The sequence below is a fragment of the Bactrocera tryoni genome, unplaced genomic scaffold (assembly GCF_016617805.1).
Source record: "Bactrocera tryoni isolate S06 unplaced genomic scaffold, CSIRO_BtryS06_freeze2 scaffold_25, whole genome shotgun sequence".
Classification (NCBI taxonomy): domain Eukaryota; kingdom Metazoa; phylum Arthropoda; class Insecta; order Diptera; family Tephritidae; genus Bactrocera; species Bactrocera tryoni.
In genome coordinates this window covers 347,244-419,332 of record NW_024395977.1, presented here as the reverse complement: position 1 = coordinate 419,332, position 72,089 = coordinate 347,244, and the positions used below count along the sequence as shown (strand labels likewise).

The 72,089-nt window shown below is 37.7% G+C and overlaps 2 protein-coding genes across 9 annotated transcripts in view; both read left to right on the top strand.

Annotated features, from left to right (window-relative positions):
* Positions 1-22,181, top strand: part of LOC120780613 — a 67,185-nt gene extending 45,004 nt beyond the window's left edge. For all 6 annotated transcript variants that reach the window (XM_040112875.1, XM_040112872.1, XM_040112874.1 and 3 more), the window contains 2 exons: positions 21,343-21,635; positions 21,695-22,181. In XM_040112875.1, the coding sequence (XP_039968809.1) occupies positions 21,343-21,620 (278 nt within the window). In that variant the 3' untranslated portion in view covers positions 21,621-21,635; positions 21,695-22,181. The remainder of the gene's footprint in view (positions 1-21,342; positions 21,636-21,694) is intronic.
* Positions 22,182-41,484: 19,303 nt separating this feature from the next.
* On the top strand, positions 41,485-70,624 carry LOC120780611 (adenosylhomocysteinase-like 1). Of its 3 annotated transcripts, none has more exons than XM_040112871.1 (10): positions 41,485-41,611; positions 42,346-42,466; positions 67,224-67,311; positions 67,370-67,689; positions 69,020-69,369; positions 69,428-69,580; positions 69,641-69,806; positions 69,957-70,203; positions 70,263-70,383; positions 70,443-70,624. In XM_040112871.1, exons 2-10 carry the CDS (start codon positions 42,407-42,409, stop codon positions 70,447-70,449), a joined length of 1,512 nt encoding a protein of 503 aa, XP_039968805.1. In that variant the 5' UTR covers positions 41,485-41,611; positions 42,346-42,406; the 3' UTR covers positions 70,450-70,624. The 3 variants fall into 3 exon arrangements, with proteins under 3 accessions (XP_039968805.1, XP_039968804.1, XP_039968803.1); XM_040112870.1 differs by having other exon boundaries at positions 41,485-41,621; XM_040112869.1 differs by having other exon boundaries at positions 41,485-42,466.
* The last annotated feature ends 1,465 nt before the right edge of the window (positions 70,625-72,089 follow it).

Genomic DNA, 72,089 nt, shown 5'->3' with positions numbered 1-72,089 from the left:
CTTTTTTCGCCTAAAATGAAGCGAATTTTTAAATTATAACTAGCTAATTATTAAAAAAAAAAGATCCTGCTGTGCATGTATACGAAGTAAGAATTGAATCTTGTTGACAATAACTCTTAGCTGTAGCAAAAAATCTAAGGAATAACAATAATTTAATCGTCGCAGCGAATAATGGTGTAAACAACAAAACTACAGAAATACTCTTGCAATTTTGTTGCTTTAGCTGGAATTAGACCGTTTGTGCATTTAAATAAATTTCACTCACTTGCAAGCTCACTTGCTTTTATTTAATTGCTATTCCTAGAATCGACCGAAAATTCTTTGAAAATAACAAATTATAACAAAATTACCAAAGTTCGGCTCTTCCAAAGGCCAAATAAATTATCTCTGGCATAAGTCCATTCGCGATTAGCAGCAGCTAGTCCGAGGGATTGTGCCGTCTTTAGAACTTCAGTCCAACCATCTTGCTTTTGCGTTTTGCAAGTTGAATTATTTTGAAAAGATCCAAATAAAGAATCCTTAAATGTAGATAAATATATTTATTGCATATTCATGTATACATTCTAAATATGATAATCAAAATAAACTTACTTTTTTCTCCTTTATAACTTGTAAAACGGCCAATTTATTGGCTTTGTTTTGTGCACGCGACATAGCACTCTAAATAATAAAGAGAAACTGAGCAATATTATCGAAACGTACATTGCTTTGCTCCACTTCTCATTGAGAGCGCTTAGCACATTATTGGAAAAGTTTTCTCTATTTGCAAAGCAAAAGAAATTGTTGGTGCAACGCTTATCAAATCAACTTATCCAAAGTGCTCGTCAGTTTCGACAAGTTGAAAAGCTTATTGATAAGTTTAAAGTGCAACACTCATCAACTTTACTTTTCAAAAAAAACTCTTTTCAAAAATCATCATCAAAGTGAAAAGTGCTAAGTGAATGGTGCAATGGGGCCCTGGTTGGCCGCATTTTATTCAGACCCCTTCTCCTCTTCTATCGGGTCCTTTGCAGTCCCAGGTTAAATGGCCTGGTCCAAAGCAGCGAAAGCATCTTTTTGGGGTTTCTTTCAGTCGCATTTGACAAGATATTTTCACGAAATTTGGTATATATTATTTTCTAAAGCAACAATGTAATCTCCGAAGAAATTGTTCAGATCGGTTAACTGTAGCATATAGCTTCCATACAAACTGAACACATAGTTACTAACAGAAATGCACCTGTGAAGGGTATTTAGCTTCGGTGCAACCGAAGTTAACGTTTTTTCTTGTTATTACTAATTTTTTTTAAGTGAAAAAATATTTTAATGAAAATTACCAACATGAATTTTGAATAAATGTTTATGATTTGAAATACAGCTTTTGTATTTGTAAATTGTATTAAATTTTAACTTAAAGAGATAAAAAGTATCAAATGTCCGACCACTGGTTCTAAGCTTTCTCCCCTCCAATTTTCAGCCAAATCGGTGCAGCTGTTGTTGAGTTATAAATAGTGTAACTAACACGTTTTTCTTTTATACATACATACTTGTACAGTTATGTGAAAAATAATAAGGATGCATAAAAACAAGACAAGAATAAAATTGTAGTAAGTCATGAAAATTTCCGCAAGTTATCGGCATTTTTTATCAATCCTTGGATTATAAAACAGATTCCGTTTCGTAAAAAGCTATTTTATTCTTAACAAAGTCCTGCAAGCAGTTGTGCGATTACTAAGGACAGCGTGCTGGTTTAAAATCAGTAACGAAAATAGTCATACTGAAACGTGTTTTTGTAGAGATAAGGCAAGATCAATACTTTTGGTTTTAATATCAATAAATTTAAACCTGGTTTTACTTTTTTATTGTATCAATATGGGAAAGGATAAGCACTGCGATCCAAAAACTCGAGAACATATTAAATATATTAGTGAAACAAGGATAGTCAATACAGAAAAGTAGCGAATTTACTGAATGCTTCCAAAACACTGGTTGAACAAGCAGTAAAACGGGTTTCCCAGATTGAAACACGCGGCAGAAAGTCAAAAATAGCGTTGTTTGTCAAAGTAAATATAGTTTGCTATGTTAAGAAAAATCCATTAATTTCGTCAAAACTTATCAAATGTAATTTGAATATTAATGTTGACCCTTAACTATCTGCAAAGTACTTATAAAGGAAAATCTGAAGAGCTGAAGCCCAAAAAAAGTGCCTATGTTGAACGTGCAACGAAGGCTTAAGTTTGCTGAAGGACATGTTTCTTGGCCTAAAGAGCAATGGTGCAACATTGTCTGGTCTGACGTAACCAAAATCCACTTATTTAATTCTGATCGAGACAACCGATTATTTGGCAATACCACAAGAATTTATGCAGGACAACGACCCTGAGAACACGGCTAAGTGTACAAAAGGGTGGTTTAGGGTCAATAATGGAATGGCCTCCGCAGTCCTTGGATCTAAAATCCATTGAAAATGTGGGGTATACGGTGAAAGCTAATAGAAAAGTGTCCAAGTAAAATGAAGAGCTTTTTCAACTTATTCAAATTTCATGGAATGCAATTCCAGTTTCCGTCTGCCAAAACCTAGTTGATTTTATGCCAAGGCGGTGTTGATCAATTTTAAATAAAGAGGAATTTTCAACAAAATATTAAACTAATAAGTAATTAATACATCACTTCTGAATGAAAACTAGTTACTTTTTTTTGACTAATTATTGTATTTTTTTAAATAAATCACGAAGTGTCCTTATTTTTTTCACATACTAATATCGTAAATTTGAAAACAAATGTAAATAAAATACAAAACATAACAAAATATGGTTACAACTGTAAAAAAAACTTATTTTTAATTTGATCTCAATAAATTTGATTAGTTAATTGCCGTTGATTTCCCCACATTTCTGAATTTCCATTAACTTCATTAACTGCAGGCCTCTTTCCTTATTATTTTTCACCTAACTGTATATGTATATTGATAAGATGTACAAGTTTAGAAAGCGCAAATAGAACAGCTTGTTAGTTATGTGTTTTTGGGGGGAGGATACATTTACTTGAAACATGAAGATTATTTTATTAAGTATAGTAGTATTTAAACAGTTTAATATCATGGTGGAAACGTTTCAAATCGACTTTCTAATATCATATCCTACTAAAAAGAAAAAACACATTATAAGTCGTAGACGTGCGAGTGACATACTTTATTGTAATAGTTCGTGTATTGATTAGAATGAATAGAAAAATTTCTCAAAACAAAACGTCCAAGTTTTGAGACTGTGACTTCAATGTCACGATGGGTGTGCAGCAACGCCTGGCCGATCAATGTATCTTGAAGCGAAGTGTCGAAAAAGAGCGTTCAGAGCTCGCATTCATCACAGGAAGTGTGCAGAATATTCGAAGAATATGGGGTTTAGGTCTTCATCGCAGTTCTTCAAGGTTTCCAATGTACAAGGCGGTAACTTGTTGTCTTTTCACTTTTGTTTCTGTCCCCAATGGCACTGCCAGTGATCAAGTTCACCTTTTAGCTTCAGTCGTCGCATTATCCAAAAGGCCTTTGAATTCATCTATCAAGCAGTCAATAGAAATCCATCCAATACTTCTCTACAAAAGCGTGTCTCCAAATCTTCGACGAATGTGTCCAACAGAGGGATGTACACTGATTCCCTGTATTTTTCTTCGCACGTTCTCACGCATACATTTCCGCAGATTCTTGGTATTTTTTCACCAACTTTCAGTTCTGCCGCCATTTTTTTCGTGCCCCAATAAATTAATCGAAAATGTTCCTAAGTTTTTTGTCTTCGATTTCGGAACTTTACAAGCCGCGTATCTATCATATTTGATGCCTTTGCCAGATTGATCGATCCTTTCTGAAGAATCACGTTGAGTGAATGAGTTAGAGAAAGCAAAAAATCTCAATTTTAAATTCAAATTAGCTCTGCGTTACTTTATATTTTAGTAAAAATATTAATAAAAAAAAATATAATAAAATAAAATATTAATAATCCCCATTTCCCTCCTCTGAATCCGCTACTGATGACATTCTGTATATATACATGAGTATGTACATAACGAAGAAATTGTAATTTTAAACAGTAAAGTTGGCTGCGGTAAGCGAAAAAGGTGTAATTTTTATGAAAAAATATCTTGTCGCTCGATAATTAGTGATTGTACCAATGGATTTAAGTATTATCAAAAATTAATTCGTTTTATATAAGTATAAGTTGTAACGTAAAGTTGCTGCTTTATTTATGGATGCCACGTAGGCGTTAACGCGCCGCTTACTGCTTTTATTTAGGTACGCCATTATATCGTTTAGATTTAAGTGTAGGTGTTAAAAATTCCTTTGAAGTAACAAAACTTATATATTCTACGAGTGTGAAGAGTTTTTAAATTATTTATATACATATGTAAATATTTTACAAAAAATGTTCGTTCATTTCCTAATCAATATTACTAATTGATCACGTGAGTATTTCTCCAGTTATTTAATTTAGATTAATTATTTATATAATAAAATAAAATAAAGATGATGTAATCTTTCCAATATGTTGTCTTGACAAACAAGATTATTATTATTTTTTTTTTTTTGCGGGTGAAGGGTGCTCATCGGTGCTATCGTCACAGCAGCGGTATGTGCCACTTGCAGGTCACTAAAAACCCCCCCTCTAAGGAACCGTCGCCCACCCTGGGACCGCGTTTGCATTACTTCAGGGTGGCGTTCCATTTTTCTCATTGAGAGATTTACATCTGCGCACCTGCGTCCTGGTTGCTGCGAAATTCTTGCTGATCTCCCAGTTGGCTTCACGCTCTCAACGCTGACGCTGACTAAATTGTCCGCGTTTATTGGAGCCAACCGGGTTTTCTACGGCAGTTACGTTCTTGTTGCCAACGCACACATTCGAATAATGTGTGTTCAGCGTCGTCTTCTGTCGCGTCGTTATATAGGCATGACGGCTCTTCGACTTTTCCCATTCTGTGGAGGTACTTTTGAAGTATCCGTGACCGGATAGTAACTGAGTTGTGTAGAAATCGACTTCTCCGTTTACGGCTTGTCCATAAGTCTAGATTTTTTATTAGCCTGGCCGTCCATCTGCCGCGACTTTCATTCTCCCATCTTTGTTGCCATGTTGTTATTGTATCTTTCCTTATTTGTTGAATTGCGCTCTTGTTGTTATTGGATGATTTCTTTAGCTCCCACAGCTTTTTCCTTTCATATTCTTGAAGATCAATTGGGTCATTACCGCTTATAACTAATATTGCATCACCTGATACTGTCCGGTACGCTGATGCAACTCTGAGGGCGGCGGTGCGGTGCACTCTGACCATTACCTTGCGCCGGTTTTTTAAGAGCGTCTGCCCAGATCTCGGCTCCGTATAATCAAGACGCTGGTATTACCGTCGACATTAGAGCTTTCTCTTTTCTTGGCTGGGGACCCCCATGTTGGCCATTAATCTGACTCAGTTTGAGAGGTGATCTTCGCTGCCTTTCCTGCGGCGTGCTGGATTTGAACCCAGAAGGTTAGTCTGCGGTCCAGTCTTACGCCTGGGCAGTTTACTGCTCTCTGCGTCCTAAGAATATCCGTAGTTGTGTGCATGCTTATCTCGAGAGGTATGTGCTTGTTTGTTAGCAGCAGCAGCTCTGTTTTCTCCGTAGCGAGCTGGAGGTTGTGTGTGTCAAGCCATGTTTGCGTCCGTATCATGACCTGATTCAGCTTTCTTCGCGCTTCTTCTGTGTCCCTTGCGGTGATTACTGCCGCAATGTCGTCCGCGTAGCCAATTAAGTATGATTCGTCTGGCATTTCTAGTTTTAATATAGCGTCGTCAGCTGATGTTCCATGTAAGTCTGGGCCTGAATGGATCCTTTGTGCTGCTCCTGACGTAACCGCTATCTGTCGTGACCCTTCTTTGGTTTCATACAGCAGTTTTCTGTTGCTAAGGTAGCTCCGCGCCACAGCCCTGAGGTAGTCGGGTATCTTGAAGCTTTTTTCGAGAGCGTCAATCATGTCCACCCATCTAGCACTGTTGAAAGCGTTTCGGACATCTAGAGTCGCCAGTAACACTATATCTTTTATATTTATGCCATCTACGCTGCGCTGCTTCTACGCTTTCGACGACGCCTTTTTATTTCTCCTATTGTTGATCTACCGGGTCTGAAACCATATTGTCTAGGAGACAATCCTCCAGCTTTGTTAATGGCCGCTTCGAGTCTGGGTTTTATGAGGCTTTCGTATAGCTTTCCCGCTGTATCAAGCATGCATAGAGGACGGTAAGCTGATGGCGAATTGGGGTCTCCTTTTCCCTTACTGATTAACACTAGCTTCTTCCATGGTTCAGGGAATATTACGGTTTCAAGGCAGGCGTTGTACATTTTCAGTAGTACTGCCGGGCGCTCTGCAGCGATTATTTTGAGGATTTCTGCTGGATCCCGTCCGGGCCGGGTGATTTGTTGGCCTTGAGCTTGACAGTGGCTAACTGCAGCTCTTTAAGGGTGAACAGGGGGATTTGCGCAGATCTTAGTGTTTGTTCTGGATCACTAGCACTGCTTTCGTGTGTGGGGAATAGCGCGTTCACGATGTGATCCATTTTGACAGTGGTTAAGTCAGGCGGCTTTGCTCGAGCGCCGAGTTTCTTCATAACTACTTTATATCCGAGTCCCCAGGGGTTTCTGTTTATATCCTCGCGTAGTTCCTCCCATTTTTTTCTTTTTGCTGTCGTCGATGGCGTGCTTCAGCTCCTTTTTTGCTGCTTTTGTATTGCTCGGCTTCTTCGGGTGCGGCTCCTCTGCGCCTGGATCTCGTGTAGGATCTGCGAAGGCGGAGGCATGTGCGTCTGAGTTGGGCGATATTTTCAGTCCACCAGTAGACTGCTGCCTTATGTTTGCTGTGGGAAGCCTTGGGCATTGATTTTTTACAGGCTCTTATTATATTAAACATTGTGTGCTCGACAATTTCTTTTGCATTATTTGGGAGCTGCTAGATGGGTTTTGGTCGTCTATTGCAGAGATCAGTTTCAAAGTATTTAGCTTCGAAATGTTCCACTTCCGTGTTGCAGTCTTTTTCCTGTGCTGGTTAGCGTTTGTTCCAGTATCGATAGTGAAGGAAATGTACTGGTGATCGCTACCAGTGTAATCCTCCAGGACTTTCCATTTCTTTATTGAGCCTGCCAAGCGTTCTGATGATAGAGTGATGTCTGGTAGTTTCTCACATCCTGGTCTTCTAAACGTGGTTGCATTCCCTCCCCGAGCACTATTAGACTTAGGCGCGCAGCCATTTCTAGGATGCGCTTTCCTCGAATCCGTATTTGGCATACCCCACTCTACGGCTTTGGCATTTAGGTCTCCGGCGATTATTAGTTGACCTTCTATAGACCTGGCTATGTCCTCAATATTGTCGAGCTTTTCCTGAATTCCTGTATGCTATCGCTTGGCGTCAAGTAGCAGCTAATTACTGTAAAAAGGTCGCATTTGGCCCAGACAAAATCATTGCCGTTCCCTTTGTCTACAGCGATGGCGTTACTCCCTGGTGGTAGCCATATAGCGGCGGTCGAGCTGCTATCTTCCAGCCAGGTACCTCTCTCTTTCTTTTAGGTATTGCTCGATTATGATGATTAACTCGTAGGCGTTCTCCATCACCATTTGCGAGAGTAGTGCGTCAGCAGCCTTGCATCTATGCATGTTGGCATGTAAGATATTCATTTGTTTTGGTATTTCCTATATACCATACATTTCGTGGAACCCGGGATATGGTCAACTTTTTCGTGTTTAGCCTCCACGCAGAGACAGCATGAGGGAGGCTTTGTGCACTCTTTCATTTTGTGACCTGGGCCCTATTGCACCAACCGCTTGTCATTAGCATTTTAGCAAATTCTCAAAACTACGCAAAGTTTTTAGTTGCACCAACTTGATAAGTGAGAGTCACTCAATTGAGTATTGCTAAGTAAAATGTATCTCAATGCTATTGATAAGCGTTGCACCAAAAGTTTGAAATTCAAAGTCAAAAGTGCTTAGCAGAAAAGTAATAAGTTTTGCAAATTAGCAAATTTTAGTAAGCACTTCGTTGCACCAACAACTTTTACTTATCCCTTCTTCTTCTCTCAATTTGCTAAGTTTTGCATTGTTTTGCTATATCTATCATGACAATGATAAGTTTAGTCTGAACAAATTAATCAGTGCCTTAGCACGTGCTCGAGCTTCGTGAAATATTAATAGGAGTAAAAAAAAAACTAACAAAATGCTTCGATTCGAACTTTTTAATATTTTGGAAACGAACATTCGCACAATTCGCGTGTTACAAACGAAAGGATCAATTACAATTTGGATATTAGTGCGGTAGAAAATTTTCGGCTAACTCGTAGCCAAATTGAAAAAATTTTGCTAAAAATAGGAGCGCATCTGCAATACACTAGTAAGCGTAATATGTGCTTAAACCCCCTGAAACAGTTATTAACCACTCTGCACTGGTTAGGTAATGGTGGCCAATATCATGGAATTGCGAAAATGCATGGGGTTCACAAATTAACGGTGTGCAGAGTAATCTATCGATTGGCAAATATCGTGATAAACGAGTTCATGGACGTAACTATTCGTTGGCCAGAATTTGAAGAAAATCAAAATATCGCCACACAGTTTTTTAATATTGGTGGATTTCCACAAGTCGCAGGGTGCATTGACGGAACGATGATTGATATAGACGCGCCTAACGTTAACGAGGAACAATTTGTGAATAGGCACGGAAATCATGCGATTAATGCAATGATGGTTTGTGGACCTAATTTTCAGATTTATGCCGTAAATTGTAATTGGCCAGGGAGTGTGCACGATGCCAGAGTCCTACGTAATTCTAATTTGTTCGGCAGATTTGAAAACGGATTCCGTCCATTCCCTAATGCCGTAATTTTAGGAGATAGTGCTTATCCGTTACTGAATTGGCTAATTCCTCCTTTGCGAAACAATCCGACGTCGCCACAAGATCAGCTTTTTAATAGAGCGCATAAAAAAACAAGGAGGATTATTGAAAATTGTTTCAGTATGACTTTTAGACATAGATTTGTTTTTTAAGATTTTTATAGCCAAGTTATTTTTACAGGTATCCTTAAAGAAAAGTTTCCTTGCTTGAACCATTTACGGTTGCAGCCAGAAAAAGCAGCGAAAATAATAATAATGTGCTGCATTTTCCACAACATTTGTCGAATGGATGCACAAAATGATGTGGATTATGACGAAGGAATTATGAATGGAGCAAATGAAAATGAAAATGAGCAGCCCTTTCAGAACACGGAGTCACTAAACAATTCTGAAAGGCTCCAAAGTCCGCTAAATTGGTTTAATTAATAATTTCTTCTTTTATAAGAAACCTTATTACAAAAAAATTAATGCCTTACCCACGAGTTTACAGGTTACGAAACTTTAATTTGTACACATTTGTTATTTCATTTGGATTTGGATTTACATATATATATATATTTTAAACTTAAATTCTTCTTAATATAAAGTTTTCAGAAAAAAAAAATAAAATAAAAAGAAAAAAATGAAATCAAATAATTCAATGATATACATATGTATATACTAAAAATTATTATTAATACGACAGCAGCGGACTTAATGAGAGAGTTTTATCATTTTCATTCATTGACTACTTCTCCAAATCCGCTGTGAATTTTGATCGTTTCAAACCTAATTTTTGTTCTAATGACAAAATTTTTAGCTTATTTTTGTAAATTTCGGTTTCTAAGAGTTCAAGCTTCAACTCCTCATGTCTATCTTGTAAATTATATGTTATTTTCCTGTTGGTTGGTCTCGTCCTTTCTGGTTGGATTTGTTCCAATATATTGTCCAAATTGGAGGACACTCCATCGCTTTCGGGTTGGCCGAGACCCTGAACAACTGTCGACTCATTGCCCAAAATGTCAAGTATGTAGTTGTCGACTTCATCTAGCAATACGTTTTTGCCACCCGCAGTGCCTGTCCTCTTGGCATTGTCTTTTTTCGCCTAAAATGAAGCGAATTTTTAAATTATAACTAGGTAATTATTAAAAAAAAAAAGATCCTGCTGTGCATGTACACGAAGTAAGAATTGAATCTTGTTGAAAATAACTGTTAGCTGCAGCAAAAAATCTAAGGAATAACAATAATTTAATCGTCGCAGCGAATAATGGTGTAAACAACAAAACTACAGAAATACTCTTGCAATTTTGTTGCTTTAGCTGAATTAGACCGTTTGTGCATTTAAATAAATTTCACTCACTTGCAAGCTCACTTGCTTTTATTTAATTGCTATTCCTAGAATCGACCGAAAATTCTTTGAAAATAACAAATTATAACAAAATTACCAAAGTTCGGCTCTTCCAAAGGCCAAATAAATTATCTCTGGCATAAGTCCATTCGCGATTAGCAGCAGCTAGTCCGAGGGATTGTGCCGTCTTTAGAACTTCAGTCCAACCATCTTGCTTTTGCGTTTTGCAAGTTGAATTATTTTGAACAGATCCAAATAAAGAATCCTTAGATGTAGATAAATATATTTATTGCATATTCATGTATACATTCTAAATATGATAATCAAAATAAACTTACTTTTTTCTCCTTTATAACTTGTAAAACGGCCAATTTATTGGCTTTGTTTTGTGCACGCGACATAGCACTCTAAATAATAAAGAGAAACTGAGCAATATTATCGAAACGTACATTGCTTTGCTCCACTTCTCATTGAGAGCGCTTAGCACATTATTGGAAAAGTTTTCTCTATTTGCAAAGCAAAAGAAATTGTTGGTGCAACGCTTATCAAATCAACTTATCCAAAGTGCTCGTCAGTTTCGACAAGTTGAAAAGCTTATTGATAAGTTTAAAGTGCAACACTCACCAACTTTACTTTTCAAAAAAAACTCTTTTCAAAAATCATCATCAAAGTGAAAAGTGCTAAGTGAATGGTGCAATGGGGCCCTGGTTGGCCGCATTTTATTCAGACCCCTTCTCCTCTTCTATCGGGTCCTTTGCAGTCCCAGGTTAAATGGCCTGGTCCAAAGCAGCGAAAGCATCTTTTTGGGGTTTCTTTCAGTCGGAGCCTGCAATTAACCCAGCCGATTTTTATGCGTGCCTGTCGCATCAGTGTGTCAGCCTTATCCTCGTCGAGCGTTATATATGCCCTGACCTGCTCTCTTATGTTAGGTGCTGTTATGCTTATCGTCAAGTCTCCGATGGAGTCTTGTAGCACTTTTTTTACAGCCTCTGCTACTTCCTCCTTTGTTGAAAGGGAGTCGAGGTCTCTGATCTCTATTGTTGCTTTTGTCTTAAGGTCGGCCACAATTGCGGATTCTCGGAGGGTCGTCTTGAGTGCCTCGCAGAAACTGGCTTTTGTGGATTGTCCCTTCTCCAGCTCTAGTAGTAGAGCCTCGGATCTTGTTTTGCGGATCCCTTTGATTTTTACCTCCGCTTCTCTTAGGTTTTTGCTCCTTTTGATCCTTGCTACGGATATTCTTGAGGACCTCGGCGTAGCTGTTTCCTTCTGCTGGCTTAATGATTATGGCCTCCGATTGTCGTTTGGGCCTTCTTTTTGCTCTCTGATTTGAGACGGTATTCTTCCCTTGTTGTCCTCCCTTTTTGGCTTTTTGTTTTCCGTTCCTTCGGTTGTGAGTGTCTTCCTTGCTTTTTTGGGCAAGACTTTCTGCCACTGGCCGTCCTTTTCGCTTCTTGGTCGCACTGTTTCTCGAGGCTCCACTGGGCTTGTCGCCCGCCGCTTCGAGGTTGTTGGCTCTGGGGTCATGATCCGTCTGCTTAAAAGTCCGCGTCTTTTCTCATTTTCTGCGATGAGCCAGTTTCTGCGGTAACTCTTCATTACATCAAAGAGTTCGTCCAACTGTGCCGCCCCGTTCTTGACATCCAAGCTGACGTTCTTTTGCTTTGCCATCGCCGTCTTCATGATTTGAACGATACTCTTACATTTTTCCAAAGATTCCTCTTCTAATCGTCTCATTTGAGTGATGTACTCCTGTTTCGGTGAGTTTTGAGGTCCTTCTGTGGTGGCCACTGGGGTGCTCTTCCCTTCTCTTTTTGCTGGTGGTTCCTGTGTGACAGGAGTTTCTTTTGAGGCAATTTTTTCTCCCGCTTTTTCGACTTGCTTGGGAGTGATGGTCAGTATAGGGGATCTAAGCATCCTACTACTTCTGCGGAACACGGTCCCGTATTGAGCATCTTTGTTTTGTTGTTCTTTATGTGATTCCTTCTGTTGGTGTTTTTGTTGTTGTTGTGGTGTACTCATTTTAGATCTAGTGGGTCTCCGCTTCAAGCCGCTATCTCCGCACGTTGTAACAGTTGCCCTTTATGAACCCCGTGGTTATCTATGCAAGCAGGGAGGCCACGCTAGGGTTGACACAAGTCCTTATGAGAGCTTGTGTTCAGAGCCAGGTTCAGGCACGAATCAGGAGCTCGTCTCAACTGAACCTGTACGGCCAAAAAAAAAAATTTTTGGCGACGTGCATTGAACGTACTTGAAGACCTGCCAGGGTTTTAACGAGACGGAGGCGAGAGCAGTATTAGCCTGCCAGCCATTTCGGTAAGATGTCACTCTTACCTACTGAGGTTGTAGAATACTGCCCTCACCAGCCCTTTGTTAGACTAATCCATTATTTGTTTCCAGTATTCCATAATCAGAACCTTACTGGCCTCGATTCTGATGGGCGCTTGTCCAGGGTTTTTCGCCGTCGTCTGTGCACTTTTGGTGCTGCTTACTGTATGGTTCCCTCGTCGCTTTGTTGCCTCCCTCTCGTGGGTAGGTTCTCCCTCGGTGCAACCCCGGTGGGGGTTGTGGACGCTTATTTAAAGGCGGCATCTTCTCGCCTCTTCGCCGGAGGTTCATTGGGCATATTAGGCGTTTTGAGCCAAGCCCTCCTCTCCTGCAGCTCTTGGTCGGGGGCTGCATTTTACTATTCGCAGCTAACCTACTTAGCGTAGGCCGTCCACTATCCGCCTGCTGTGACCCCGGTAGTAGCCTGAGTTCAGCCCCACCCAAGATTATTTGTACACAATTATTATCACAGAATTAACAAAGTTTTTATAAGATGGGTATGAAATTAAAATCCACAACAGGAATAATATAAATTTTTAGTTTTTATTACTTTTACACTTTATTACATGAAGTCTTTCATTAGTTTTCTATAAAATTAAAATAATATACATGAAGCAGAAAATACAATATATATTAATTAGGTGATTTAAGAATTTAATTTAGCTGAACATTTCTTAGTCTTTCATAGCATGTTGCACTGACTATATGTAATTTTTGTAGATATTGTTATCGCTTTTATTCGGCATCGCTCTATTTACGCACGATTTTCTCGTAAAGAAATATACCATATGTAAAAGCAACAACAAATTTATCGAGTTGAAATCGTACAGATTATGTTTTGTTTTCCATATTTTAGATAACTTGAATGGTTCAGATAACAAAAAGAAATACAATTTCCTTTATCTTTGGTTTTAAAATATATAACATGAAATTAATTGTAATAGCTGTGTTTTATTTGACCATCGTAAGATTTAGCTTATTTCATATTTTCACTTAAAAACGAAGTGTGTTGGCAATGCGGGCGGGAATAGTCAGCTGATATTCAATTTGTTTCAAAATGTCTGATGTCTGATGTGGAGAAAAAGTTAGTTTGAATTCTTCAATTCGTAAGCCTGATATTAAATTACTATATAAATATATTTATTTTGTTCATTTAATGGTATTCTTCTTCTTCTTAATTGGCGTAGACACCGCTAACGCGATTATAGCCGAGTTAACAACAGCGTGCCAGTCGTTTCTTCTTTTCGCTAAGTGGCGCCAATTGGATATTCCAAGAGAAGTCAGGTCCTTCTCCACTTGGTCCTTCCAACGGAGTGGAAACTCTGCTTCCCCGGGCGGGTACTGCGTCGAATACTTTCAGAGCTGGAGTGTTTTCATCCATCCAGACAACATGACCTAGCCAACGTAGCCGCTGTCTTTTAATTCGCTGAACTATATCAATGTCGTCGTATATCTCGTACAGCTCATCGTTCCATCGAATGCGATATTCGCCGTGGCCAATGCGCAAAGGACCATAAATCTTTCGCAGAATTTTTCTCTCGAAAACTCGTAACGTCGACTCATCGGTTGCTGTCATCGCCCAAGCCTCTGCACCATATAGCAGGACGGGAATTATGAGCGACTTATAGAGTTTAGCTTTTATTCGTCGAGAGAGGACTTTACTTTTCAATTGCCTACTCAGTCCGAAGTAGCACCTGTTGGCAAGAGCAATCCTGCGTTGGATTTCCAGGCTGACATTATTAGTGGTGTTAATGCTGGTTCCAAGCCAAGTCTCGAGGGCGACGACTGTTTGTTTGATGACAGGAGATATTTCGTTTTGCCCTCGTTCACTGCCAGACCCATTTGTTTTGCTTCCTTGTCCAGCCTGGAGAAAGCAGAACTAACAGCGCGGGTGTTGAGGCCGATGATATCAATATCATCGGCATACGCCAGCAGCTGTACACTCTTATAGAAGATGGTACCTTCTCTATTTAGTTCTTCAGCTCGAACTATTTTCTCCAGAAGCAGGTTGAAGAAGTCGCACGATAGGAAGTCGCCTTGTCTGAAACCTCGTTTGGTATCGAACGGCTCGGAGAGGTTCTTCCCGATCCTGACGGAGTTTTTGGTGTTACTCAACGTCAGTTTACACAGCCGTATTAGTTTTGCGGGGATACCAAATTCAGACATCGCGGCATAAAGGCAGCTCCTTTTCGTGCTGTCGAAAGCAGCTTTGAAATCGACGAAGAGGTGGTGTGTGTCGATTCTTCTTTCGCAGGTCTTTTCCAAGATTTGGCGCATGGTGAATATCTGGTCGGTTGTTGAAGCCACACTGATAAGGTCCAATCAGTTTGTTGACGGTGGACTTTAATCTTTCACACAATACGCTCGATAGAACCTGATATGCGATGTTGAGGAGGCTAATCCCACGGTAGTTGGCGCAGATTGTGGGGTCTCCTCTTTTATGGATTGGGCATAGCACACTTAAATTCCAATCGTTGGGCATGCTTTCGTCCGACCATATGAAGAAAGCTGATGCATGCTCCTTATCAGTTCTTCGCCGCCGTGTTTCAATAGCTCGGCCGGCAATCCGTCGGCCCCTGCCGCTTTGTTGTTCTTCAGGCGGGCAATTGCTATTCGAACTTCTTCATGGTCGGGCAATGGAACGTCTGCTCCATCGTCATCGATTGGGGAATCGGGTTCTCCTTCTCCTGGTGTTGTGCGTTCACTGCCATTCAGCAGGCTGGAGAAGTGTTCCCTCCACAATTTAAGTATGCTATGCTACTACAGGAGTATGCTCCGGTCTTGAAACCTTCTGTAAGCCGCCGCATTTTTCGTAGAATTTTCGAGCATTACCACTGTCGGCCAGCTTATCAAGCTCTTCGTACTCACACATTTCAGCCTCTTTCTTTTCTGTCTACAAATGCGTCTCGCTTCCCTTTTCAACTCTCGGTATCTATCCCATCCCACACGTGTTGTGGTCGATCGTAACGTTGCGAGGTAGGCAGCCTGTTTTCTCTCCGCTGCGACACGGCACTCCTTGTCGTATCAGCTGTTCTTCTGCACTTTCCGAAAACCAATGGCTTCGGTTGCAGCTGTACGTAAGGAATTTGAAATGTCGTCCCACAGTTCCCTTATACCGAGTTGTTGACGAGTGCTCTCAGAGAGCAATAGTGCAAGCCGAGTAGAAAATCGTTCGGCTGTCTGTTGTGATTGCGGCTTCTCGACGTCGAACCTTCCTTGTGTTTGTTGGCGTGCGTTTTTTGCTGCACAGAGGCGGGTGCGAATCTTGGCTGCAACAAGATAGTGGTCCGAGTCGACGTTAGGACCTCGGAGCGCACGCACATCTAAAACACTGGAGACGTGTCTTCCGTCTATCACCACATGATCGATCTGGTTGGTAGTTTTCGATCCGGAGACAGCCAGGTAGCTTGATAAATCTTCTTATGCTGGAATCTAGTACTACAGATAACCATATTTCGGGACCCGGCGAAGTCAATCAGCCTCAACCCAGTTGGGGAAGTTTCGTCGTGGAGGCTGAATTTACCGACCGTAGTGCCAAAGATACCTTCTTTGCCCACCTTGGCGTTAAAGTCGCTAAGCACGATAAGCGCGCTCCAAGCGCTCATAGAAGGCATCTTTGGTCACCTCGTCCTTCTCTTCCGTCGGGGCATGGGCGCAAATCAGCGATATGTTGAAGAACCTTGCTTTGATGCGGATTGTGGCTAGACGTTCATTCACCGGAGTGAATGATAATACTCGGCGACGGAGTCTCTCTCCCACCACGAATCCCACACCAAACTTGCGCTCCTTTGTTTGGCCACTGTAGTAAATGCCACAAGGACCTACTCGTCTCTATCCTTGTCCCGACCATCACATTTCTTAGACGGCGGTGATGTCAGGGCAGCTGCACCTTCCCAATTAAGGGACCGGACATTACAGGTATTGGGCAATATGTCCTTGGCATATTTGTTGACTTCAAGGAGGCGCTTGATTACCTAAGCTGGGGTCGAGTGGTGCAACGGCTGGAGGAGCTTGGCTGTCCGGATATTACTCTTTGGCGGAGTTATTTTTCGGACAGAAAGGCCTTTCTTGTCGGCATGAATGGGAGTGTGGAGATCGGAGTTGTTCGAGGCTGCCCGCAGGGTTCCATCTGTGGTCCATATATTTGGAACCTTATGATGGACACTCTGCTTGGGCAGCTCGAGCCACTCTGTAAATGTTGTGCGTATGCGGACGACCTTCTTCTTATGGTTGAAGGTCGCTCGAGAGCGGAGTTAGAACGGGCGGGAGGAGATCTCTTAGAGATCGTTAATTCTTGGGGTTTAGGTGTGGGGGTCGACATATCGATGGACAAAACGGTGGCAATGCTGCTGAAAGGTAGATTGTCATCGGGTCGTCCACCGATTGTCCGTGTGAATGGGGTCAGCATCAGATACGTGACGCAAGTCAAATATCTGGGACTGACCATGAGTGAAAGGATGTGTTTTACTCCACACTTGGCGAAAGTGAAGGAGCGATTGCAGGCAACTGTAGGCAAAATACGACGGATTTTGAGGAGCGATTGGGGTCTCGGACGTCGTGCTGTCCGCACCATATATCGTGGCTTGTTTGTGGCCTGTGCCACTTATGGAGCCCCTGTATGGTGGGAGACAGCCACGACTGTCTGGGGTTCTCAAAAACTCCTCTCAATCCAGCGTTGCATGATGCTTGCATGTTTGCCTGTATGTCGCACCGTCTCAACGGATGCGATGCAGGTTCTGTTAGGTGCACCCCCTCTTGACCTGATTGTCATACAGCGTGCTGTTGCATTCAGGTTAAGAAGGGGCTTGAGTGTGTCATTGCTGCGGAATGACTGGATTTCCGACGATGATGTGGAGAGGGAGGGATATCTAGGGAGCAAGAGGCTCCTAGATGATAGGGTTAGGTGTAGGTGGCAAGAACGTTGAGACAATAGTCCTAACGGCCGAGTGACGTACGAGTACATTCGGGACGTGGGGTTCGTTGTGGATAACCCAGACTTCAGATTCTGTCTGAGTCTGGGTTTCCTTCTTACGGGGCATGGGCCTCTGAATGCATTTTTGCATCAGAGGCACCTTTCGGATACGTCGGGGTGTTTTTGTGGGGCAGTTTTAGAAAACTGGTCGCATTTAATTGCGGAGTGCCCGATGTACTCGGACATTAGGGATCTGGGTGGTATGGGGATTAGCTGGACTGATGGACGATTAGATGTTAGTGGTATGATCTCCACTAGTCGGAATACCGAACAGCTAGGGTCGTATGCGCGTGAATTATTTAAGCGGCGAAGGCGGTTAGCTGGAAATTAGGGTTTTAGTTTCTGTATGATTGGTGTGTGTAAGGGATGTGTGTATGGGGTCCAACCCCTGGCCACCAGTCCAGAGCCGTATGGAAGCTCAACTGGTAGTAGTTTCGGCTACGAGGTCTGACCGGAGACTTACTTCTGGTACCACGGGAGCAGGAGCCCTTGGAGTTCGCTCCAACCTGCTCGTGCGGACTGGCCCTCAGGGGAGTATCGTGGTGGTTGTGGTTAAAACCCAAATCGCGGGAAGAACTGACTTTGTCAGTTCAATGTGGAGTTGCATTGCAACCGGGTGCCGGACCCAAAGCACGGCAGAGGTTTTAGATGGGCCTCGAACCCTACCAAGGTGGTTAGTGTGTCCATTCCACACTGCCAATTGGTACTGAAAATGCTTAGCATTCTCAGGGCGCTGATCAACGCATTGATTTGATCCGCTGTGCTTTTGAGCGCCGTGGAGTAAGGCTGTCGTCAGCAGGTGCCCACGTAAAACACACCGGACGTTACCCAGAGGATACTTGGTCAAAGACCGGAAGTAGTGAGTTGCTTGAGCCATGTGTAAAAGAATCGTTTCTGGCCACTCCCAAGTGAATGGCGATCAGGGACCTTTCCTCACTTGCGTGAACTTCTACACATGACTCCTTCCTTTGATGGTATTAATACAAACAAATTATAAAATGTTCATATTCCTATTAATTTTAACTTAAACAAAACAAATAATTTTGTAATTTTTGTTTGTTTAGATTTTCATCTGTCAAAATGAACTTTATCGTTATTGCTAACTACTTTTTTTTTGATAAATCATAGCTATTGTGAATGAAAACAAGAAAAAACGTTAACTTCGGCTGCACCGAAGCTAATATACCCTTCACCGGTGCATTTCTTTTAGTAACTATGTGTTCAGTTTGTATGGAAGCTATATGCTATAGTAATCCGATCTGAACAATTTTTTCGGAGATTATATTATTACCTTAAGCAGTAATCCATGTTCAATTTCGTGAAGATACCACGTCAAATGGGAAAGTTTTCCATACAAGCGCTTGATCCCGATCGTTTGGGTTGTATGGTAACTATATGATATAGTGAGCCGATCTGAACAATTTCTTCCGACATTACATTATCTACATGAACAATAACTCATACCAAATTTCGTAAAGATAAATATATCGTTGAATGAGGAAGTTTCTCAACCAAGCATTTGATTCCGATAATTCAGTTTGTATGGAAGCTATATGTTATAGTTAACCGATCTGAACAATTTCTTGGGAGATTGCATTGTTGCCTTAGAAAATAACCTGTGCCAACTTTTGTGAAAATACATTGTCAAATGTGAAAGTTTTCCATACAAGAACTTGATTACGATCATTCGGTTTGTATGGCAGCTATATGTTATAGAGGTTCGATGTCGGCAGTTCCGACAATGAGCAGCTTCTTGAAGAGAAAACAACGTTTGCAAAATTTCAAAACGATATCTTAAAATCTGAGGGAATAGTTCGTATATATACAGACAGACGGACGGACAGACAGACAGACGGACATGGCTCAATCGACTCAGCTCAACATACTGATCATTTATATATGTATATACTTTATAGAGCCTCCGATGCTTCCTTCTGGGTGTTACAAACTTCGTGACAAACTTAATATACCCTGTTCAGGGTATGATTCGCTACTCTCCAACTCTATGCTAATCGAAGATAGCAACAATTTAAAACAAGTAAAGAAGGGCCAAGTTCGGGTGTCACCAAACATTTTATACTCTCGCATGATAAAGTGATAATCGAGATTTCATTATCCGTCATTTCCATATTTTTCAAATACCGTATTTGTGTAAAGTTTTATTCCGCTATCATCATTGGTTCCTAATGTACTGATATATTATACAGAGAAGGCATCAGATGGAATTCAAAATAGTGTTATATTGGAAGAAGGCGTGGTTGTTAACCGATTTCACCCATATTTCGTACATGTCATCAGAGTGTTAAGAAAATATCATATACCGAATTTCATTGAAATCGGTCAAGTAATTCCTGAGACATGGTTTTTGGTCCATAAGTGGGCGACGCCATGCCCATTTTCAAGTTTTAAAAAAAGCCTGGGTGCAGCTTCCTTCTGCCATTTCTTCCGTAAAATTTAGTGTTTCTGACGTTTTTCGTTAGTCGGTTAACGCACTTTTAGAGATTTTCAACATAACCTTTGTGTGGGAGGTGGGCGTGGTTATTATCCGATTTCTTCCATTTTTAAACTGTATATGGAAATGCCTGAAGGAAACGACTCTATAGAGTTTGGTTGACATAACTTAGTAATTTCCGAGATATGTATGTACAAAAAACTTAGTAGGGGGCGGGGCCACTCCCACTTTTCCAAAAAAAAATACATCCAAATATGCCTCTCCCTAATGCGATTCTTCGTGCCAAATTTCACTTTAATATCTTTATTTGTGGCTTAGTTATGACACTTTAAAGGTTTTCGGTTTTCGGCATTTTGTGGGCGTGGCATTTGCCCATCTTCGAACTTAACCTTTGGTATATATAACCCTATATCTACTTACAAACAACCGTTATGTGAACAAAACTATAATACTCGCCTTAGCAACTTTGTTGCGAGAGTATAAAGATCAAGGGTTTCTATGAAAGTTGCGTTAGATATCGAACAATTAGTTAGGAATTAAACCATCAGAGCACAATATGTTTTTTTAAATTGTGACGACCTAGGCCTTCAACGTGTCTAACCCTCAATAACTAAATAACTCAATAGAAAAATCATTATTACGACTTATTGCTTTTTTAGATATTCAATCTTCGAGGCAATCACATCCTTAGACAGACGTTATACATAAGTTTATGTGACATTTAAATACAAAAATTTTACTTTCCATCCGAAAAATAAGAATATCTATAATAAATTTAAAATTTTCTACATTTTAAGACTTTGAGTGCTCTTTAATCGTAATAACACCGAATTTTTGCATCGGTGTGACTATAGAAACATGACAACATTATTTCACACTGGAGTCCAATAGACAGTCATTCAAGTGGACTGCGCACATGATGAACCGGTTCTCAAGAGTGGAAAGACGAAAAAGTCGACAAGGTTATGACATCAGTCTTTTGGGATATACGTGGTATAATCTTCATCGACTGATTACTGAGCAAGTTATAATCCATTGCACTGAATACTTGGTTGCAGTTCTATTCTACTATTCTAAATACTTAGAAATTGTATTATTTTTAATACTAACTAATAACAATACTTAGTACATTGTACATAGTCAGCCAGCGCTTGCAATGAAAGCGGAAAAAACATTAGAAACCTCAAAAATAACACTATTTCTTCACTATTTAATGAATCTTATTATACATACTTGTATGTATAAACCTTCTTCTTCAATCACTCTATCTATTAAAGAAAACCGTATCAAAATACGTTGCGTAGTTTTAAAGATTTATATTTATTTTATATTATGTATTTATATTGAAATTATTGAGAGACACTTGGTTAACAAATATTTGTAAATCTTTACAGCTCAGGAACCTAAATGGAGTTTGGAGCGACGTGAGTCGTCGGGTCACTTGGTTTGGCGGAAGGAGTCTCCCAGTTCTAAAGTACGTTTTCGTTTTGATGTTGAAGTATTGGAATTTGAGAAACATCCCCATGAAGATATTGAATACAAAAAAGGCGGATATTCTGCTAGCAATATTACTTCAACTATAGCACTCTGTGCTACATGTGTTGCGGCGGTGGCTATTAGCGTTTTTTTACCATGGTATCTTATGGATAAGGCGCTATCAAGGGGTTCATAGTTTTATACTTTTATGGTGCATTTGAATTTTATACATATATTTAATCCTATATTTACACGTCAATATTGTTCTAGACCGAGGGAACGAAAATGTATACACGTTGGCCATTTTATGCGAAGTTATACTTATCGAATCCATTTACGTGAAGAGAAACCCGCTCTGTGTTATCGTGCGATAGAAAATAGGTTGATACACATCATCGGAACAGCATAAATAACAATTTCAATTAAAAATTTCGAACATGTAATAAAACTTACCAGATAGAATAAATTTAATGACTCGCAAATTTATATATATGAATTTACGCTTAAATATTTATATGTCAAACATTATAATTAGTATTGTACAAAGATAAGTGCCTTAAAATTAATTAAGAAATATTTAAAAAACATTATTAGAATTTATATTCATTTTAAAACTAGTGAGATTAATCTGTGATCTTAAAAGCATCGCCCAATATCAATATTCACCGATGCTGTAGACTTATTAAATATTGGTATTTTAAGTGCTATATGATTTTCAATAAATAAAATCTTTTATTTACTGTACACAACTTAATAATATATGAAATTTTATTCGACAACTTCTTGTTTAACAACCTTTTGGAAAGAATATGATTAATAAATCAGAAGTTGGCCAAAACTAAGAAAAAAAAAATCTGAAAAGTAAACTAATAATTGATTTCGAAATACATGATAGATAATAATAAAATATTTATCCACTTGGCACTTAAAGGATCGTCAATGAAATTTTCGAGAAATCGATTTTTTTTGTTGCATTATCGGATACACTATAATAAACATTCTCTCGGATTTTGAAATCGAAATTCAAATTATTAAGGTCGCTAGAAAGGAAACAGAGTGGGGAACGTTGCAACTCCAATCTTTAAACTCAGAATGGTGTTTTTCAAAACGGTTTCCACTCTCACATGAAGAGTTTTGATATGAGTTTATCTAGTTCCAATTTGGAGAGAACATTTTTAACGTTATTCGCTATGGAAGCTTTTCTTTTTTTTTTTTGGAATTTCCCTATTTTTTTTACGAAAAACTGTCGAAAAAATGGGCCAAATTCGACACTTTTTGTTTAAACAACCGCCTTTTTGTCTAATTAAAAAAAAAACACAAACACAAATCTTATCTGAGTTTGCATTATGAACGCATTTTTTGTTTTAGATTATATTACAATATGGCCATTGGCTAAGTTAAATTACTATAGAACCTTTTAAATAAGTGCTATTTATGAATCAATCGAAATTCAGTGAGTGCGGTCACAAAACGTAGTGAGCGCGATTACAGGTAGTGCGAGTATAGTCGAAAAGTGTACTTGCATTTTTTGTCCTTGCATTTTTGTAAACATATTATCGTGTGTAATAAAAAGCGAAAATGCAAAAACAAAACCCCCACATAATGGTTAGTGAGAACGTTGTAAACGTCAGTAACAGCGGAGGCTGGCAAAACACATCAAACCGGTTTGCAATCTTAGACACAAACACACAAAGTGATGATAACAATGCTTGATAAGAATAATAAATAAAACGCAGATTTTCATACCACATGTAAACAAAATTAATAGTGGTAGGGATTGTCATAACCGCACACTACCCTCGCGTTCCAACATAAGTAAATAGTCATTTACTATATTTTTCTACAAACTGGGCAGTAGATTTCTAGCTGGTGATGATTTTAATCGACGACGATGGAGCAGACGTTCCATTGCCCGACCATGAAGAAGTTCGAATAGCAATTACCCGCCTGAAGAACTACAAAGCGGCGGGGGCCGATGGATTGCCGGCCGAGTTATTCAAACACGGCGGAGCATGCATCAGCTTCTTTGTACAATATGGTCGGAGGAAAGCATGCCCAACGATTGGAATTTAAGTGTGCTATGCCCAATCCATAAAAAAGGAGACCCCACAATCTGCGCCAACTACCGTGAGATTAGCGTCCTCAACATCGCATATAAGGTTCTATCGAGCGTATTAAGTGAAAGATTAAAGCCCACCATCAACAAACTGATTGGACCTTATCAGTGTGGCTTTAGACCTGGAAAATCAACAACCGACCAGATATTCACCATGCGCCAAATCTTGGAAAAGACCCGTGAAAGAAGAATCGACACACACCACCTCTTCGTAGATTTCAAAGCTGCTTTCGACAGCATGAAAAGGAGCTGTCTTTATGCCGCGATGTCTGAATTTGGTATCCCCGCAAAACTAATACGGCTGTGTAAACTGACGTTGAGCAACACCAAAAGCTCCGTCAGAATCGGGAAGAACCTCTCCGAGCCGTTCGATACCAAACGAGGTTTCAGGCAAAGCGATTCCCTGTCGTGCGACTTCTTCAACCTGCTTCTGGAGAAAACAGTTCGAGCTGAAGAACTAAATAGAGAAGGTACCATCTTCTATAAGAGTGTACAGCTGCTGGCGTATGCCGATGATATTGATATCATCGGCCTCAACACCCGCGCCGTTAGTTCTGCTTTCTCCAGGCTGGACAAAGAAGCAAAACAAATGGGTCTGGCAGTGAACGAGGGCAAGACGAAATATCTTCAGTCATCAAACAAACAGTCGTCGCACTCGCGACTTTGCACTCACGTCACTGTTGACAGTCATAACTTTGAAGTTGTAGATAATTTCGTCTATCTTGGAACCAAACACCACCAACAATGTCAGCCTGGAAATCCAACGCAGGATTGCTCTTGCCAACAGGTGCTACTTCGGACTGAGTAGGCAATTGAAAAGTAAAGTCCTCTCTCGACGAACAAAAGCCAAACTCTATAAGTCGCTCATAATTCCCGTCCTGCTATATGGTGCAGAGGCTTAGACGATGACAGCAACCGATGAGTCAACGTTACGGGTTTTCGAGAGAAAAGTTCTGCGAAAGATTTATGGTCCTTTGCGCATTGGCCACGGCGAATATCGCATTCGATAGAACGATGAGCTGTACGAGATATACGACGACAATGACATAGTTCAGCGAATTAAAAGACAGCGGCTACGCTGGCTAGGTCATGTTGTCCGAATGGACGAAAACACACCAGCTCTGAAAGTATTCGACGCTGTACCCGTAGGGGGGAAGAGGAAGACCTCCACTCCGTTGGAAGGACCAGGTGGAGAAGGACCTGGATACGCTTGGAATATCCAATTGGCGCCACGTAGCGAAAAGAAGAAACGACTGGGGCGCTGTTGTTAACTCGGCTATAAACGCGTAAGCGGTGTCTACGCCAATTAAGAAGAAGACGATTTCAATGCCAAACATCCATAGTGGGGATCTCGTCTTACTAATCCCAAAGGCCGCGCACTACACAAATGCTTTATGGAAAAAAATTCAAACAGATCCCAGCAAGACCCCTGATTTGATTGATTTTGCGGTTTATTTTGAAATTGACGCAAACCTAGTCGAAATAATAAATAATTACGATCTTTAGACTATTCCACTTTAATTATTCATTTTAATTTGCTTGCTTTACTTACTGCTCAGAAACAGCATATGTGACCTGGTCTACGGAAAGGGGGCTTAGGTGTCAAAAAAATCAATTTTTACTTTTTAGTTGATTCGGATGTTGTATATTTTTAACAGCTGTTTCCCAGAAAACTAGTTATTTTTCGCACGTTAGCTCCCTTTTCGTAGACCAGGTCACATATATTAAATAAGAGATCAGCAATTTCAACTTGATTCCAATATAAATTTCAACATGGAGATAAACTCAACTAGGGATTTAGATGATGCAGTAGAGATTTTTACTAACAAAATACACGAAGCCGTCTTCTTAGCCTCAACCAACTATTGTAATAAAACTTCTCGACCGCATAGAAGCAGACAACCATATTCTGATGAAATATCTAAATTGGTTAAGAACAAGAGGCGACTTCGAAGGATATGGCACAACAGCAGGAATTAGCTGAACTCAAAGCTGAACTCAAAGAAAAATTGATTGGAGAATATCTCAAAAAAATGTATCCAAACAACAACAACGAATATAACATCTGTAAAGCTACCAAATACTTAAAACGGCCAACCATAAGACAGGTTTCGATTAAAGATATTAACAATACTTGGTGCAGATCAAACATAAGTAAAGTACACGCTTTTGCCAACCATCTTAAAGATATATGTATGTATGTATTTCAGCCATTTAACCTCAGTAGCACCAGCCATGTGGAGGTAGAATCATACATTGATTGCCAATATCCAATGGATAAGCCTCCTACATACGTAGAGGTCCAATTTGAAATAACGCGTTTAAAAAATTCAAAGTCTCCAGGTCATGATAACATCGACGCTTGGACAATCAAAAACATTTCCAAGAAATGTCTATTATTTTTGGTCTTGCTTTTTAATAGTAGCTTCAAATTGCGCCATTTCCACACGTGCTGAAATGTGGTGATATTAAATATAATGATACCAAAGCCAAACTACACGGAAAATTATTTATCTTCATATAGACCAATAAGCCTACTAACAATATTCTCGAAAATACTCGAAAGAATATTTCTGCGAAGATTACTGCCAGAGCTGGAAAAGCACTCAATTATTCCAGATCATCGGTTTGGTTTCAGACATATGCACGGCAGGAACAATGTCATCGCATTGTGAAAACTATACTTAGTAGCTTGGAGGAGAAGAAGTATTGTTGTGCAATTTTCCTAGATGTTCAGCAGGCATTTGACAGAGTCTGGCACTCGGGCTTACTGTATAAAATCAAAAAGATACTATCTACTCCACTCTATCTCTTCCTCAGATCTTATCTGAGTCAAAGTCACATCTATGTTAGAACTAAAAATGAAATCTCAGACATTCACGAAATAAAGGCAAGGAAGTGTTTTGGGACCAATACTACATGTATACAATTTTTACCGCGGACATGCCAATATTGGAAAATAGTAATTTAACAGTTGCCACCTATGCAGACGACACTGCTGTACTCGTCGACCTACTCGGCTAGCGAAGCTGCTGAAACTGAATCTTGTCTTCGCAACTGGAACATCTCTGTAAATGCTGGAAAATCAACTCATCTATCTTTCACATTGAGGAAGAAAGAGTGCCCCGGTGTGACTCTTAATAATGGTTTAATTTCAAAGTCCAATTGTATAAAATATCTCGGATTACATTTAGATAAACGGCTTACTTGTTGTGAACATATTAGAGTCAAGAGAACGCATCTCAAAATTAAAAGTAGGAAAATGTATTGGTTGCTTGGTCCTAAGTCTAAACTTAGTTTACAAAACAAAATTCTTCTTATAAAACTTTTCAAAATGGCACATCAAGTGCTAATTGAGCCCGATAGGGCAGCACTCCTACCTATAAAACTTTGTTGAAACCCGTATGGGTACAGCAAGTAGATCCAACATAGACATAATTCCAAGGTTCCAGTCAAAAACCCTTAGACTTCTTGCTAACGCTCCGTGGTACATTAAAAATATTCATCTCCATAAGGATCTTCGAATGCCTATGGTGATTGATGAAATAAAAAGATACAACTCAAGGTACATAACAAGATTAAATTGGCACCCATACGCTATAAACCTATTAGAAAACAGAGATGACACACGACGATTGAAAATACTACATCCTCTAGATCGGCCATTTAGATCGTAAGAGCTATCTAAGTATAAAATAATACACATTACACACATTGCGTAATTTAGCTTAATAAATGTTAGTTATTAAATAACCTTATATTAAGGCCAAAATGCACTTAGTGCATCAATATGAATCACATTAATCAATTACATTTACTTATTGTCTTACGACAGATTGCAAATTAGGATATATTAATAAAAAAAACCTACATATATCTATATATATATCCGCATCCGAGCAAAACTGTTCATCATAACACTGATTTGCGCCCACGCCTCGTCGGAAGAGAGAGACGATATAACCAAAGATGCCATTTATAAGCGGCTGCAGCGCGCTTATGACAACTGCATTTTTGGTACAACAGTCGGACGATTCAACTTCCATGGCGAAATCTTTCCAAATCAACTTTGTAGGGGCCCGAAATATGGCTGCATTTAGTACTAGATTAAAGCACAAAAAAATTTATGAAGCTACTTGGATGTGTCCGGGTCGAAACGTTCGTAACCAGATCGATCATGCTGTGATAGATGGACGACAACTCTACAGATGTGAGGTGGGATAGATAAATAAAATTGAAGAGGGAAGCGATACGCATGCAAACCAAAAAAGAAAGAGGCCGAAATGCGTGAGTATGAAGAACTTGACAAAATGGCCGACATGGGTAATGCTCGAAAATTCTACGAAAAGATCGCTACTAACAGAAGGTTTCAATACCGTGACTGTTGCCTACAGCATACTATTGAGCGTATTATGTCAAAGATTAAAGCCCACCGTCAACAAACTGATTGGACCTTATCAGTGTGGATTTAGGCCTAGAAAATCAACAATTGACCAGATATTCACCATATGCCAAATCTTGCAAAAGACCCGAGAAAAGAGAATCGACACGAATCGAGCGAAAAGGAGCTGCTTCTATGCAGCTATGTCCCGGCAATACTAATACGGCTGTGTAAACTGACGTTGAGCCCCGGGCGCAGACGATGAGTATAGTGAGTAGTATTCTTAAAGCTGTCGCTAACGTCCTGTAGGCATCCAGTCCCATTGAAGAAATGTATAATAAAAATTTTTCTGGCGAAAATCCAATTTGTTATTCGTTTTTCTTTGCTGTCTTTAATAAAAGTAGGACGTAGACGTCTTGTAAATTTATTAGCAATTTCCTCAAAACCGTATTGTGAGAATTTTGGAACTTCAGAATATGCGTGGCTTCTAGTTCCTAAATTTTATATACTTAATATCGAAGATTGTAAAAATTCACTTTTGTTCGAACCACCTCATGAAACTTGTAGGTAAGTAGATAAAGGGGGGCGGCAGAACATCCTTGGCCCCCGGCGCCCGAAGTTGTAGCTACGCCACTGGGCAGCCACAACCAAGAGCATGACAGTAAGTTCGATGCTACATCGCATTAGGTTGGCGGTATTGGCTCAGTTGATTTAAATCCTGTCTAGAGCTATTGTTCTAGCTGTGAACTCGAACCACCATAAGATTTCGTTGCAAGCCTGTTTGGTCTCCCTTCAAAGCATAGATAACCACAGAGACTGAAAATGCAACTGTATGATTGAGCAGAGATAGCGGCTTGGAAGGGGACCCTTACAACATGACCACGAAAATAACGGAAGCAAAGGAGAGCAAAACTATTAAGTACAAGCAGACGATGAACTAAATGCATTGAGAAGTCTTGCCAACCGCAGATAGGAAAAGAGAGAGCAATCAAACTGTCCGTACGGAAGAAACCGTCTCTTTTATGTCTGAGTCAGCGGATGCAAACAGGCAAACATACAATAATCAGAAGAGGCGCTCCTAAAGTGTCAGGGCACTCTCAAAAAGATGAACAGACCAATGCTAAGGCTGAATAACATAAGTACCGAGGTAAAAATGGGGTATCTGAACTAGACGAGCTTTTTGGTTTATTGTAGCTTGCGCGAGAGAGTGCTAAAATACGCTCGAACGCAGTTAGATCCTCAAACGCCTTGGATCCGCCATTACAAATGACATGTCAAAAGTCCCCATCGATCCCATTTGAGCGTTGTTTTTTATTCGAGGTCAAAGGTCACAAATTTTCGTTTTTTCCGTATATCTCTGAAACAATGAGAGCAACCGAAAAATCGTTCAAACAAAATTTGTAGATCGCAACAAAAAAGATCTCAACACTTTTCCTTCTACGGTGCACTGTTCTCGAATTACGGGTATTTTAAACATGGAAAATACGAATATGCACTCATACGTGGCCAGCATGCATCATCGGGGAAACCATTTGAACAAAAAACATTACAACATATTTTTATTTGCTCCATGCACACAGGTGCGTGAAAAATATACAATTCTAAGTGAGTCATCGTCCGTCCCTGATTCTATTGAGCGGTTGGCCTTGAGAAACATCTGCTTGCGACTCTCCATTTTTCGGGTCGAAACCAGCGGATACCTGCTTTTCCCGAAGAACATAGCTTCAGTAAATGCAGTCAGTTTTGAACGGTTTTTCGTAGTGAATAGACGTGTTTGTGATATATATTCTCTTTTTTAACCGTGCCGTTACAAAATTTTGTAAAAATGTCAGAAGTTTGCTTTATTTGCAATGAATCTTTGACTGAAAGTGAAATTGTGGTTGTTGATCCTGGGCAAAGACTTTAATGGATTCAAGTACTGAAAAGGGTGATGGGTTCGATGAATATTTGAAGGACAAAACATCTGTAACGATACTATACTATACTATAAGCAGTGCCGTAAAGCATACATACATATTGGAAGAGCAGCATCTCTGCAGCTAAAAAACAGAGTGAGGCGGAGATAGCTACCATATCTGGGATTAGTCCTCCTCGTACCAGAGCACGAGGTAATGATTCGTCTTTTTGTTTCAAGAAATTCTGTTTGTTCTGTGGCAATGAAGTAGATAAAACGGCTGAAATGAAAATAGGTCAGCATCTTCGAGGAAGACTGTCTCAAGTTTCAACCCTTGACTTCAAGAAAACTATCTTGAAGGAAGCTCAGACTCGTTCTGATGAGTTAGCAAGAAGTGTCATTGCCCGCATACAATATGAATATGACTTAGTTACTGCTGAGACTAAGTACCACAGTAATTGTTACACTTCGTTCCTGAAAACCATTAGTGGAGGTAAAATCGGTCGGCCTGAAAATGATTCTATTACTTCAGCGATGGAAGAAATATTTGCATTTATTGAAAATAATGATGATTGTCAATTTTTAATACAAGAATTGAAAGATATTTGCAAAGAATCATCGATCGATAATAGAGTAATTAAGTCAAAACTGTTAAAGTATGGTAATTGAATCATTATAACTGAGAAATTGGGACGTTCAACATTCATTTGCTTCATCGACAAACAGCATGATGTCCCCATCAAAGCTTGGTATGAGTATAAAAAGCAGAATGAAAAGGAAGAGCGGCTAAGAATACTTGGAGCAGCTACAGCAATCGTTCGAGAAGATATTCAGTCGATAGTGTTCAGATGTTCGAAGATATCAATAGGGATATTCCAGAATCTTTGACTTATTTGTTAGAGCAAATAATTTTGAAAAATAAACTACTTATTGCACCGTATAATGAAACTGTGATGTATGAAGCAGCAGCAGCTCGTCACCTAGGTACTTGTATATAATCTACCACCAGAAACTGGAACAATTATTCAATATGCTGCAGACAATGCTGACATCAACGTACATACTCTAGACGGTCATAACAAGCTCTACATAATGGGTATCATTCAAATTATAACTCCAAGAGCAGCAGTTATAGCCGAAAAACCCATATCACGAGTAAACGAAGTCCTTTCAGCGAAAGATTTTGCAGGAAAAGCTCATGGACCGATAAAAGTGTATCAAAATGATGGTGCAATTGGATATAGTAAAATAGTTGCACAAAATTTCGATTATGAAAGTAACACAGCAGTACTTATCTTTACTGAAAAAAGTTGATACTCGTATTTTGTGGTTGTATAGAAAATGGAAAGATTTACTATTTCCTGGTTGGAACTGTTACATTGAACATTTAGTAAGTAATATCATGGATCTTTTTTGGAGCAATTGGTCATATTATGCAGGCAAGTGGCAGAAAAGAAGTGCTCCCTTTGATTTATGCCACTAATTCCTTAGATAAAATGTTGAATGGCCATGCTTATGCAAGAGCAGTTAGAGCACACACATTATTCCATCTCACTTTAGCAACAATAATATCAGAACTTGTCATCGATGAAGAGATGCATGCTAATATACAAGATGCTGTAGACTTTATAATGGCACAATTCCGATTTCTTTGGCGCCGCGATTTGAAGGTACCGTTGAAAAGAGGAAGTCCTCCTGATTAAAAAATATATTGGGTTATAGGTACCGCAAACGCTTAGTTTACGAGATATTCGACCTTAAAGTTCAAAAATTCCCAAAATTCGAGCATTTCAACAAGCTATTTTACCGCATTAAACACAATTTACTCACATTTTTCACTTCAAATTAATTAATTTAAACTATAAACTTTTAAATAAATCCACATTTTACACTTTTAACAGTTTTTTTTACCGAAGAAATCTTTATTTTAAAAATTACATTTTACACTCGTAGTGAACATCATGTGTGTGCTAAAATTACGACGAAATGGAGCGCTGCCATGTGATAATAAGGAAATTCGCTGAAATGCCTTTTTTCCCAAAAATTCCTCTATCCATTCATATGGATATGTTCTTTATTTAATTTAATAAACAAATATGTAATATTATATACTAATATTATATAATAATATTTAACCATTTTATAATGAAAACTCAAACTTTGTTTGAATATTAGTGCAAGATAACCAAAAAATATAACCACTTTATAACGAAACTCAATATATTTTTTTTATTTTAACGCAGAAAGGAGTACTACGCAAAAGTACTTCAGTCACCCCGGGTATTCGCTCGACCAGGGTTATTTTTTTAAAGGGCGGCCGAAGGCCGCCAACGCAGAAGGGAGTACTACGCGAAAGTACTTCAGTCACCCCGATATGATATAAATTTTACAATATTATTATAGATTTTTACTTATTTATTTTTATTAAACATAAATCGCATATTATACATATACATACATATGTATAGTATATATGTATATATATGTATATATACATGTGTATATGGAACAAGTTTTCACAACTCAATATTATAACTTGAAAACTGTTGGAAAGTATTTTTTATTATAATTAATATAGAAAAAAGAATCACGCAAAAGAACAAACAAAGAAAAATCGTTAAGAAACCAACAAATTTGGTGTTTGAGATGTGGCAACGCTCGTTTTCCTCATAATTGTAAACAATCTAGCCTTTGCAACGATGAGTGTTCTAAGTGATTTTTAAATTAATAAATATAGGTAAAATATTACAAAATAAAAGTGAAATGTGAACTTATTTCAATCTTTAAAGTGTATATTTAAATATAACAAGAGAAAAATGTGAAAAAATTTAGAGAAACATAGAGAAATAACATGTTTTCTTAGTGCAAAATTTTGAATTTTTAAACGTGAATATTTCAAAAAATATTAGTTATTTTTACATTATTTTTGGATATTCCTCCTCTGGAGAATCTACCCTATCCGCACATACCCCATTTATATGGAAATTCGTTTTTTTTACCCCGCCGCCAAAGTAATCGGAATCGTGCCTTTATAATAAATAACACAATACGTACGTAAACTGTTCAATCCAAAATTAAAGTAATATGAACAACGTGGACCAACTGCAAAATCGTGGACGCAATATTTTTACATGGTATCAATTGCTAAGGTGTTTATAAGAGCTGAGCGTATGGGAGATTGGAAAGCTCATTTGAATAGCATTCGAGAAATGCTTCCTTACTTCCACGCATCAGGACATTTTCCTTATGCCAAATCTGGACATTTATATCTACAAGATATGCTGCAATTGGAAAACTTGATTGATGATCTTGAGGTTTTCGAGCTCATCGTTCCATCGAATGCGATATTCGCCGTGGACATTAAATCTTTCGCAGAACTTTTCTCTTAAAAACTCGCAACGTCGACTCATCAGTTGTTGTCATCGTCCAAGCCTATGCACAATATAACAGGACGGGAATTATGAGTGACTTATAGAGTTTGGTTTTTGTTCGTAGAGAGAGGACTTTACTTCTCAATTGCCTACTCAGTCCGAAGTAGCACCTGTTGGCAAGGGTTATCCTGCGTTTGATTTCCAGGCTGACATTGTTGGTGGTGTTTATGCTGGTTTCTAAATAGACGAAATTATCTACAACTTCAAAGTTATGACTGTCAACAGTGACGTGAGAGCCAACTCGCGAGTGTTTGTTTGATGACAGGAGATATTTCGTTTTGCCCTCGTTCACTGCCAGACCCATTTGCTTTGCTTCCTTGTCCAGTCTGGAGAAAGCAGAACTAACGGCACGGTTGTTGAGGCGGATGATATCAATATCATCGGCATACGCCAGCAGCTATGCACTCTTATAAAAGATTGTACCTGCTCGATTAAGTTCTGCACCTCGAATTATTTTCTTCAGCAGTACATTAAAGAAGCCACACGATAGGGACTCGCCTTGTCTGAAACCTCCTTTGGTTTCGAAAGGCTCGGAGAGGTTCTTCCCGATCCTGACGGAGCTTTTAATGTTGCTCAACGTTAGTCTACACAGCCGTATTAGGCTTGCGGGGATACCAAATTCAGACATTGCGGCATAAAGGCAACTCCTTGCTCTCGTGCTGTCAAAAGAAGCTTTGAAATCAACGAAGAGGTGGTGTGTGTCGATTCTCTTTTCAAGGGTCTTTTCCAAGCTTTGGCGCATGGTGAATATCTGGTCGGTTGTTGATATGCCAGGTCTAAAGCCACACTGATAAGGTCCAATTAGTTTGTTGACGGTGGGTTTGAATCTTTCACACAATACGCTCGATATAACCTTATACGCGATGTTGAGAAGGCTTATCCCGCGGTAGTTGGCGCAGATTGTGGGATCCCCCTTTTTGTGGATTGGGCAGAGCACACTTAAATTTCAATAGTTACAAGGGAGCTGATGCATGCTCCTTAACAGTTCTTCGCCACCGTGAATAGCTCGGCCGGCAATCCATCGGCCCCCGCTGCTTTGTTGTTCTTCAGACGGGTAATTGCTATTCGAACTTCTTCATGGTCGGGAAATGGAACAGGCTCGAGAAGTGTTCCCTCCATAATTTAAGTATGCTCTGGGCATCGGTCAGTAAATCACCTTTGGGGGTCCTACAAGAGTATTCTCCGGTCTTGAAACCATCTGTTAGCCGCCGCATTTTTTCGTAGAACTTTCGAGCATTACTCCTGTCGGCCAGCTTGTCAAGCTCTTCAGTCCTCTTTGAAATGACACAGATCCCTTATACCGAGTTGTTGACGAGTGCTCTCAGAGAGCACGAGTGCAAGTCGAGTAGAAAATCGTTCGGCTATCTGTTGTGATAGCAGCTTCTCGACGTCGAACCTTCCTTGTGTTTGTGCGTTCTTTACTGCACAGAGGCGGGTGCGAATCTTTGCTGCAGCAAGATAGTGGTTCAAGTCGATGATAGGACCTAGAATGTCTAGAACACTGGAGACGTTTCTTCCGTCTATCACAACATGATCGATCTGGTTGGTGGTATTTCGATCCGGAGACAGCCAGGTCGCTTGATGAATTTTTCTATGCTGCAATCTGGTACTACATATAACCATATATCGGGCCCCGACGAAGTCGATCAGCCTCAACCCATTTGGGGATGTTTTCTCGTGGAGGCTGAATTTGCCGACTGTTGCGCCAAAGATACCTTCCCTGCCCACCCTGGCGTTAAAGCACGATTTTGACATCGTTTCTTGTTAACACTCACAATAAATCTCGTTTGATTAATATGTTATGTGAAAAATTTGTAGCTGCCAATATTGTTGTGAAACAAGCTCAAAATGACGCTGTTGTCCTCAAAATTGAAACCGCAATTGAACAATTCAGTCGAACCTATCCAACTATCGTTTTTGGAGAAGATGTAGATTTGTTAATAATATTAACTGCACGAACACCCAGTGATAAGATCATTTACTTTTTAAAACCTGTGAGAGGTCAAGTTCAAACAAAAATATATTCTTCACAAAGTTTAACTGCATATCCAAAATGTCAGCCTCATATATTATTCCTTCATGCGATAACTGGCTACGATACGACATCAGCGATTTTCAAAAGAGGCAAAAATACAGTATTCAAATTGTGAAAAACGTGGAGACTTGCTTGATAACGCAAAAGTATTTACAAATATTAACTCTTCAGCAGATGTTATCCTGACCACTGCAATTCGTGTTCTCCTTGCTATGTATGGAGCTCCAAAAAAAATGGAATCGGTAGACAAGTATAGATATTTGAGTTTCGTGAAAAATACAAGAAACAATAGTTATAGAGTGCACTTATCCAACCAACATCTTGTTTCGTGCGTTTTACCAAGTGCATGTGTGGCTAGACAGTGATCTAAATCCTGAAGATTGGGGCTGGAAAGTGATGAATAATAGTTTGAAGCCAACCCAGACTTTACTGCAACCTGCTCCAGAAAAATTACTCAATACAATTTTTTGTAATTGCAATAAAGGCTGCACAAACAATTGCGGGTGCAGAAAAGTTGGATTGTATTGTTCATCAGTATGTACCAATTGTCAAGGCCAATCTTGCACGACCATTGAATCAATTGTAACAGATGAAGATTGTTTCGAAATCGATGAGGAATCTTGGAGCTGTCGACACAAATCGAGCAAGAGGAAGAAACGAGTGACTATGAAAAATTTGATGATAAATGATGATGTAATTTTCTTGCTGTTAAAATTTTCATTAAATTTAAATGAAAAATTTAATTTCATCAATAAAATAGTGTGCGATTTCATGCTTTAGATCAAAATGTATTGTGGGGTATTCCTTTTGGAGAAACCACGTTAAAAAAAAGCTCCGTGTACACTACCTCGGAGGTGGTGCGGAAATGTGTGCACATAGGCAAAAATACGACTTTCCTGCGGTCTAAAGTCACGCTGTCTCGAAAGCGATGTTTTGTAGAGGAAAAAGTGTTGGGATCTTTTTTGTAGGTAATTTTACGATCTACAAATTTTGTTTGAAACATTTTTCGGCAGCTCTCATTGTTTCAGAGATATAGAATAAACAAGTAAGGACGGGCTAAGTTCGGGTGTCACCGAACATTTTATACTCTCGCATGATAAAGTGATAATCGAGATTTCATTATCCGTCATTTACATATTTTTCAAATATGTTCGTTATTTTGGAAGAAGGCGTGGTTGTGAACCGATTTCACCCACATTTCGTACATGTCATCAGGGTGTTAAGAAAATATTACATACCGAATTTCATTTAAATCGGTAGAGTAGTTCCTGAGATATGGTTTTTGGTCCATAAGTGGGCGACGCCACGCCCATTTTCACTTAAAAAAAAAAGCCTGGTGCAGCTTCCTTCTGCCATTTCTTCCGTAAAATTTAGTGTTTCTGACGTTTTTTGTTAGTCGGTTAACGCACTTTTAGTGATTGTTAACATAACTTTTGTAGGGGAGGTGCGCGTGGTTATTATCCGATTTCTTCCATTTTTGAACTGTATATGGAAATGCCTGAAGGAAACGATTCTGTAGAGTTTGGTTTGCGTAGCTATAGTAGTTTTCGAGATATATACAAAAAACTTGGTAGGGGGAGGGGCCACGCCCACTTTTCCAATAAAATTACGTTCAAATATGCCCCTCCTTAATGCGATCCTTTGTGCCAAATTTCACTTTAATATCTTTATTTATGGCTTAGTTATGACACCTTATAGGTTTTCGGTTTACGCCATTTTGTGGGCGTGGCAGTGGGCCGATTTTGCCCATCTTCGAACTTAACCTTCTTATGGAGCCAAGAAATACATGTCCCAAGTTTCATCATGATATCTCAATTTTTACTCAAGTTACAGCTTACACGGACGGACGGACAGACAGACAACCGGGCTTTAACTCCACTCGTCAACCTGATCACTTTGGTATATATAACCCTATATCTGACTTTTTTAGTTTTAGGACTTACAAACAACCGTTATGTGAGCAAAACTATAATACTCTCCTTAGCAACTTTGTTGCGAGAGTATAAAAACAACGCACAAGTGGGATCGATGGGGACTTTTGAAATGTCAATTGTAATGACCGATCCAAGGCCTGCACAAAAATCCAGCTTTTTGGGAATTAATGCAAACTGGAACTCGGAACTGATGTAGCAATCATCAGTGAGTAATACAAGATAGTGCAAGATGGAACAAGATTAGAAGACATCATCGCAACAGCGGCAATAGGGATAACGGAAAGGAGAAGTTAAAAAAAACAACAAATAGCGGAAGAGGAAATGGATTCATCAGGATATGCAACGGAAACATCATGGTAATTAGCTGTTACCTGATGCCGAGCGATCCCATCACAGACTTCCAAGCGAAGCTCAATACCATAGACGATGTCGCAAAACACACAAACCGTCACTTGATCATAACCGGATATTTTAATGCCAACCGGGGAATGAGCCATACCGTTAACATATTCACGTGGTCGCAAAATCTTTGACTTGACACTAGATTACCATAAAAATATCGCGAAAACTGCCAGCACTGCCAGGAATATTATTTTTACAGACAGCTTCCAAACGTCTTAGCATTAATTTTATCAACTTTCGACAAAAGTTGGGGCGTATGTTGTCGGATTTCTCTTTTAAAACTCTTTTAAACATACTTTTTGATGAAATTTGGTCCATACTTTACTTTCTAGATGGGCCCAAAGATTTTCAATTGTATTAATTTAGGGGCTTTATGGCGGTGTTTGCAGATGTTTTGGGTTGAAGAGAATTCACATTTTAACGTAGGTTGTATGTTTCGGGTCATTGTTGTGTTGAAACAAAAACTCAAATATATCGAACATAAATAAACACATAAACATATATACAACACGCACACATTTATATGAGATACGTATGCCTTTATATGCAGTATGCATGCTACAAACATACACATACATACGTTTAGTCATTTAAGATAATTTCAAAAATTGTATATAAGGGATGAAAATACTCAAATAAGATCAGAATAAAATATGACGTGTCTATCAATTTTATTCCCCCACCATAGGTAAGATAAGATTATATAGGTCGTCATCGTTTGGAAAATGCTTCTTTAAATTTCTTAACGATATACCACTTCAAATATCTGCCAAAGTTCACTTATTTTATAAGAACGTTACACTTAAAAGTTAAAACCGCTATGACGAAAAATCGCTTATACGTATTTACCATATCTAGAAGAAAGCTGCTATTTTTCTGCTATTATGCTATTCTGATCACAAGTAACATTATTAAGCTACGAACTGCTTTTGCAATCGAAAGTCATAGAATCGACAGTAAAAAATCACCGGTAGTAAAATATTGCTTCTCACTAACGTCTATTACAGCTGCCATCAGACGATGCACAAATTTAGTGTAGGAGGCTTCGCCACCTTGTTTGCAGATTCATCCCGATGAGTGGAAGAATAGGCACAATTTACAACAAGGCTAAATTCCATCACATTAGTCTAATGATCAAAACACGCGCAATCAGATTGATAACGTTGATTGATCAGACGAACGTTCTACCCGATGTACTTACTTCGACTCGGATCACTATCAGCCGAGGCACGCATACGCCTCTATGTACCGAAGCACAAGAGACAGCCAATGATCATCGTACTCGGCTCTCAATCCAGCTTAACTAAACCAACTCCCATAGAGAGGACATGTACGAACTGTGGGACTCCATCTTTCGTTCCCTTCATACTGCTGCAGAAGAAGTGGCAGGTTACTACCGTTCAAGTAGAAATACTTGGTTTGATGATAAATGCCGCGACGTAAAGAAAAATGCTACGTACAAAGCCACCTAGACAATTCTGACGAGGACTGTGAAATAACGGTACCGCGAGTACATAGAGGAGGGAATAGAGCCGTATTTTCAACAAAAGGAAGAAAGAGGCAGAAAGACGTGATTAGGAAGAGCTTGAGAAGCAGGCTAGCAGGAGTTTGGCCTGCTGAGGTGTTTAAAACTGGCGGCGAGGAGTTGGAAAGGCGCATATTCCAGCTGCTAAGCATGATTTGGTAGGTTAAATACATGCCCAATTATTGGAAAATGAGTGTACTCTGACTAAGGAAGATTCCGCAGTCTGCGCTAGTTGCCGCGGAATCAATGTTCTTAATATTGCATATAGGGTTCTTACGGCAGTATTATGTGAAAGACTCGTTGTAAATAAACTGATTGGACCTATATTTATATATATCGTATTGTTTTATTGTTCTCAGATTTTTAGTATAGAAGAAAAGCTAAATATATGTATTATCAGCGGTAGTTTTCGGTTGAAATTTTTGTAGCATTTTATGTGTCAGTTCTCTATTAAATGCAATGCTGTCAACGAAGCGGCATCTTTTATTATGATTAAATTTAGATATTTAACGCAGATTAGTCGCCGGTCAGTCCAAATCTAAGAGGAGACTAAGAATGCCATGTCACTATCACGAAGGAATTCTAAGCCACGTTGCAACTAATTAGCCCTAGGCATAAGAAAAGGATGAACTATTACAGGTACACAAGTACATATCTCGGTTAATTTAGTCAAGTCTTATGAAACCCATAAAAAAGTTTAACGCTATTTTCTTATGTCCGAACCACAGCACGGAAAGACGTGAAATTTTGCACAATTATTTGCACATTAATTCTTACAGATTCTCAGAAAATTATAGCATAAACTACAATTATAGCATCATAAATTTAAAATTAAACAAATAGATGACTTACCTAAAAACAGAATTAAGGTTGTTAATGAAGGAAGCTCTAGAGCGAGAAAACTCAATTAGAATTTTCTCAGATCTAGTTAAACTCACGCACAGCATAACCAGAAAATTTGGTTTTTCATTTCTAGAATAAAAAGATCTAATGCAACGTAGAGGAATATTGAAATTAATTTTTCCAAGCAAATAAATAATAATTGATGAAAGGCAGAGAACAGACAGTCGAATATATATAAGTATGTATATATATCGAATATGTCGGTCATGATATGATATATATATAAATATATAAGGTTTGTTAGAAAAATGAAAATCATAATACATACATATGTATATGGGAATTGGAGGTAATATCGATCCGAGTTTATGCATTTTTGCCAATACTACATACTATTAACATGCCACATACTTATAAAATGCTTCCTGAGATTCATTAAGGTACCTCACATACCATCATAAATCATATGGAGTAAATTCATCCGGATGTTTTTTGTTTCATAGGGGCTAGGCTAGAATGTGAGAAGAAGAAGTAATTGGTCAAGTGGCTCCCAAGATATGTGCTTTCACCTAAAAGTGGGCGATGCCACGCCCAGCTCTTACTTTGGTTCCTTTTAATATTTGCCATACCATCTCGAGTGTAAAATTGTACGTCTCTGTCGTATTTAGTTATGGATTTATTGCGCTTTTAGTAGTTTTAAATAGTAACATTATATTGGGAGTGGACGGGGTTATCTTCCGATTTTATCCATTTTTTTAGTGTCGTTAGGGGAGCTTAAAGGATTTGTCCAGGCTGCGACATGTTTTGCTTACATACATACATATGTATATGGATTATACTGATTGTTGTTAATGAACAACGCCTTTTTTTGGGCACAGCTTGTGGAACCGCCAAGGAATTTATAATATCACGACAGAAAATCGCATTGGCAGATGTATCGTCAGGCATTGCGGATTTTTGTTAGATAATGGGCAAATAACGCACAAACATTTATAACAAACATGGAACATAAAAACTGCGCGTTATCTACGGTGTTGAAAAATGCATGATTTCCTTGATAACAACGCGATAAAGTTTTGATGTCAATTCCACCTTCTACGCCAGCGAAGCCGCGGGCTTAGGCCTAGTACATTATACCCAATTTATTTTATAATATAATTTTGTAGACACCAGGATATATTTCACACACTTTAATTTTTACTAGTTGCTGGAATAAATACTGTACCTGTACTCCAACCTAACTCTTTTTTAATTGTTAATATTTAAATTGATGTGAGTATCAATGAAATCAAATGTCTACTTCTTCCCACACCGTCCTGACCCACAAACTCGTAAAGTATGTGAGAAAATAGAGTTTAATAAGTACAAGTACAAATAATTCAACAGGTAAACGATAGCAATGCGAAATATATAAAAATAATAATCTCTTTGCAGCTAACTAGACTCGTTTACTTTATATATGATCACTCTTTGGCATTGTTGAAGTCAGTTAGAAACGTACATCAGTCGCGAGTGCACGTCGAATGTATTACTCACTTTAATCAAAACAAAGCGCTTTTCGTCTTACTGTCATACCCTACTTGATGTCAACAATCCCATTTCGTGGCTTTAATTAAAATAACTACGGTGTGAACAGGTTTCAGGGGGGGTTATCCGAATTTGGCCAGATAAGTGATTCGTGTAGTGATTTGTTTTAACATAAAGAGTTATAAAGATATGTATATGCCTATGCATATACTTACCCTAACAAATAACTTCATGTTCTAAACATATTAACCGACAGTGTTTATAATAAAAGTTTCTGGATTAAACACCACTGCGTGGTCGACCATTGTATTGCTATAAATGCGAGTATTAATGATTACTATTAATACTTATTATATACGTATTTATCTACGTGAATAAAAAATCTATTGAAAAATATTTTTTCCACTCCAAGCAAAGAAAATTCATTGATCCTAATTGATATTAGTCATGTGATTTTAAATTGATTAGACACAAAACTTTTCTACAGAATGCTGTAGACTGTAAACACACACTTACGTACATATGTACTTAGGTATAAGTATGTAAAGAATCTACGAATAGATAGCTAATGTACAAACATACTACCATGAATAGTGATAGTGATCAATTCACGGTCGCTTTCAATATTTAAGTAATGGGTTATGCAAATCAAACTCAAGTAATTTATTGTTGCTAATGCTTTAAGTCACGAGTGGAACATTACGCTTAAAATTTAGCTCGTTTTTTATGCCTGAAAAAACTTGTATGACATGCATGTGACATTAAAGCTTAGACCTGTAAATACATGAGCGAATAATTGCATAAGTGGTAGTGAAACTTAATGCATTTTTCAGAAATTTATGCAAGCTTAAAAAAAACTTTCTTTACTGCAAACAAATTGAGGGAACTTTATATATGAATATTTCAAAAATGGCTTTAGAAACACCAAAATCGGATTTAGATTTCGGTGATAAGGTAAGGGAGCATAACTATATTTTATATATGTATGGATGTATATATATATGTATACGAGATATATAAATAAATTACTATTAAGATTAAAACAATATTTTTAAAAAATTTTGTTTACAAACAGACTTATGGTGTAAACGGTATAATTTATCCTCAAACTATTTGTAAGTAAAGTTTTGCTGACAGTTTGAGTGTAATCGTTTTGTTCTTGTTCTCGTTACGCTTATTTGTAACACCAAAAACTAATCGCTATAAATAGATATAAGGAGAGGGAAATCTTATATCTCAGGCAAAAAATTTATCAATTTTAACAACTTCCTATATATGACAAGAAAGGAAGGGATAAGTTACGTTCAACCTTTTATACTTTTGCATCTTATAAGGTTCAAAGCGGGAGAAATTGCTTCACATAAAACTTTGTATTAAATAAAAAGGGAAGAGCTAAGTTCAGATGTAACGAACATTTTTTATTCTCGCAACCTGCAAGAACCAAATATGAGGAAATACTTTTCAGGTGTTTGCAAAACTTCATATAAAAAATGCTGCAAAAGAAATCAACATTCGTTATACGACGAAATCACCAAATCATTTTGGTATTTTATTAAGTTATTAGGCCTAAACCCTCGGCTCCCCGGGTATATGAGTCTGGTTTATTATGAATGCCACCATCGTAGCTTTGTGAGGTAATTTTTTTTTTTAAGTAAAAAAATATATGTACATGAATATTAAACGGATGCTTATAGTAGAATTTTAATTTTTTATATATGTATGGTATGAATTGTTTTGACTTTTAACAGAAAACGATAATCGGAAAGGATAATTTTCAGCTAAATCGGTTCAGCCGTTCCTAAGACATAAACCTTGGGGCTTGAACAGTTTTGGTTCGATTTGAACAGGTTTTGGTCATAAGGTGACAACGGCACTTTTTATGAAAAGTTTTATCTCGTTATATTAATTGCTTCTTGATTTGCATACTAGAAAGTTAAAGAATCAAATGAAATTTAAAATTGTGTTATTTGGGAAGTAGGAGTGCGTAGGGAAGTCAGAAGACCCCGAATTCGGTTGAAATCGGTCGAACAGATAATTAAATATGTGATTTCACCTAAAGGAGGGTGGTGTCATATCCATTGTCTAATTTTGACCCCGACTCCTTTAAAACCTTCTCATACCATATCAGGGATAAAATTTAAGGTGTTTGGCGTATTTAGTTATTGATGTAGTTCTTGATTTATTTTAGTTGTTTTTTTTAACATTACCGTTATATTACCATTTTCACACTTTCGGTAGGGATCAATATAATATTTGTTCTAAGACAACTTGGTTTTTGTAGCTTTAGGAGTTAAGATATATGGACATTTAACAAATTTTACACCACAGGTGCCCCATACTACTGCGATCTCCTTTGCCAAATAACGGTTATATTTCTTACTTACGTGCTTAGTATAAGGCTTTTATAGACTTTCGTTTAAAGACATTTTGTGGGCGTGGCAGTGGTCCGACTACGACCATCAACGAACTCGTCCTCACTTTTTTACCAAGAAACACTTGTTTGAAGTTTCATCCAAATATATAAATTTTTGCCCAAGTGCAATCATGCACGGACGGACGGACGGACGGACAGACAGATTAATTTTAGCCGATACAGGAGAATGAAGGTATTAGCATATACTCTGCAGCAACATGTTGCAAGAGTATAATAACCAATTCTCTTTTTGGTATTGCGACTTTTTCATTTTGTTGCAAACTTAGACAAGGGGCCCCTCCACTCATTACCGTGGCTGAAGTATACATATGTTTCCTTAATTATAAACTAACAGATGGGCTGAAAGATTGATACATACCGAAAACGTCTGTGCAATGCCTCGAGAATATTTGTCACACTACAATAGACCTTTTTATCAACACTGTAGTTACTGCGCTATTTTTATACCCTGAACAGGGTATATTAAGTTTGTCACGATGTTTGTAACACCCAGAAAGAAGCGTCGGAGACCCTATAAAGTATATATATAAATGATCAGTATGTTGACCTGAGTCGATTTAACCATGTCCGTCTGTCTGTCTGTCCGTCCGTCCGTCCGTCCGTCTGTATACATATATACGAACTAGATATACAAACTTTTGAAATTTTGCACACGTCATTTTCTCTTCAAGAAGCTGCTCGGAATGGCCGATATCGGACCACCATAACATATAGCTGCCATATAAACTGAACGATCGGAATCAAGTTCTTGTATGTAAAACTTTCACATTTGACAATGTATCTTCACCAAATTTGGTATAGATAATGGGCAAATAACGCACAAACATTTATAACAAACATGGAACATAAAAACTGCGCGTTATCTACGGTGTTGAAAAATGCATGATTTCCTTGATAACAACGCAATAAAGTTTTGATGTCAATTCCACCTTCTACGCCAGCGAAGCCGCGGGCTTAGGCCTAGTACATTATACCCAATTTATTTTATAATATAATTTTGTAGACACCAGGATATATTTCACACACTTTAATTTTTACTAGTTGCTGGAATAAATACTGTACCTGTACTCCAACCTAACTCTTATTTAATTGTTAATATGTTAATGGCCGATATCGGACCACTATAACATATAGCTGCCATATAAACTGAACGATCGGAATCAAGTTCTTGTATGGAAAACTTTCACATTTGACAATGTATCTTCACCAAATTTGGTATAGATTATTTTCCAAGGCAACAATGTAATCTCCGAAGAAATTGGTCAGATCGGTTAACTATAGCATATAGCTACCATACAAACTGAACGATCGGAATCAAGTTCTTGTATGGAAAACTTTCACATTTGACAATGTATTTTCACCAAATTTGGTATAGATTATTTTCTAAGGCAACAATGTAATCTCCGAAAAAATTGTTCAGTTCGGATTACTATACCTAGCATATAGCTTCCATTCAAACTGAACACATAGTTAGTAAAAGAAATGCACCTGTGAAGGGTATATTAGCTTCGGTGCAGCCGAAGTTAACGTTTTTTCTTGTTTTACATAATCTAGAGAAGTAGCCGCAATACCTTGTGACGCAAATTTGAGAATTTTTGTTTTGATCCTAAAAATATCTTACAGTACAATCAGTATAACCCATATGTATTATTGTTTACAAAAATTATTGTAATGCAGCATTATCACTGTGTTATAATTTTTATACTATTGCAACCCTTTCCTACAGGGTATAATAGTTTTGTTCACCTAACGGTTGTACGTATCACCTTAAATTAGGCGAGGCAGATATAGGGTTATATAAATAAATGACAAGGATAATGAGAAATGGTGAAATCCGGGTGACTGTCTGTCTGTCCGTCCGTCCGTGCAAGCTGTAACTTGAGTAGAAATTGACACATCTTCATGAAACTTGGTATGCGGGTTTTTTTGTACAAGAATACGAGTTCGTAGGTGGGTGTAATCGGACCACTGCCACACCCAGAAATCGCTATTAACCGAAAACCTATAAATTGTCATAACTAAGCACTAGAAAACTAAACTAAAACTTTGAAAAAGTTTGCGTGCTCCGTCCTCTAATAAGTTTTATGTACATAAGTATCTCCTAAACCACTAAAACTGAAACAATCAATTTTGTTTAGTACAAATAATATGAAAACTCCTATCGTCCTATACAAATCAGAAAGCAATTGATATAACGGGCTAAAACTTTGTATTAGTAATTCCTTTAATGTATACCACCTTATGGTAACAAACTGTGTTTTACTCTTAACAGTCCTGTTTTTGAAGAGCATTCAATTTCCCATAAGATAACAAAATCTGATTGGCGGTGAACCTTCCGTTACAATTAAGAGCTCATTCTTGGAGAGCCTTCCTTACAGGTTTCTGTCAACCAATTTTTCAGAGTACCAAGCGAAAAACAACATTCGTGTTTTTGATCTAGCCTATTGTCTATTTTCAATAGTTTTAGGTGTTACTAAATGTTGTTAGGTGACTATTTTATGTTGATTTTGTGCAACCCGTTGTGAGAGTAAAAAAATACAAATAATTATTTAATAATCTAGTTTCGATTTTGACTTAATCTGTGAAAACTGTGATAAAACTCACCTAAGGGAGATAAGGGAATTATGTTCCGCTGTGTTTGAAGATCCTCTGTTTCTCTACGGTTTATAAATTCGTGGTTGTCTTATCTAAATATTTTTGCAAATTTTTACATTAAAAAATTGTGGAAAATAAATTAGATTTTCAATTCAGAATCTTATAGCATGCCTGGGATTTGACATTGAGGCACGATTCCGATTACTTTGGCGGAGGGATAAACAAACCGAATTTCCATATAAATGGGATATGCGCGGATAGGGGAGCTTCTCCAGAGAAGAAATATCCAAAAATAATATAAAAATAACTTTTATTTCTTAAAATATTCATGATTAAAAGTTCAAAAATTTGCACTAATAACACATGGTATTTCTCTATGTTTCACTAATTTTTTTCACGTTTTTCACTCTGTATACTTAAATATACACTCGAGCCTTGCCACATCTTAAACAGCAAATATGTAGGATTTTTAACAATTTTTCTTTGTTTGTTTTTTCGCGTGATTCTTTTTTCTATATTAACAATAAAAAAAATACTTTCTACATATGTACGAGTATATGTGTAATATGTGATTTATGTGACTGAAGTACTTTCGCGTAGTACTTCTTTCTGCGTTGGCGGCCTTTAAAAAAATAACCCTGCTCGAGCGAATATCTGGGGTGACTTAAGTACTTCGGTATAGTACTCCTTTCTGTGTTAAAATAAAAAAAAAACATATTGAGTTTCGTTATAAAGTGGCTATATTTGTTGGTTATCTTGCACTAATACGAGTATTGAAACAAAATTTGAGTTTTCGTTATAAAATGGTTAAATTTTGGTTATTATATCTGTCAGCGCTTTCCATTTATTTTTGATAATAAGTTGTTCTGTATATTTTATGACAATATATATAATATTATTATATAATATTACTATATAAAATTACTTATTTGTTAATTAAATTAAATAAAAAACATATTCATATGAATGGATAGAGGCATTTTTGGGAAAAAAGGAATTTCAGCGAATTTCAGCAAACACATGATGTTCACTACGAGTGTAAAATATAATTTTTAAAATAAAGATTTCTTCGGTAAAAAAAAACTGTCAAAAGTGTAAAATGTGGATTTATTTAAAAGTTTATAGTTTAATTTAATTAATTTGAAGTAAAAAATGTGAGTAAAGTGTGTTTGATGTGGTAAAATAGCTTGTTGAAATGTCGAATTTTAGGAATTTTTGAACTTGAAGGTCCCTATAACCCAATATATTTTTTAATCAGGAGGACTTCCTCTTTCCAACGATACCTTCAAATCGCGGCACCAAAGAAATCGGAATAGTGCCGACATTGAAAACGGAATTTTTATTTTGTAATTTATTAGTAAAAATTAATAATTAAGACTATAATTTGCAATCAAAAAATGAGAATTAAAAATTGATAAATTATAAATAGCTTGAATGTGTAAAAACGTCAACCGATTTTATAGCTCAATTGAGCAAGCTAACTTCATACGTACGCTTCAGGTAATGACCGACGTGCCGCGCTTGCGTAGTGACAACGTAGTTGTTGTTGTTATCTTTTGTTGCCATTCTACGTTTCTACCATACGTAACGCGGATATTTGCGAAAATGGAAATCTTCCCGTAGAGCCCAGTTAGCTGGTTGCTCTCTTAGAACGCGGGGTTGCTAGTCTCGATGTTATGCCGTAATTAAAAAATAAGCATAAATATATTTATAATATCGAATACAATTACAGTTGAACTTCCCTACCTCGAATCCATAATCCATAAAAAACTTCGAGTTAGAGCTACTTCGAGTCTTGAAAGAAAACTTGACCTATATTGCCATTTAAAGAGTTCGAGTTATGGAAGTTCAATTGTATTTAGAAGTATTGATATTTTACATTATGAAAAATTATAGCTGAAAAGCTAGATGTGGGCCAAACTATTTATAACAAGTAAGGAAGGGCTAAGTTCGGGTGTCACCGAACATTTTATACTCTCGCATGATAAAGTGATAATCGAGATTTCATTATACGTCATTTACATATTTTTCAAATACCGTATTTGTGTAAAGTTTTATTCCGCTATCATCATTGATTCCTAATGTACATATACTTACATGTATTATACAGAGAAGGCATCAGATGGAATTCAAAATAGCGTTATATTGGAAGAAGGCGTGGTTGTTAACCGATTTCACCCATATTTCGTACATGTTATCAGGGTGTTAAGAAAATATTTATACCGAATTTCATTAAAATCGGTGAAGTAGTTCCTGAGATATGGTTTTTGGTCCATAAGTGGGCGAGGCCACGCCCATTTTCAATTTTTAAAAAAAGCCTGGGTGCAGCTTCCTTCTGCAATTTCTTCCGTAAAATTTAGTGTTTCTGACGTTTTTTGTTAGTCGGTTAACGCACTTTTAGTGATTTTCAACATAACCTTTGTATGGGAGGTGGCCGTGGTTATTATCCGATTTCTTAAATTTTTGAACTGTATATGGAAAGAAAACGACTCTGTAGAGTTTGGTTGACATAGCTATAGTAGTTTCCGAGATATGTACAAAAAACTTGGTAGGGGGCGGGGCCACGCCCACTTTTCCAAAGAAATTGCGTCCAAATATGCCCCTCTCTAATGCGATCCTTTGTGCCAAATTTCATTTTAATATCTTTATTTATGGCTTAGTTATGACACTTTATAGCTTTTCGGTTTCCGCCATTTTGTGGGCGTGGCAGTGGGCCAATTTTGCCCATCTTCAAACCTAACCTTCTTATGGAGCCAGGGAATACGTGTACCAAGTTTCATCATGATATCTCAATTTTTACTCAAGTTACAGCTTGCACGGACGGACGGACGGACAGACGGACAGACAGACATCCGGATTTCGACTCTACTCGTCACCCTGATCACTTTGGTATATATAACCCTATATCTGACTCTTTTAGTTTTACGACTTACAAACAACCGTTATGTGAACAAAACTATAATACTCTCCTTAGCAACATTGTTGCGAGAGTATAAAAATTGAGTAAAGGCAAAATGACGCTCTATCGTTCAGTCGTTGTCCATACATTCATGGATAATATGATACGAGACTCTTTGATTCGAGAGAGAGCTGTCAAAACTCGCATTTTTTATAACATTTGTCAATGATGCCACTGCTGAAAAGCATTATATTGAGTATGTAAAAAATTATACAAAACACTAAATTAAACACTTTGAAAATGCATACATATATAAAGGCTAAAACGCAAAATCATTAATAAATTTACATAAACATTTATTTTGCCAAGATATGTTCGCACAGTTCAATGAAATTTCATTTTACACTAATATCGTCAAGTAATTATAGCGCTTTACTTCTGGCATCCCGCCTTTTCTGAAATCAACTGTCAAAAATTCCCTGATGTCCTTGGCTGTCAAATAATCAGGGAATGCGTTTGAGGGAAAAATGAGAGCCAATGCGAGAGTCTCGTATCATATTATCCATGAAACATTGACAAAACAATATCGAGAGTGGTCGTGCCGCTAAGAGAAATGTGCCCTGTAGGGTTTTTTTCATTGCGAATGCTGTATGGCAGAGGGGGGGCATATTAGCCCTCTGTGGCATTTTGCACCTTTCGGGCACGCGTGCACATTTTGATGGTTAGATGAGGGGATCATCGGAGGCAAACATGAAGAGGGAATTGAGAGCTACGTATTTTACTACTCCTTGTTTACAAATGACAGGGCGCGTATATATGGGTAGTTGCACTGTGGGTAACAATTGTAAAATGGCATAACAATTGTAAGTTTCTTTATAACTACCATCAATTTATAAAATGTAACACAAATAATAAAAAGTATAATAAATATTTCGAAAGATGTTCTTTGGTTAAAGTTCCAGCTGCTTCCAAATTAATGAATTAATTTTTCTTTTTAAATTTTGGACACTGTTTTCTATCGCTGATAACATTTCTGCACATTTAAATTATAATAACTTCAATTTATGAACCACTGTTTATTCAAACACATATGCACAAATGAGCGCTCAGCACACATGCATTAGCGGTTGTATAATATTTGTGTGCTTAGCCACTCTCAACTAATAATGCCATACTTCGAAAATCTATTTTTACTTGATTTTTTATTTTTTAAAAATATGTGTCCCCTTTCTAAAGTGCGTATTATTATTTTAATACATTTCCAGAGGCAACTTAGACTTAACTTTAAAATTTAATAAAACAAGTAAGGAAGGGTAAGTTCGGGTGTCACCGAACATTTTATACTCTCGCATGATAAAGTGATAATCGAGATTTCATTATACGTCATTTACATATTTTTCAAATACCGTATTTGTGTAAAGTTTTATTCCGCTATCATCATTGGTTCCTAATGTATATATTATACAGAGAAGGCATCAGATGGATTGCAAAATAGCGTTATATTGGAAGAAGGCGTGGTTGTTAACCGATTTCACCCATATTTCGTACATGTTATCAGGGTGTTAAGAAAATATTATATACCGAATTTCATTGAAATCGGTGAAGTAGTTCCTGAGATATGGTTTTTGGTCCATAAGTGGGCGAGCCCACGCCCATTTTCAATTTAAAAAAAAAAGCCTGGGTGCAGCTTCCTTCTGCAATTTCATCCGTAAAATTTAGTGTTTGTGACGTTTTTTGTTAGTCGGTTAACGCACTTTTAGTGATTTTGAACATAACCTTTGTATGGGAGGTGGGCGTGGTTATTATCCGATTTCTTCCATTTTTGAAATCTATATGGAAATACCTGAAGAAAACGACTCTGTAGACTTTGGTTGACATAGCTATAGTAGTTTCCGAGATATGTACCACTTTTCCAAAAAAATTACGTCCGAATATGTCCCTACCTAATGCGATCCTTTGCGCCGAATTTCACTTTAATATCTTTATTTATGGCTTAGTTATGACACTTTATAGGTTTTTGGTTTCCGCCATTTTGTGGGCGTGACAGTAGGCCGATTTTACCCATCTTCGAACTTAACCTTCTTATGGAGCCAAGGAATACGTGTACCAAGTTTCATCATGATATCTCAATTTTTACTTAAGTTACAGCGTGCACGGACGGACGGACGGACAGACAGACATCCGGATTTCAACTCTACTCGTCACCCTGATCACTTTGGTATATATAATCCTATATCTGACTCTTTTAGTTTTAGGACTTACAAAGAACCGTTATGTGAACAAAACTATAATACTCTCCTTAGCAACTTTGTTGCGAGTGTATAAAAACAAGTAAGGAAGGGCTAAGTTCGGGTGTCACCGAACATTTTATACTCTCGCATGATAAAGTGATAATCGAGATTTCATTATCCGTCATTTACATATTTTCCAAATTCCGTATTTGTGTAAAGTTTTATTCCGCTATAATCATTGGTGCCTAATGTATGTGGTATATATTATACAAAGAAGGCATCAGATGGAATTCAAAATAGCGTTATATTGGAAGAAGGCGTGGTTGTGAACCGATTTAACCCATATTTTGTACATGTCATCAGGGTGTTAAGAAAATATTATATACCGAATTCCATTGAAATCGGTCTAGTAGTTCCCGAGATATGGTTTTTAGTCCATAAGTGGGCGACGCCACGTCCATGTTCAATTTTTAAGAAAAGCCTGGGTGCAGCTTCCTTCTGCCATTTCTTCCGTAAAATTTAGTGTTTCTGACGTTTTTTGTTGGTCGGTTAATGCACTTTTCGTGATTTTCAACATACCCTTGTTTGGGAGGTGGGCGAGATTCCGTTCGTCTGTCCGCCCGTCCGTCCGTGCAAGCTGTAACTTAAGTAAAAACTGAGATATCACGATGAAACTTGGTACACGTATTTTCTGTCTCCATAAGAAGGTTAAGTTCGAAGATGGGCAAAATCGGCAGACTGCTACGCTCACAAAATGGCGGAAACCGAAAACCTATGAAGTGTCATAACTAAGCCATAATTAAAGATATTAAAGTGAAATCTGGCACAAAGGATCGCATTAGGAAGGTGCATATTTGGACGTACTTTTTTTAGAAAAGTTTTGGGCGTGGCGTCGCCCATTTATGGACCAAAAATCATATCTCAGGAACTACTTCACCGATTTCAGTGAAATTCGGTATATAATATTTTCTAAACGCGCTGATGACCTATACGAAATATGGGTGGAATCGGTTAACAACCACGCCTTCTTCCAATATAACGCTATTTTGAATTCCATCTGATGCCTTCTCTGTATAATATATGTATACTACATACATTAGGCACCAATGATTATAGCGGAATAAAACTTTACACAAATACAGTATTTGAAAAATATGTAAATGACGGATAATGAAATCTCGATTATCACTTTATCATGCGAGGGTATAAAATGTTCGGTGACACTCGAACTTAGCCCTTCCTTACTTGTTTATATGTGTAGATATACAAAACTGCCTTGCAGAAAAGATTTCCAAATTGTAACTTAAATGAATTTTTTAGAACTGGCATCATCACCATTAACCGTTTTATCACATATACATTGGTGTGAACAAAATAGGAACAACAATATGGTATTTTGCAGTTTTAAAATATTCTGTTTTCTTATTAAACAAAATTGTTTTTAGATACAACTATAACTTATATAACTTTTTCCTAACAGTGTTTAGAATTTCCCACCATACAAAGGTAAATAAAAACAAATATTAATATGTAACTCTAAAACCTGCAAAATATTTTTACCTCTTTTTGTTCACACAAGTGTACAATTCCGATATGAAGTAAATTTCCGCTCTTTAATTTGTGTACAATGTCAGTATTACCGCAACCATTCTGCGATGGATTGTAGTTTCGTAGGAATGTCATTGATTTAAACTCAAACTAATATTCTCCTTATCTAGCCCTCGTTCGCACTTTGCTAACTTTGCGGGCTAAAAATTTGCCCATCCCTGTTCTATGGTGTTAGAAATACATTTTGTGTTTTAAATAAAATGAAGATTTTATGGTCTAATATATTTATTTTAGTCGTAGATCACTCCAAAACGAATTTTGAGAAGGTTGTCCAAAATCAGTTGTTGTTGCCGAAAATATTGATACTGTTCGTAAATCGTGGGAGACAACTATGGGTATTAATGGTACTAGCATACATTCAATTATGTATGAACATTTGAATGAAAAAAAAAGTGGAACCCACAAAATTTGTCAATCGCTCAAAAAAATACTCGTGTTAATTTGTCGAAATAAATGTTAACAAAATACCATAACGAGGCGTCTGTGATATCGTGACAGGTGATAAATCGTGGATTTGCACGTATGAGCCCGAAAGTAAACAGCATTTGACTGTATGGGAGTTTCAAGAAGAGCTGAATCCAACAAAAGTTGTTCGACCACGAAGCACTGCCAAGCAAATGGTTGCTGGTTTGTTTTTTTGGAGAAACTCCCATAATACTGGAACAAAAAAGAACAGCAAATTCTGCTTGGCATACAACCATTTGTTTGCCAGCTGTTTTCAAGAAATCATGAAAACCTTCCACCGAAGATGCATCCCTCTTCACCACGAGAATGCTTTCTCTCACACATCGACTATGAAAACTGCACTCAAAACATCGATTTGATGAGTCATCCTCTGCATAATCCTGACTTGGCAGAGAATAACTTATTTTCGTTTCTGCTCTTAAAAATTAAACTAAAAGATCAACGATTTTTGTCACCTGTAGAGGCGGTTGATATGTTCTAAAGGCATGTTTTAGAGATATCTCAATCAGAGTGGCAAAAGTTCGGCAATTGGTTACGCATGCATGCAAAAGTGTATAGATCTTAATTGAGAATAATTGGAAGAACAATAAGGCTATTTCGATGATTAAATTTTGTTTTCATTCTTGAATCGAATTCTTGTTATAGTAAAAAATAAGATCTTAGAAGTCTTTAGGTAAATTTTTGCATTTATGTGCTCTTATTATCAGACCAAAAATTCAAATCTCTCTTTCAACTACTTATTGAAACATTATAAAGACTATTTTGTAGAGCAACAAATTTTCTACGAAACCATGAGTTTTCCAATTTAAAATTCATTGGATTATACAATTTTGCTTTAAAAGATCTGCTGTTTATACCTTTTAAATTATTGTAATTTACGAAAAAATCGAAAAAATCTTAAAAGACCATTTCATAAGCATCCAATTTCCTACAAAAACTATGGAACGAGCTATTATTTCAAGTAGTTGGAAGCGAGATTTCAAATTTTTTATCTGATAATAAGAAAACATGAATTATAAAGACTATTTTGTAGAGCAACAAATTTTCTACGAAGCCATGAGTTTTCCAATTTAAAATTCATTAGATTATACAATTTTGCTTTAAAAGATCTGCCGTTTATACCTTTTAAATTATTGTAATTTACGAAAAAATCGAAAAAATCTTAAAAGACCATTTCATAAGCATCCAATTTCCTACAAAAACTATGGAACGAGCTATTATTTCAAGTAGTTGGAAGCGAGATTTCAAATTTTTTATCTGATAATAAGAAAACATGAAAAATCGTCACTTAATTAATACACTTCATAAATACAAAGGATTCCTTTCAATATATTCTTCTTCTTATTCCGATCGTTCAGTTGGTAGAACAGCTATGTGCTATGTTATCTAATCTAAACAATTTCTGCGGAGATTGCATTCCTACAGTCTCACTTTTGATGGTAAACCAACTGGTTTATGTTCTCATAAATTCCACAATCGATGAGGATGGAACTACAAAGCGGTAAGGACGCCTATGAATTACTGCCCGAAGTATTCAAATAAGGCGGCAAGGTACTGACAAGGTGCGTGCATCAGCTTATTTGCAAGATATGGTCGGATGAAACCATGTCCAACGATTATCTAAGTTTGCTTTGCCTAAATCCACAAAAAGGAGGACCCCACAATCTGCGCCAAAAACCGTAGGGTAAGCATCCCTAATATCGCATAGAAGGTTTTATTGGCGATAGTGTGTGAAGACTAAAGCCTACCGTCAATAAACTGATTGGACCTTACGGCTTTACAACCGAAAAATTTACAATCGACCAGATTTTCACCATGCGCCACCTCTTCGTCAATTTTAAATCCACCTTCCAGAGCTCAAAAAGAAACAGTCTTTATACCGCTTTGTCAGAACTTGATATCCGCGCAAAACTAATACGGCTGTGTAAGCTGCCGTTGAGTAACACCAAAAGCTCCGTCAGTATGGGCGAAGACCACTCCGAGCCCTTCGATACCAAGTGAGGTTTCAGGCAAGGAGACTCCCTATCGTGTGATTTCTTCCGTATGCTGCTAGAAAAAGTAATACGAGCTACAAACCTAAATAAGGAAGGCATAATAATCTCTAAAAGAGTGTTCAGCTGTTGGCGTACACAGATGTCATCGATATCATTGCCCTCAATATCCGCGCCGTTAGTTCTGCTTTCTCCAGACTGGATAAGGACGCGAAGCAAATGGGTCTGGTAGTGAACGAGGGTAAGACGAAATTTCTTCTGTCATCAAACAAACACCAACAACAACATCAGCCTTCAAATCTAGAATTACTCTTGGCTACTTTGGATTAAGTAGACAAAAGTAAAGCCCTCTCTCGACGAACAAGGACCAAATTCTATAAGTCCCTCATTTTTCCTTTTATGATATTTGGAGCGTCTTTGACATAGAATCAAGAAGCAGCAGCTACGCTGGCTGGGTAATTTTGTCCGGATGGAAGAAAACACTCCAACTTTGAAGGTTTTCGATTCACTACCCGCCGGTGAAAGCAGTCCTCTTTTGATTGGAGAAATCAAGTGTGGAAGGACTCTCCGATTGGCGCCAAATAGTAAAAAGAAAAACTTAACTCGGCTATAACCGATGTGTCAGGGTTAATAAAGAAAAAGAAAAATGCGAGTTTTGACAGCTCTCTCTCGAACCAAAGAGTCTCGTATCAAGTTATCTATGCAACAATTATTACGCCGTAGAAATGATGTACCAGTTGCTCCGATGATAAAATGATACGAAACTCTTGGTTTGGTGACAGCGCTGTCAAAATGCGCATTTTTTAAAGTATTAATCAGTTATACAATGCTAAATAAATTGGAGTTGGGCATTATTAAATATTTATTTAGAAATTTCACATCACCATTGAGGTATGCAAAAGGCGCGTTACCGAAGTTAGTTTTGGGTGCTCGGTTCTCCAGTAGGCCTATATCACCCATATAAGTATATAAATAATTTTACAAACTACCACTTCTAATTCTACAGAATTTCAACAACTCACTGATTTTGGCAGTTCGTTTTAGCGCTATTCTTCTGGCATCCCGCCTTTTTCACTAATTGCTGTTTGACGGGACCCTGATTGTGTGCCAGCTCAGGAAAAAGATCAGGGTCCGCTGCCAGCTGCAAGGCGAGAGAGTAACAAAAGAGTTTCATATCATTTATCTTTGGTTGCTTTCTGACTACGCAACGAGCCAGACGTGCGCGACTAGGAAAATATACGCATGTACATACATATGAACGCATTAATATGCCCTTTATTACTGAGTAACTATTACATTTTTTCTTTGTAGAACATATAAACTGATGCACTGTTTTAAGTAACAGTTATTTGATGTTAATTGTTCAATTAAAAATACTATTATTATTTATTGATTTCTTTTATAATACCAGAATAATTATAAATCATTGTGTTGTTAGTTGGAACAGAAGCTTTAGAAAATATTTTGCAGACTATTTTCATACATAAACGATTTGAAGGAATATGTAAGAATGTCAATCACTACTCTAGAATATTGAATATGAACTCTCTGTGACTTAACTTTTTAATTTTTAACTACTTCCGTGCTTGGAATTAACTTTTTTAATCCGTATTTTGATTAAAAAACTAAAATTAATTAATTTAATTCAATAATGTATTAATTATTGGAAGCCTGGCTCCCACTCTCAAATAAACAATATGTACATACATACTTACATACACTTCAATATGGGTTACAACTCTCGCTAGTTAACTATTTACAATAAGATAAAATACAATTGATAAAAAATCGAAAGTCTCACAAGTCGATGTTACCTTAACGCGAGCTAAACTAAATATCAGATGTTTCTCAGCTAATATTAATTAACAAGTGAGGAATAGCTATGTAAGTTCTGATGTAACCGAAAGTTTTGTACTTTCACAATTTTTAGAAAACAAAGACGGGGACGAGGAATTGAGAATATTTTATGTCTCACCTAAGATCAAGCGAGATAGATATAAGGTTATATATTTATAAATGTTCGGGATGACGAGAAAAGTTTAAGTCCAAGTGACTGTCCGTCTCTCCGTGCATCCGTGCAAGATGTAACTTGAGTAAAAATAATTTAGATATCTTCATGAAACTTGGTACGCTGATTTCTTAGTACAAAAAAATTACGAGTTCGTAGATGGACGTAATTGGACCACTGCCACGCCTGCAAAACGCCATTAAACGAAAATCTATGAAGTGCAATAACTAAGCACTAAATTAAAAACTTTTGAAAAAGTGGGCGTGGCCCCATCCTCTCATAAGTTTAATGCACACATCTTCTAAGCCACTAAAGCTGCAGCAACCAAACTTGTCTACCGCAAATATTATGAGAACTCCTACCAATAGTGGGAAAGTGGATGAAATAGGAAGGCAACCCCGATCGGGAGTGACGGTTAAAAACTACTAAAGGCGGATAAATCAATAAGTAAATACGCCAGAGATATTAAATTTTACCTCCGAGATGGTATGAGAAGGCTTTTTATCTTGCCTCGTTCACTTCCAAATCCATTTTCTTTGCTTCCTTATCCAGTCTGGAGAAAGCAGAACTCACCTGCGCGGATGTAGAGGCCAATGATATCAATATCATCAGCATACGCCAACACCTGTACACTCTTATAGAAGATTGTACCTGCTCGATTAAGTTCTGCAGCTCGAATATTGTTCTCCAGCAGCAGATTCAAGAAATCGCACGATAGGGAGTCACATTGCCTGAAACCTCGTCAGTTTACACAGCCGTATTAGTTTTTAGGGGATACCAAATTCAGACACCGCGGCATAGAAGCAGCACCTTTTTGCTCTGCCGAAAGCAGCTTTAAAATCGACGAAGAGGTCAAGTGTATCGATCGTCCTTTCACGGGTCTTTTCAAAGATTTTTTTTTTTCGCATGGTGAATATTTGGTCAGTTGTTGATTTGCCAAAACTAAAGCCACACTGATAAAGTCCAATCAGTTTGTTGACGGTGAGTTTTAGTCTTTCACACAATATGCTCTATAGAACCTTATATACAATGTTGAGAAGGCTTATCCTACAGTAGTTGGTGCAGATTTGGGGGTCTCCCTTTTTGTGGATTGGACAGAGCACACTTAAATTCCAATCGTAGGGCATGTTTTCGTCTAACCATATTCTGACACTGATGCATGCTCCTTATCAGTTCTTCGCGGCCGATAATCCATCGGCACCCCCTCCCCGCTTTGTTGTTCTTGAGCCGGGTAATTGCTATTCGAACTTCTTCACGGTCGGGCAATTAATCGTCTGTTTTATACTTTCACATTCATCAGACTGAAGAAGTGTTCCCTCCATAGTTTTAGTATGATCTGGGCATCAGTCATTTGATCATTTCTGTGGGTTCAATAAGAGTATGCTCCGGTCTTGAAACCTTCTGTTAGTCGCCGCATTTTTTCATAGAATTTTCGAGTCTAACCGCTGTCGGCCAGCGTGTCAAGCTCTTCGTACTTTCGACCTCTATCTTTTTTTTTATCTGCAATGCAATAAAATCTGGTAGATTGGCGAAAATCAATACGTTTAATATATAAAAACTGGGGTAATTCGTGGACTACATAAACTGCGGGACTGATTAAGATATGAGTCATGCTGCCTGTTTCAGATTTTATGTGCTTAGCGTCCTTTGTTGGCCACTCGTAGTCCACTACAAAGAATTGTTCCATTGATGGAAAGCTTAATCTAAAACTCACCCATCCAAACGGGGTTAGAACTCCGAAAAAACAGCCCTTGGTCGGGTAAAATGAATGTGAATGAATGATAAAACTTGGTATCGAGTTCACAGATGGGCATAATCGCACCACGTCTACAAAACGCCATTATTAAGATATGAAATTAAGATATGAAACTCTAATTTGGCATATAGATCGCAGAAGCAAGGGGCATCTGTGGGCAAATAATTGCGAAAAAGTAGGCGTGGCCTCGCCCTCTAATAAGTTAATTGTACATAACTAAACCACTAAAGCTACAATCACCACATTCGCCTAGCGAATCACCAAATATTATAAGAGATCCTACCGACAGTGTGAAAATAGATGAAATCGATAAGCCCGATCAATCTCTATATAACGGTACTGCTACAAATTACTAAATGCGTGATAAATGAATAATTAAATACAGAGACTTTAAATTTACTCCCGAAGTAGTTTTTAATAAAGCCTGGGTCAAAATTGGACGATGGGCGTGCCACCGCCTACTTTTAAGTAAAATCATAGATCTTGAGATCCGCCCGACTAATTTCCACTCGAGTGCGTGCGATTGCTCTGACATACTTCGCTTAATTTCAATATGATACAATTTTAAATTCTACAAACAACAATTAAGTGAACTAAAGCATTGAACTCTTAACCCTCATCGAGACCCTCGGGTCTGGCCAGGCGTATTTTGTTTTCAAATGTTATTTAAATATATTTAGAGTGTAGCAAACGACTTGCGCTTCCAGGTAGCTTCCTAGAATTTTATTGTCTATAGAATTCAGAAAAAAAATTCAAGGATATCGTATCGAAAAGGACGAAAAAAGGATATTATAATATTACACCTTAGTGCACGAATGGTGGTTGGTTAGACCCCATATATTTTGTATGAAAATATATGCAGGGGTGTTGTGGAATCCAAGACAGAATTGCTTAGCTGTCAGAATTGCAAACCAATTCTGATTTTCAATGGTGTCACAGAATCTGATTGGATTTTCGTCTTTTCGAACATTCGCAAAACCAATATTCGAATTAGCTGTGTACTAATGTGACAAAACTTGCAAATGAATTCATTTGGAAGCAATACTATTAAAGTTTTTAATGAGTTCCGAATTAAAGAAAGATTTTAAGAGAATGAATAAAGACGCTTTTGGATGTTAAATTACGTTTTGTAAATCTAATATCTTTAAATATCCGGATTTTTTTCCCAAAAACTCAATAATTAAAACATTTTGTGTTTTATACTTATGTTTTCCCCTATAGAAATAAAGATAAATTAATTCGAAATAATAAAATAACTTGATTTCTTAACTTATATTTCAAATCTGTGAGCGACTATCTTCTTGCTTTGTTTCTGATAGCAAAACCGATAAAATTGGTTTCCGTGACACCCGAAACCGATACAAATTCTGTTTCGAATATCAAAGCAATAATATCAGAATTCATGACACCTACTTCTTTTTTTGATCGGTTTCAATTCTGATTCCGACAACTATCAGATTCCACAACACCCCTGATGAACTTTGGTATGTTTCTATCACTTCGCACGGTTGATTTATCTGTTTTCATGTTCGTTACATATCCAAATTGGTTTGTATGTTTATCTAGGTCAAATACTTTAGCCGCTAGAGCATTTTAAAGGTTAAGAAAAATGTAATTTTTCTCAAAATGCTACATTTTTTGTGAACGCCATTGCCACGCCAAGCGTGAACAAGGCAGTCAATTTGATTTCAACCAAATCGAGAGGTAAGAAATTTCAAAAATGTATCTATATTGTTCATATGTATGTATATGAGCGTAAATACAACACCTATTTTCATACAAATGTATGTAAACACCACTTGGCCTAGCCAAGCGCCATTGGTCTCGACTATGTGTATCAGACCGTTGGTCTCGACCAGGGTTAAATTATGTAGCAACATCTTGCGACAGTTTAAATTGTTGTGTCAGAATTCAGTGGGTATGGATTACAAACATACTTATTTTCTTATTGTTGTCATCAGGAAATTGTTGTGTTTATTCTGACCACAAAAACTTATACTTATATTCCTTGGGTTTCATTAAGCTAACTCACAAACATTCACCAATCATATGGAGCAGAGTCAATCGGATGTTCGAAAATCCTTGTAATAGTTACATGGGGGCTGGGTTAATGGCCTAATTATATCTATTTTATGCACAAAGATATACTGTTATGAGTAAAACGTGTTCCGTAATTTTCAATAAGATAACTCAACCCGATATATCCAGCATACAATTAAAATTGTGCTGTATGGGAAGTAGACGTGGTTGTAGTCCGATTTCACACTGTGACATAGGAATATGAAGGGAATGCTAAGGTACTTAATTTAGTCGAAATCGTTGTGTCGGATACCGAGATATTTGATTTCACCAAAAAGTGGGCGTTGCAACGCCTTGATTTATTACGCTTTAAGTAGTTTTGAACAGTACCGTTATATGGAGAGTTAGCGGGGTTATCATCCGATTTCATCCATTTTCGTCTTCCTGATCATTTATATATACATATATATAAATAACCCTATATCTGTCTCGCTTCGTTTTAGATGATACGAACATTCGTTAGGTGAACAAAACTATAATACTAAACTATAAAAAAGGACAGTAATATGGAGTATGGCTGTCGAGGCCGATCTAATAGAGTTGTGGCGGCTAGTCACAAACAGTTGTAATTTAATTACTTAAAATTTTTGGTCAGATTATGGTATTATGTTATGAGCTTCGAAAACAACCAATGCCCATATGCCAATTTTATACTGCGGTATGATGCGTAATCAACTTTTACGATCATCCATGTTTCCTCGAACGGAATTTAAAAATCTGAAAGAATATATTTTAATTAAACAATTGAGTTTTTCTATGACAAGATTTCAATATTTGGCTTTACGAAATTGCGGTTCACATATTCAGATTTTTGGTAGCCGAGGTGAAAGCAATGTTATTAAAATTTCACATTATTACTTAATTCAATTACAAAAATTATTAATTATAAAGTTTATATTGTACAAGTTGTGCAAAAAGTTGGAATATAGTTGAACCGTTATATATTTATTGAAGAATCTGCTATTATAATAATATCAATCGGTTCGGTGCTAAAAATATTTACATGCTTCCAATCAATTAATTTAATTGTTGTCTTAAACAACTTAAGGGGTTATGTGGGTTTGAAAATTTGAAAAAATCGATTTTTATTTTTTAGTCTTATTAAATAGTACAATACGTTTAAAATATTCTTCCAAAATTTAAAATCTGTTCGAGTAAGAGATAGACCCTTCGGAAGTTCCGCCCACCAGGCCACGTCGGTATAGCGCACCGCAGGTATAATGCGCTTTTCTCGAAAGTTATGAACATCCTTAAAATAACATTATCCAGTTATTGAACGAATGATTTTTTTTTTTATTTTCATTACAACTTATATTTTAAGCCATTAAATGGCGAAAATTTTATCAAAAAATTAGATTTATTGTTCAAAGTCTGAGAAAAAATAAAATTTTGTTTTTTTTTTGTTTTAAAGAGGCTTATGTATGTACGAACGAAATATATTTGGCTTTTTAATTTTAGGTGAACGAATAATAAATTATAATTAATTAAATTATGTTTTTGGACCTCTGAAACCCACCTAACCCTTTGAAGGTCTTCCCATTGGATAAGAGCGAATATACGTTAACTATATGAACAAAATTCTGAGTGGTTTTATTGATAATAGCATAGTGGCGTTACATACACGGACTTTGATAAAGCTTCCACAGGCTTAATTATATTATACGTTAAATTAGATACAAGGTGCTTTCCGAAGTAAACAGGACTAAAAAAAAAACAGAACAAATGGTATTTTCGGCAAAAGAAATTTATTTTATTCAAAATAGTCTCCTTCTGCTTCAATACAGCTGTTTGCACGGTCCAAAAGCATGTCGAACGAGTGTTTTAGCTCGTTGGCCGGAACGGAAAATGTGATTTTTGGTCAAATAATCAGTCACAAGCGTCGATCGATGAGACGGCGCATTATCGTGCAACAAACGCCAACTTTCATCTTCGCGTTATTCGGGTCGAACACGTCGAATAAGCCCAAATGTTCGGTCAAAATGCAATAAATCGATGTTTTGGAGATGTTCAATTCCATTTCCATGAATTTCAATGAAATCAGCCGAAATCTGATTTTTGATGAATTCACGCACAGTTTCGATGGAATTTCTGGTGATCACGGATTTTGATTGGCCACATGTTGACCGTCAGTCATGTCCTCACGACCACTTTGAAAACGTTAAAACCACTCGAGCACTCTGCTACTGGATAGGCAATCATCGCCATAAACTTATGTCATCAATTGAAACGTTTCGGTAAAGTTTTGAAATGTCATGAAATTCTCACTGGACAATTGATAAAGATAGCAGATTCCAACGCACCAGTCGACATATAGATGGCGCCACCAGGGGGTGCAAGATTCAAAAAATCCTGTTTACTTTGGAAAGCACCTTGTATATTGTAGTTAACTATTCAATTCACTAAAGTGAAATTATTATAGTATTTATGACCAAAGACGAAATACTCTTTACAACAATCCACGTAAGAGAAAGATTAAAAAAAACTCCAATTTGATGAAAAAATTAATAGAGTTAATATTAAGTCCAAATTAACGTAAACAGTTTTTTATGAGGTAAGTAGATCAGGGAGGCTAATTAGGTCTATCATGTTACCACATCATATAATGGGTCTATTAATCTAACGGTGATTTGTACTTATATATATCGAAATGATCCAGATTATGACACGATTTAATTTCTTAAAATATTTCTATACAGTTATGTTGAGAACTACTAAAAGTGTCATAACTCACTAAATAAATACGATGGTATTATTAAATTCCACTCCTGAGATGGCAGATATTTCACGAAATCTGGTTTTATACCGAAAGTATCGTTGTAACTATAATATTAAGGGAGCTTCTACAGTCATTTTGTAAAAATGGGTAAAATCGGGTAAATAGTTAGCTTACATTAAGTGAAAAGATATGGGAGGTATAAAGTTTCATGCCGAAAATTTTGTGAAATATCCCAGCTCGCTTATACTACATATTATAAAATACGAAAGAACGAAACGATTCTTTTACATATGACTCAAGCCGCTCACGACTTCCGGTCTTTGACCAAGTATCCTCTGGGTAGCCTAAGAACATCCGTTTGAAGACGAGCTAAAGTGAGAAGGCGAAACATCCCCTTCGCAGGGTTGTGCGCTGGGTTTGGGACCCGCCACGTAAAAAAATCATACCAATGAAAATGAACAACAAGCCTCACTCCCCCCTTTTGATGACGACCATTTCAAACGAAATAAGGACTACGAATTGAGGGCATGCACCTGGAATTTCGGGTCCCTTAATTGGTAAAGTGCCGCTGCCCAGCAGGTTGATGTCTGACATCACCGCCGTCCAAGAAATGCGATGGACGGGACAAGGACAGAGACAAGTAGGTCCTTGTGGCATTTACTACAGTGGCAATATATAGGAGCACAAGTTTGGTGTGGGATTTGTGGTGGGAGAGAGACTCCGTCGCCGAGTACTATCATTCACTCCGGTGAATGAATGTCTAGCCGCAATCCGTATCAAAGCGAGGTTCTTCAACATATCGCTGATTTGCGATGGAAGAGAAGGACGGTGTGACCAAAGATGCCTTCTATGAGCGCTTGGAGCGAACTTATGAGAGCTACCCCCGCCACGATGTCAAAATCGTGCTTGGCGACTTTAACGCCAGGGTGGGCAAAGAAGGTATCTTTGGCACTACGGTCGGTAAATTGAGCCTCCACGACGAAACATCCCCAAATATGGTTATCTGTAGTACTAGATTTCAGCATAAAAAGATTTATCAAGCTACCTGGCTGCCTCCGGATCGAAATACCACCAACCAGATCGATCATGTTGTGATAGACGGAAGACATGTCTCCAGTGTTCTAGACGTGCGTGCGCTCCGAGGTCCTAACATCGACTCGGACCACTATCTTGATGCAGGCAAGATGTGCACCCGCCTCTGTGCAGCAAAGAACGCACGTCAACAAACACAAGGAAGGTTCGACGTCGAGAAGCTGCAATAACAACAGATAGCTGAATGATTTTCTACTCGGCTTGCACTATTGCTCTCTGAGAGCTCTCTTCAACAACTCGGTATAAGGGAACTGTGAAACGGCATTTCAAAGAGGACTGAAGAGCTTGAAAAGCTGGCCGACAGGGGTAATGCTCGAAAATTCTACGAAAAAATGCGGCGGCTTACAGAAGGTTTCAAGACCGGAGCATACTCTTGTAGAACTCCCAAGGTGATCTAGTCACCGATGCCCAGAGCATACTTAAATTATGGAGGGAACATTTCTCCAGCCTCCTGAATGGCAGTGAACGTACAACGCAAACAAACAGTCGTCGCACTCGCGACTTGACTCTCACGTCACTGCTGATAATCATAACTTTGAAGTCGTAGATAATTTCGTCTATCTTGAAACCAGCGTAAACGCCACCAACAATGTCAGCCTAGAAATCCAACGCAGGATAACTCTTGCCAACAGGTGCTTCTTCGGACTGAGTAGGTAATTGAGAAGCAAAGTCCTCTCTCGACGAACAAAAACCAAACTCCATAAGTCACTCATAATTCCCGTCCTGCTATATGGTTCAGAGGCTTGGACGATGACAACAACTGATGAGTCGACGTTGCGAGTTTTCGAGAGAAAAGTTCTGCGAAAGATTTATGGTCCTTTGAGCTTTGGCCACGGCGAATATCGCATTCGATGGAACGATGAGCTGTACGAGATATACGACGACATTGACATAGTTCAGCGAATTAAAAGACAGCGGCTACGCTGGCTAGGTTATGTTGTCCGAATGGACGAAAACACTCCTGCTCTGAAAGTATTCGACGCAGTACCCGCCGGGGAAAGCAGAGGAAGAGGAAGACCTTCACTCAATTGGAAGGACCAAGTGGAGAAGGATCTGGCTTCGCTTGGAATATCTAATTGGCGCCATGTAGAAAAAAGAAGAAATGACTGGCGCGCTGCTGTTAACTCGGCTATAATCGCGTAAGCGGTGTCCACGCCAGTAAAGAAGAAGAAGTTCACCTGGCTTTCATTCCTATATTTTTTATAATTTATTGACAATGTTATGACAAAATTTATGTAAAAATTTTTTTATTTATCGACATTTTTTCACAATTCTAGTAGGGACGATAACCATCCACGTACGTTTTAAGAATAAATTGGATTTTTGTGTTTCAGATAATCCAAACATGAGAAATCGTATCCGCCAGTGATAAAACGCATCTCATTCACCCAGCCATTTCTCGGATAGATGTCATCGAAAAATTCCGAAAAAAATTGGTTATACACTCCACGATATACCTCATGATATGTGAAAAAAGTTCTATTGTAGAATAAAAATGTCTATGAGAGATGTGAAAAAAACAAGCCAGATTACCCTACTGACTGATATCGAAATTTGCGAGCATTTGCGAGAGTATACAATGTTCGGTTGCTTCCAAATTGTTAACAATAATATTTGTTATTTTGAAATATAAATTAAGTTTAATTTAATTCTGCATTTAAAATTCACTGGATGGATTTAAAATTCAAAATGACATTTCTTATAACAGCTTATTTTATCGTGTGCTATGTTCCTAATAGTTAAATAGAAACTAAGAGTTGTTGGTAAAAGAGATAAATATTATTATTATATCACCCTCTCTAAAAATTGGTTAATATTTATATGATTTCTTTTATAGCAAGAAGCTAAGCAACCGATTGCTTTGAAGATGGCCAGTATGACCAGAAGACGTTCCTCAGCAGCATCTACATGTTCATATAGCTCAGGTTAATTTGCTCCATTTTAAATTTACTTAAAATAATGTAAGTTTTTATAAATACTTAGCATGCTATACTGGTAGCTCAGATGAAGATAATGTGTCCCCTCGCGAAAATAGGCAGCGGAACAGCGCAGGTAGCTCAGATTTTTGTGTTAAAAATATAAAGGCACAACAAGCTTTCGGAAGGAGAGAAATCGAAATAGCAGAAAAAGAAATGCCGGGAATATTGGCATTGCGAAAGCGCGCCTCAGAGGATAAGCCCCTTAAAAATGCACAGATTGTAGGTTGCACACATATAAATGCCCAAACAGCTGTGCTTATTGAAACATTAGTAGAGTTGGGAGCTTCGGTTCGCTGGGCAGCGTGTAACATATACTCTACACAGGTAATGTTTTTATATACTATTATGCTGAATTAGATATGTATTGTTTATCACAGTATAAACCAACAAGTTTACTATAGTTGAAACAAAACTGCGAGCTTTAGTTTTTCGCACTTTTGATAGAAAATGTTGTAAATATATGGATACAAGTAACAGAAGACCTCCATACCAAACTTTCCAGGCAGTTTTCATCAAAAATCATGGTCTGCAGTAAAAACTCAACTTATTACATTAGTAAGTTACGCACACGGTGGCTGCCAGCTTTGAAAATTAGACTGTAAAAAACAAATTTTCTCGCTTGAGCAATTACTAATACAAGACAAATAGCAACTTATAGTAAGTGGCCGAAATCAGTATATAATATCGCAGACTTTAGAAGACAAAATATATACTTTGTTGTCATTTGTTTAACTCTTACATATTCGAACAAATAAGAATTAATATATCCTCATATTACTATATGTGACCCCGCACATAGAAACCCGGCTAGTGTGTCAAAACAGGATTTTTCACGAGAGGCGTTGAAAGATGTGAAACACGTGTTCTCTCTCCCTATTCCTTCTTGTTCGCTACTATGTTAGCAGTTTAGCACAATGAAGCCGTCTGAGTTTGTCATGGTAATCGAACGCTCATTGTTTTGGTGTTCGCTGTTCGAACAGAGCTAGTGTTATCAAAGTCAACATTATTCGTTATCGACAAAAGCATGCTTATCCTGGAATAAGCAGTTTGTGATTGTAGTACGGTGATTTCGAACGTGCAGGTAATCATTTTTGTTTAGAAAGGAAAGAGAGTGAAAGAATGGAGACAGAAAACGTAGATTTAGAGCAGGAAGTGCAGCGAGTAAATGCGAAGTACGGTAAGAAGAATCGGAAGTGGAATCTTATCCAGGAAATATTTCCATATGTGGCGTAGTGGCTCATTGCACAGGTATTACACATCTGAAGACTTTTATATTTTCGACAGTGTTCCTGTGGAAACTATGAGGGAAAACCAAAATTTTCACACACTAACCGGGTGACACACTAGCCGGATTTCTAAAACATTTGTTCACACTTATTTTCACTCACTCTGAAGCGTTTCCGAGACGAACCAACAAGCTCTCGAGTTGCTCCCTGTAGTTCTACATACATACGTACATTCTCGTTGAAAACCGATAATCAGCGTTTTGACACACTAGCCGGGTTTCTATGTGCGGGGTCACATATGTATATAGTATGTATGTACATCTTTTTTCCATATCTTTCCTATACAATAATTACTCTTTGCCTGTATATGGACATGTTCGCATATCTATTTATTCCCATAATATTACATATATGTATGTACATAATAGAATGCGGTAGCTGCAGCTCTTGCTGAAGTTGGTATTCCCATATTTGCATGGCGTGGTGAGACTGAAGAAGACTTCTGGTGGTGCCTTGACAAATGTGTCAATTTTGAAAATTGGCATCCAAATATGATATTGGATGATGGTGGCGATGCCACTCATTTAATGTGGAAGAAATATCCAATTATTTTCAAGGCGATTAAGGGCATTGTCGAAGAGAGTGTGACTGGTGTTCATAGATTGTATCAATTGGTGAAGACAGGAAAACTAACAGTGCCTGCAATAAATGTTAACGATTCCGTAACAAAAGCAAGGTTCGATAACTTCTATAACTCAAAAGATTCAATTTTAGACAGGTATGTCAATTTCGTAACTTCAACGAAAGTTTAAAAGGAATAAACATCTCACTTCTAGCCTGAAGCGATCAACAGATATTATGTTTGCTGGCAAACAAGTAGTTGTTTGCGGCTATGGGGATGTTGGAAAAGGTTGTGCACAAAGTCTTCGAGGACAAGGCTGCATAGTATATGTAACCGAAGTTGATCCAATATGTGCGTTGCAAGCAAGGTAAGTGCTTAGATACCATAAGGATAGCATTTCATTTGAAAAATTTGTACATGTTTCCAGTATGGATGGGTTTCGCGTAGTTCGCTTAAATGAAATTATTCGTCAAGTGGACATTGTTGTTACGGCTACTGGCAACAAGAATGTGGTTAACCGAGAGCACATGGATCGTATGAAATCTGGTTGCATTGTTTGTAATATGGGACATTCTAATTCCGAGATCGATGTGGTATGTGTTTTTGTATCTTTTCCCGATCTAACAATTTATTTTAATGTAATCTAACAACGAAATTTATATTTCCCCAATTGTATATGCATATGAAATATAATCTCTCCACGCTTTTTTTCCTCCTTCAAAATAAATGCCAAAAACCTTTAGAATAGTTTGCACTCTGCTGAACTGTCGTGGATGAGAGTGCGCTCTCAGGTAGACCACGTAATTTGGCCCGATGGTCGAACAATTATCCTTTTAGCAGAAGGACGTCTTGTTAATTTGGCTTGTTCGACGGTTCCATCATTTGTGGTATCAGTTACAGCTGCAGCGCAAGCATTGGCTCTCATAGAGTTATTCAATGCACCGGTTGGTCGTTATAAATCTGATGTCTACCTGTTGCCTAAGAAAATGGGTATGAATGAGATTGAGTATTTAAATATTCGTTTTATGTTGGAATTGGATATGTTTCAGATGAATATGTCGCAAGTTTACATTTACCCATACTAGATGCTCATTTGACAGAACTTACCGATGAGCAAGCCAAGTACCTAGGTCTAAATAAGGCTGGGCCATTTAAGCCTAACTATTATAGGTATGGTATCTACATACACAATATTCAGAAAAAATTTGAAGTATATATATTTTTTTTAGATATTAAATATAATAAGGCTTTAGTAACAAACTCTTGTTACATACTATATACATGCACGTATGTATAGCTATGTGATCATTATTGTATTATGTGTATTTTATATCTGTATGAGCCAAAAGCTGATATACGTCTGAGTTATTCTAATTTGGTTGCAAAAATATAACTTCCATGTTAACATAGAGATCATTGTATAATTAATATAGGAATGGGAAAGGTAAGTAATTGCATGATGTTGAAGATATCAAGACGACAACTATATTATGAAAATACAAACAAATCTAATAACAACTTATAACGGTTAGAAGTCATTTAATATGAAAACGTATCAATTGAAACGCCAATTCAATACTTTTATTAGTAACATCTACAAGATTGTTAATAATGACGCTTTCGTTTTCATATATGTGTAAGCTGGTATTAATTTCTTTAAGTGAAAAAGTTTCTGAATAGCAAATAATAACTTTTGCCAGCGTTACTCATATACTATCCGACGTATTCGTTATAAGATTTGTTAGATAAACGAAAAAAATATATGTATGTATGTAGTTTATGGTAGGTGGGGTAGTACCGACCCAATACTAAAAGAATGTTCCCTGAATATTCCCATCAGAGATGTGTGTGGTCTAGCGTTGTCCTGATGGAGACGAAGCCCTTCTGTTGATCAATTCTGACGGTTTTTTTTCGATTGATTGCTTCAATCTCATCAGTTGTTGACAGTAAAATGTAGAATCAATCGTTCGACAGGCTGGAGCAGCTCATAATGGATGATACCTTTCCAGTCCCACCAAACACTCAGCATAACCTTCCTCAAACCTGGCTTTGCGACCATTTGTTGAGCTTCACCTCGCTTGGATCATGATCTTTTATGCACATTATTGTCGTATTTGATCCACTTTCCATCTCCTGTTACCATTCGCTTCATAAATGGATCGCTTTTATTTCGTTTCAGCAAAGAATTACAGATATTAATTTGCTCCATTAAATTTTTCACAGACAATTCTTGTGGTGTTTTTTAAATAGTTTAAGCCCTTTGATGATGAATGTTAAGTTCTTTAACGATGTCATGGCTACTTTTTCAAAGAAAAATTTCCAAAACAGAAGCGAGCGAACTATTGTTGAGCTAGACCAGTCTTTCCCAAAGTGGGCGATAACGCCCCCTTGTGGGCGCTGCAGGTGTCAAGGGGGGCGGTAAGAGACCCAGAAAGAAAATGGGGGCGTTGTGTAGAGGCCTAGGGGTGATTTGTAATTTTATTTAGATAGGAGGCCTCTTAGACAACGACTGCATGAGCTCTGGACTCTCAACAACTTGTGAACATCAATTAATATGAATTAAAATACTGCTCAAACTCTGTTCTATATTTCTCTCCGCGTAGTTCATATACATATCTGTCCTATTTTATTGAACATAGAAAAAATTAAAATCATGTCAATCGGTCGCTCCATTTCATAATGAAAGTAGACACAAACAAGCAAATAAAAAGGCAACAGACACACTTTCGCATTTTAATAGTTATTAGTACTCGTAGATATCTGTCATGTTTTAACAAGTTTTTGTTAAATAACTCAAATTGTGCATTCCCGTATCAATCGGCTGGTGCATTGAATACTTGTTCGGACTTGTTGTGTACGATTGAGCGTCGAATGAG

What these genes read in the sequence shown, in the direction of transcription:
- LOC120780611 (XM_040112871.1), top strand. Translation starts at nt 42,407, where the DNA reads ATGAATATTTCAAAAATGGCTTTAGAAACACCAAAATCGGATTTAGAT. An exon ending in GTAACATATACTCTACACAG is followed by an intron (nt 67,690 to 69,019) that starts GTAATGTTTTTA and finishes TGTACATAATAG; the next exon opens with AATGCGGTAGCTGCAGCTCT. An exon ending in CTAATTCCGAGATCGATGTG is followed by an intron (nt 69,807 to 69,956) that starts GTATGTGTTTTT and finishes AAAAACCTTTAG; the next exon opens with AATAGTTTGCACTCTGCTGA.